Source organism: Ahaetulla prasina, chromosome 4 (assembly GCF_028640845.1).
Source record: "Ahaetulla prasina isolate Xishuangbanna chromosome 4, ASM2864084v1, whole genome shotgun sequence".
NCBI lineage: Eukaryota > Metazoa > Chordata > Lepidosauria > Squamata > Colubridae > Ahaetulla > Ahaetulla prasina.
In genome coordinates, this window is record NC_080542.1 from 15408272 (window position 1) to 15480360 (window position 72089).

General features: G+C 39.3%; 3 protein-coding genes across 3 annotated transcripts in view; all 3 read left to right on the top strand.

Annotated features, from left to right (window-relative positions):
- Positions 1-3790, top strand: part of LOC131197991 (vomeronasal type-2 receptor 26-like) — a 14618-nt gene extending 10828 nt beyond the window's left edge. Inside the window, exons 3-4 of the mRNA XM_058182499.1 lie at positions 1310-1436; positions 2892-3790. Coding sequence (XP_058038482.1) covers positions 1310-1436; positions 2892-3790 — 1026 coding nt within the window. The remainder of the gene's footprint in view (positions 1-1309; positions 1437-2891) is intronic.
- Positions 3791-12642: 8852 nt separating this feature from the next.
- On the top strand, positions 12643-20710 carry LOC131197992 (vomeronasal type-2 receptor 26-like). Its single transcript, XM_058182500.1, has 5 exons — positions 12643-12849; positions 13730-14584; positions 16361-16585; positions 17300-17426; positions 19809-20710. Exons 1-5 carry the CDS (start codon positions 12643-12645, stop codon positions 20708-20710), a joined length of 2316 nt encoding a protein of 771 aa, XP_058038483.1.
- Positions 20711-20791: 81 nt separating this feature from the next.
- Positions 20792-40741, top strand: LOC131197993 (vomeronasal type-2 receptor 26-like). Its single transcript, XM_058182501.1, has 6 exons — positions 20792-20939; positions 26818-27014; positions 27689-28534; positions 34849-35073; positions 38390-38516; positions 39840-40741. Exons 1-6 carry the CDS (start codon positions 20792-20794, stop codon positions 40739-40741), a joined length of 2445 nt encoding a protein of 814 aa, XP_058038484.1.
- The last annotated feature ends 31348 nt before the right edge of the window (positions 40742-72089 follow it).

The following is a 72089-nucleotide window of genomic DNA, read 5'->3' on the forward strand; positions in this document are numbered from 1 at the left end:
GGTCAACAGTAGACAGTCTTAGGTTAAAGTTTTGGGGGTTTTGGGATGAGACCACAAAGTCTGGTAGTGCATTCCAGGCATTAACAACACTGTTACTGAAGTCGTATTTTCTGCAATCGAGTTTGGAGCAGTTCACTTTAAGTTTGTATCTATTGGGTGCTAGTGTATTGCTGTGGTTGAAGCTGAAGTAGTCATTGACAGGTAGGACATTGTAGCAGATGATTTTATGAGCTATGCTCAGGTCATACCAAAGGCGGCATAGTTCTAAATTTTCTAAACCTAGAATTTCAAGTCTGGTGGCGCAAGATATTTTGTTGCGAGCAGAGGAGTGGAGGACTCTTCCTGTGAAATATTTCTGGATGTGCTCAGTTGTATTAATGTTCGATATGCAATGTGGATTACAGACAGATGATCTGCATTCGAGAATTGGTCTAGCAAATGTTTTGTATGCTCTGGTTAGTAGTGAATGAACATCCTTCTACCATCAGTTTTTCTTCTGCTGTTACTCTACATTTTCTTTGACAAAATTCTAATATATCAAAGTAAGTCAACAGCTTAGTATGCATTTCTCTTCTATCAAATGCTTCCTATACTGAGAGCTACAAAGATATTTTAAAGCAGGTTTATAGGTTTATATTCCTTCTTGTATTCTCAGTAAATCTAACAAACTGATTTTTAATATTTACATTAACCTTAGCTTTATCATGCCATAGATACCTGTGCCATCCAAATTTTAAATTATGCCCTTCTAACTACAAATTTCTCAGTAACATTTTTCCTTTCATCCAGACCAAACAGCAAGCTGCCACATACACATTCAAATCAGGTCAGTCCACACCTCATCTTTTTTTTGCATCTTGTCACACCTCATATTTAAGTAGTCATTTTCCCCTGCAACATGAATTTAGATACATCTAGCATTGTTCTATTGGGGACGCGGTGGCTCAGGGGCTAGGACGTTGAGCTTGTCGATCGAAAGGTTGGCAGCTCAGCGGTTCGAATCCCTAGTGCTGTCGTGCAACGGGGTGAGCTCCTGTTACTTGTCCCAGCTTCTGCCAAAGTTTCAAAAGAACATAAAAAAAATGCAAGTAGAAAAAATAGGGACCACCTTTGGTGGGAAGGTAACAGCGTTCCATGAACCTTTGGCATTGAATCATGCTGGCCACATGACCACGGAGACATCTTCCGACAGCGCTGGCTCTTCGGCTTTGAAACGGAGATGAGCACCGCCCCCTAGAGTCGGCAACGACTAGCACGATGTGCGAGGGGAACCTTTACCTAACATTGTTCTATTTTTTTTTATCTTTAGATGTGCCCTGTTTCAATATGCAATGATAACTGCTTTAAAGGATTTAGTAAGAGAAAAAAAGAAGGTCTGCCATTTTGCTGCTATGATTGCTTTCCTTGTCCAAAAGGGAAGATTTCTAATCAAGAGGGTAAGACACCTAATGTATTGATCGGTCAGAAATATTTGTTGTGCAGGGCTGAGATAGATACAGATACAAATACAAATATGAGAACCAATTTGTTATAGTGGATAAGGCACCAGGGTAGAATCTAGGAGACCATGAGCTCTAGTCCCACTTTATGATATCAAATCGGCTAGGTGACATTGAGTCTCTGGTCTTGGGAAGAAGGCAATGGCAAACGAGTCTTTACTACACCACCCAAAGTCAACACTGTCTTGAAAACTAAATTTTGTTTTCTGGTTATTGACCACAAATATTCTCTCTGGATGGAAGATATTTCAGAATATCAGTCCTACCAGGAATATCTGAGTGTTTTTTCACTGTTTCTGTCAGTCTGTCTGTCTGTCTGTCTGTCTGTGTCTCTCTCTGTCTCTCTGTCTCTCTGTGTCTTTCTCTCTCTGTGTCTCTCTCTCTGTGTCTCTGTGTGTCTCTGTGTGTCTCTGTGTGTCTGTGTCTCTGTGTCTCTGTGTCTCTGTCTCTGTGTCTCTGTCTCTGTCTCTGTCTCTGTCTCTGTCTCTCTCTCTCTCTCTCTCTCTCACACACACACACACACACACACACACACACACACACACACACACACACTGATAGATATGAGTAAGGTGCAAAGCTGACCTTCTATTTTAACAGTTGCTCAGTTAAATCATGATGGTAGCATCTGCAGATGACGATATAGTCCTGTATAATCTCTGGTATGCATTGTTTTGTGTATATTGTTAAAACTATAAGAAACCAAATTACACATATAACATGAGTAAAATGCATTACATATAAAACAGACAGAACCAAATACCAAGAATGTCCTTTAAAAAAATCATAATTTCTCCCTCCTCTGGCCTTTCAGATATATGGTAGTGATTTATACAATGGGGTTACTAAAGACTCCAATTTGTAAAGCAGTACTTCTGTCACTGTGTATGAGTACTCATGACTGAGCTAGACATGGCAACAGGTCAGCCATTAGGGACTGGCTGGAATAGGACATGGTAACATGCTCAGCCAATGTATAGGCATAGCAACTAAGTCAGCCAATGAGGGCTGTTTGGGAGCTGAAACAGCTTGGAGCTTGGGGGTGGCTTAGGTTAACTGATATGTATAAATATAAGTTGTGTGCTCCTATTATTGTCCTTCCTTCTGTTAACTGTGCTTCTGTGATTATGTTTCTGATTCTGAGAACTGCTCTTGGTACTGTATATATGTCTCATGTGTTATTATGTATATAAAGAAATTTCTTATTGACTGAATCCTGATGAATCAGTTATCTGTGTGTGCTTTCTGGATGTAATTTCTGCAACAAACTTTGTCAACTTCCCAGCCCACAACATAATGCAGTGATGGAAAAGACTAAAGTTGTCTCTTTTAGATGTACAGTACAATATCGGCAATATTACATATTGATACTAGACATGAATTCTCTTTCAGACATGGATGATTGCATTCAGTGCCCAGAAGGACAATTTCCAAATCATGGACAGGATGGATGTCTTCCAAAAGAAATTATATATTTGTCACACAGAGAACCTTTAGGGATTAGTTTGACCATTCTTGCACTTTCATTTTTTTTAATCGCAGCATCGGTGCTTCGAATTTTTGTGAAGTACCAAGATACTCCCATTGTCAAAGCCAACAACAGGAATCTTACTTATACTCTCCTTGTTTCTCTCCTGCTCTCGTTCCTTTGTGCTTTACTGTTCATTGGCCAGCCTGAGAAGGGGTTGTGTCTTATTCGACAAAGCGCTTTTGGCATCATCTTTACAATAGCTGTGTCATGTGTCTTGGCTAAAACTGTAATTGTGGTTCTCGCTTTTAAAGCCACCAAGCCGAATTCCAAAATGAGGAAGTGGGTTGGAAAACCCCTGGCCAACTCCATTGTTTTTTCCTGCTCTTTTCTTCAAACAGTTATTTGTATAACATGGTTGGCTATTGCTCCTCCATTCCCAGATCTTGACATTCATTCTTTGCCTGAAGAAATTTTATTAGAATGTAACGAAGGCTCAAATATCATGTTTTACTGTGTCCTCAGCTTTATGGGTTTCTTGGCTATCGTGAGCTTCATAGTAGCTTTTCTAGCTAGGACACTGCCTGATAGTTTTAATGAAGCCAAGTTTATCACCTTCAGCATGCTAATATTCTGTGCTGTTTGGTTGTCTTTTTTCCCAGCTTATTTAAGTACTAAGGGAAAATATATGGTGGCTGTAGAGATCTTCTCCATCCTGGCTGCCAGTGCTGGCTTACTGAGTTGTATTTTTTTTCCAAAACTTTATATCATTATAGTGAAACCTGAATTAAATAATAAGGAACTGCTCAGAATAAAGCACTAAAGACTTTTGATTTTTATGGCATTCAGCTAACAAATTAAAAAATCATATAAATTCTAAACAATGAGTGGAATAAACCATTTTCAGCTTTTCCTTTAGCTTCAAACAGCTATTGATGATAATTTATCTAGCCTAAATGCCACTTCCAGCAGTTAGAATAGAATAGAATAGAATTTATTGGCCAAGTGTAATTGGACACACAAGGAATTTGTCTTGGTGCATATGCTCTCAGTGTACACAAAAGAAAAGATACCTTCATCAAGGTACAACATTTACAGCACAAATGATGGTCATAGGGTATAATTTAACACTTAATGATACGACATTTAATGATAATCACAGGGTACAAATAAGCAATCAGGAATATGTATAGCTTAGTTCATCTATAGCTCTATACATGAACATTTTAAATTAATACAAAATGAGATGCCTGAAGGAGGTTCACCTTTTTCAGTCCCCAGCCTTAGAGAATTTAGAGAGCAGGCGTGCAATGATGGGAGGATGTAATTGTACATAGGTAAATTTCCTATGCCAGTCTGGATTTAAAGTCCCAAATCACACGAACAGCACATTCTGAGTCAAGTGACTGTGCTCATCTTGATTTTGTAAACTTACCAGCTAAATACACAGAGAACAGGAAAGAAAAGAGGCAAATGTATGTGCTTGGTCCTATTATCTATGAGGATTTAAATAGTCACACTGATCAAATTTTAGGAAGCCAATGGGCTGTACGCCAGGAAACTTTTGATAAGATTGTAGCTTCAATATCTGTTTCCAGTGTCCATTTTTTTCCTGTTGTGGTTGATGATTGGCTGATTCCATTCATTCATTCATTCATTCATCCATCCATCCATCCATCCATCCATCCATCCACTCAGTAAATGATTTATTTTGCCTGATTTAAATGTGATACTCAATTAACAATCCTGTGTTTGTTTATTTAGACCGGGGTAGTCAACCTTTTTATACCTACCGTCCACTTTTGTATCTCTGTTAGTAGTAAAATTTTCTAACCACCGACCTCTCGCGCATCGTGGATTGGGTTTGGGGAGGGGGCGCTGTCTACCAGTTCTGCTTGTCTGTTACAGCTGGGTGATGTGGGGGGAGATGCGCAAGCTATTCTGGGACGAGGCTCTTTTGTTTGCAGTCGCACTATAGTACCATTTAGTTTCATTTATGTAACGTGAACTAAACTTATGCGCGGGCAATACAAATAGTATATTTTTAGAAATTTAAATTGTCACGGGGAATTTTATGAAAACCTAATGAAAATGTTTTTAAATAATGCTATGAAAATTTTTTTTAAAAATCAATTAAATTATAAAAACGGAAAATGCTTCAGTATCGGACAATGCCCCTACCGCCCACCATGAAAGCTGAAACGCCCAGTAGTGGGCCGTAGGGACCAGGTTGACTACCACTGATTTAGACTAGTAATGTTTCAATACCAGTTGGTTCTAAGCGACAGCTACTCCAACAGAAAAAAATAAATTAAAATACACCATAAAACAGACAGTTATGGCGGCATCACATTCAGCAACATTCTGAGGAAAGACATGCTCAATAACAACACATTTTCCATTATTTTATCAGCCCCCAAAGGCTTCCTGAAATAGCCAGAGGTTAGCGGCTTTCCTAAGTGCCAGCAGAGTTCATCCTGAATATGACAGAACCCTGGGCATAATGGAAACCTGTTCCCAAACAGAACGGTTTTCTGAAACTTGCCCCTGAAGAATGATGACAACTAAAGCCAAACAGTTCACCCATACTTAACTCCAGAAGTGGGATTCAGCTGGTTCAGACCAGTTCGGGTGAACCGGTAGTTAAATTTGCTCATTTTGCAGATATTCTTTTAGAGAGCTTTGAACTGGTTGAACTGCCTGAATCTCCTTATTTCCCCTGCACGTGACACTATTTCGCTTAGCAGCAAATTTTTTTGGCTCAGTTGTGGTTGTAAGTCAAAGACTACTCGTATTCAGTATTCAAAAACAGAACAAAGCAGAAAAACAGCTTTCATAGGCTAAAATGGCAAATATTTAGTATGACCTCCCCATATATTAGAGCAACTTTTGCCTTACACACTGTAAGCCGCCCTGAGTCTTCGGAGAAGGGCGGGATATAAATGTAAATAATAATTAAAAAAACCTGCAGACAGCTGGATGCTGTAAACCAAAATGGAATGGAACTCTGTAATGCATTGCTAATACCCGCATGTGTCTATTTATTTATTTATTTATTTATTTTGTCGCAACATCATACAAAAAGATTATATAGTATATAAACATATATATGAGTAAATATTAGGAGGTATAAGCATATATATATATAGGAAGAAGAAAAGAAAAACAATAGGACAGGAACGGTAGGCACGTTTGTGCGCTTATGCACGCCCCTTATGGTCCTCTTAGGAATGGGGTGAGGTCAATAGTAGAAAGTTTTAGGATAAAGCTTTTAGGATTATGGCAAGACACCACAGAGTCAGGTAAAGTATTCCAAGCACTGATGATTCTGTTACAGAAGTCATATTTTTTGCAATCTAGATTAAAGCGGTTAACATTAAGTTTAAATCTATTGGTTGCTCTTGTATTATTGCAATTAAAGCTGAAGTAGTCTTTAACAGGAAGGACATTACAATAGATGATTCTATGAGTTAAACTTAGGTCTTGTCGAAGGCGATGGAGTTCCAAGTTTTCTAAGCCTAGGATTTCAAGTCTGGTGGGGTAAGGTATTTTGTTGTTTTCAGAGGAATGGAGAACTCTTCTTGTAAAATATTTCTGGACGCATTCAATTGTATTGATGTCAGAGATGTGGTGAGGGTTCCAAACAGGTGAGCTGTATTCTAGAATTGGTCTAGCAAATGTTTTATATGCTCTGGTTAGTAGTGTAGTGTTTTTGGAAAAGAAGCTACATAAGATTAGGTTTACAACTCTTAGAGCTTTTTTTGCTATGTAGTTGCAGTGGGCTTTGGCACTTAGATCATTTGACATGAAAACTCCAAGGTCTTTAACGGGATCGGGGTCATCTGTAAGGTAATGTCCATCAAGTATGTACTTAGTGTTTGGGTTCTTTTTTCCTATATGTAAGACTGAGCATTTGTTGGTTGAGATTTGGAGTTGCCAAGTTTTAGACCAAGCAGTTAGATGATCAAGGTCTTTTTTAATGATAGATGTATTGTCTGTGATGTTAAATAGTTTGACATCGTCAGCAAAGAGAACACAATTACTTGCGATATGGTCACAAAGATCATTAATGTATAGTATGAAGAGTGTTGGTCCAAGGACGCTGCCTTGAGGAACGCCACTCTTGACAGGACCAGGATTTGATAGAGCATTGCCAATTTTGACCACTTGTTGTCTGTTAGACAGAAAAGCAGATATCCATTTGTGAAGGGGTCCTGAAATGCCATAGGATTTTAGTTTTAGGAGAAGTTTATCATGTACTATTGAGTCAAAAGCTTTGCAGAAGTCTATGTAGATCGCATCTATTGTTTTGCCTTGATCAAGATTTGTAGTCCATGTTTTTACAGTGGAGAAGTTGTAAGTTGCATGATAATTTTTTCCTGAAACCAAATTGTTTATTTTATTTTATTTCATGTTTGTTTGTTTGTTTGTTTGTTTGTTTGTTTTATTTATTTATTTATTTATTTATTTGTTTATTTGTTTGTTTTTTTGTTTGTTTGTTTATTTATTTTATCCCAAAATGACTACTATGCAAAAAAGTCCATTTCGCCATATTTGTGCAAGACTTGTTTGAACATTACATATAGGAAAGACACAGAAGATAGGCTTAAGATAGGAAATGATCTTGACAGACTTGAACTATCTAACAAAATGAAATTCAATGCTGAAAAAAGTAAGGCTCTACATTTAGGCAAGAAAAACAAAATGCACAGGTACAGTGTATGTGGTATCTTTCTCAACAGTAGTAACTGTGAGAGGGATCTTGGAATCCTAGTGGACAACCATTTAAATATGGGCCAGCAGTGTGCAGTAGCTGCCCAAAAAAGCCAACATAGTTCTAGGCTACATAAACAGAGGGACTGAATCAAGATCACATGAAGTGTTAGTGCCACTTTATAATGTCTTGGTAAGGCCACACTTAGAATACTGCATTCAGTTTTGGTCGCCACGATGTAAAAAAGATGTGGAGACTCTAGAAAGAGTGCAGAGAAGAGCAACAAAGATGATTAGGGGACTGGAGGCTAAAACATATGAAGAACAGTTGCAGGAACTGGGTATGTCTAGTTTAATGAAAAGAAGGACTAGGGGAGACATGATAGCAGTGTTCCAATATCTCAGGGGTTGCCACAAAGAAGAAGGAGTCAAATTATTCTCCAAAGCACCTGAGGGCAGGGCAAGAAGCAATGGGTGGAAACTAATCAAGGAGAGAAGCAACTTAGAACTAAGGGAGAAATTTCCTGACAGTTAGAACAATTAATCAGTGGAACAACTTGCCTCCTGAAGTTGTGAATGCTCCAACACTGGAAGTTTTTAAGAAGAGATTGGACAACCATTTGTCTGAAATGGTACAGAGTTTGCTGAGCAGGGAGTTGGACTAGAAAACCTCCAAGGTCTCTTCCAACTCTGTCATTCTGCTATTCTGGAGAACATGTTATATGAGTGTAATTCAGTGGAAGCTTGCTAATAAGACTCACTCTTTAAACTTATTTTCTTCTGGTTGATAAAAATTTTTTTTTTAAAAAAATAACTCCAACCTTCAATCACATCATTCCAGTCAAAATGCCAGAGATCACAGAATTTGAACGAAAAAAAAATGGATATTCAAGATGTGGTATTCAAGACCAGAAAATAATCATGGATGGTCATTAAAACTTTGTTAAAACAAGAAAATAAGGAGTAGCCTAAGAATTATTTACTTGTTTTTATCTCCAAATTTCTACAAAAAATAAATGCAATAATAAAGTGAAAGGTTTCTTCCAAAGTAATGGCCAAAATTCCATCATATTTACATAATGCAGATAATACATAGCAACAATATGTAACATCAAAAACAGCTAACATAAAAACATCATCAAAAAAGGACAACAAAGAATGTTCTTTCTGTGCCAACTCAGGAAGCTCAAACTGCCCAAGGAGCTGCTGATTCAGTTCTACAGAGGAATTATTGAATCATTTGCACTTCTATAACTGTCTGGTTCGGTTCTACAACCCAACAAGAAAGACACAGAGTTCAGAGGATAATTAGAACTGCAGAAAAAATAATTGCTACCAACCTGCCTTCCATTGAGGACCTGTATATTGCACGAATCAAGAAAAGGGCCGTGAAAATATTTACAGATCCCTCACATCCAGGACATAAACTGTTTCAACTCCTACCCTCAAAACGACGCTATAGAGCACTGCACACCAGAACAACTAGACACAAGAACAGTTTTTTCCCGAAGGCCATCACTCTGCTGAACAAATAATTCCCTCAACACTGTCAAACTATTTACTGAATCTGCACTACTATTAATCTTCTCATCGCTCCCATCACCAATCTCTTTCCACTTATGACTGTATGACGGTAACTTTGTTGCTGGCAATCCTTATTATTTATATTGATATATTGACCATCAATTGTTTTGTAAATGTTGTACCTTGATGAACGTATCTTTTCTTTTATGTACACTGAGAGCAAATGCACCAAGACAAATTCTTTGTGTGTCCAATCTCACTTAGCCAATAAAAAATTCTATTCTATTCTATTCTAATACATTGCAAATCATTACAAGTTGCCCTGGATAATTTCAATGATTAAATCTAGTTTTCCAAGTAGGAAATATTGTATACTCTCTGCTTCCAAAGAATGTCTTCTTCCTCCTAGTGTTTTTTTAAAAAAATTGGTTTTCTCTTTATATACAATATGTGCTTAGTGAACAGTGTACTGTCTTGAGTTCATTCGTTTACATAGTGATACTTCTTAAGTTCCTAATTTCTACCCCTGTTGTCCAACCATTAATAAAACAAGTCCCAAGTTCGAAAATATTCTGTGTCTTCTTTTTCTTTTATCTTTTATCTTCAGTGTTAATCTGTCCATTTCTGTACAGTCCTATATTTTTTAATTATGTCTTCTTCTGTAGGTGTTTCCTTGCTTTTCCAATATTGTGCAAATACAATTCTTGCTGCTGGGAAAACATGTAATATCAAATATACTGTAGATTCCCGTTATCATATTTTTCTGGTATTATGCCTAACAAAAATAGTTCTGGTTTAAAATCTATATTCTGTCTTAACGTTTTTTTTCTAACTACATATGCATTTTTGCCTAAAATTCTTTTGCTTTCTGGCATGAGGCACAGGTGATAGTGTCGTGTCCCACTCCCACTCCGACAAACGAGTCAAGGAAGTCCGTAACAAACTTGGCAATGAAGCCTTTGCAGCTTGCCAAGTTCCTTCGAGGTTTATCAGGGCAGGCAGGAGTCCAAGTTGTGACGTCAGTGATAGGGTCCGGTATCAGCAAACTAGATAAGACTTTGCTTGACTCAAAGTTGGAATGCCAAAAGCAGGTCCTTTATATAGGCTGTGGGTGTGGCTCCATGACTCAGCATTTATCCAGGCCTGCTCCACCTCTCCTTCTGCTGGCATCGCCTCTCAGGTCTCCAAAAGTGAGGATCCTCCTAATCTGAATTGTCTTCAGCTGGATCTGCTGGCAACTTCTGGGAAAGGGAGGGGTCAGAGGGAGTAGGGCTGAGTGATTCCAGCACCTGGCTGGCTTCCTGCTCTGAAGGCTGAGCCAAAGGAACACACGCTGTATGAGTGAGGTTTATCAGGCTTGTCCTTTCACTCCTGGAATCCTCTGTGGGCATGGGGCCAGGGCCGGGGGCTGGAGGCATGACAGGCCGTTCATTTTCATTATCAGACTCCGAGTCTGATAAAAGGCCCGGTTGGAGATGGGAGGGGCCCAGCTGAGGAGAGGAGGGAGGACAAGTCACAACAGATAGTATGTGCCTGGTTTCTGATTACATTTTCAACATCTTCTTCCTAGTGTTATTCCTCCACTATGTCCATAGGGTCCATTTTGTTTTCAAAGAAAGTTAAAAACTAAATTTACGAGGAGTCGAGTATCTCTAATTCTATTAAAGTATACAAAGCCAACAAAACAACCAAAAATGCCTAGAATTTCACATCTGAACCGGTAGGGAAGGTAAGTAGATTTCACCCTTGGCCCATTCTCTCCCCACTCCTGGGGGAAGAATATTGCAAAATTTCCCTTCCCACCCCACTCTGGGACCAGCAAGAGATGGTATTTGCCGGTTCTCCGAACTATTTAAAATTTCTGCTACCAGTTCTCCAGAGCCTGTCAGAACCTACTGAATAGCACCGTTGAGATAGAGCGAGAAAGAGAGAAAGAAAAGAGGAAAGAAAAGGAAAGAGGAAAGAAAAGGCAGAATTATTTAACTGCAGCCACTTTTTCTTCACCTGGGAGAAAGGTTTGGGATTCAGACAGCAATTTTTTTTTTCTGACTCTAGATGGCCTTGGGTAGAGATCCAAAAAAAAACAAAAAACACCAAAGCTAAAGGATTTATATAATTAGGCCTAAATTTTAAATTATTTACTTTAAACTTCTCAGCTCCTCTGTCCTCTAATTATACACACTCCCCCCCCCTTTTAATGATCTCTGGTAGTGAGATTGTTGAGAGAATCAATGAGAGAAATTGCATGGGAATCATCTAGAAGCTTACCCTATAATTATGAAAAGAGACTTGGACTGAAGCTTCTTTCCACTTTCCTCTGTAGAGAGTTCAGGTAATTGTTGATGATGTTACAGACCAAAGGAAAAAGATGTTAAATATCCCAGTTCAGAAATTACAGAGGAATACAGTCTTTCTGCTATTGAAAAAGGCTGTATTACCAAGCTAATAAGACATGACTTAGAATCGAAGAAAAAGTTACCTCAGTGTTAATGGGCCAGATGGAGAAATGTTCTTTTATTGGGAGATTTTCGTTCATGATTGTAATATTCAGATTATTGGTATTAGTGCCCCTTCCTAAGAGTGTCTGCAGAGTGCCAGTGTTAAAATGCTCCAAAATCCAGCCTATTACTAATCTTCTTAAATATTATCAGCCAGGAGACCAGATTCTTGGTGGCATATTCTCACAGTCTTTCATTTATATGAACAGATTACAGTACAGAAGACATCCATTCCAGGATATGCTTTTGGATCATGTGTAAGCAGTTGTGTATTTTAAAATTAGGAGCACGTTTTCTGTTTTCTTTTTAAAGCTATGTTTCTATCTGATTTATGTTTCTATCTATGACTCTATGTTTCAATTGGTATGTCTAGTTTAATGAAAAGAAGGACTAGGGGAGACATGATAGCAGTGTTCCAATATCTCAGAGGTTGCCACAAAGAAGAGGGAGTCAAACTGTTCTCCAAAGCACCTGAAGGCAGGACAAGAAGCAACGGATGGAAACTAATCAAGGAGAGAAGCAACCTAGAACTAAGGAGAAATTTCCTGATAATTAAAACAATTAATCAGTGGAACAACTTTCCTCCAGAAGTTGTGAATGCTCCAACACTGGAAGTTTTTAAGAAGATGTTGGATAACCATTTGTCTAAGTGGTATAGGGTTTCCTGCCTAAGCAGGGGGTTGGACTAGAAGACCTCCAAGGTCCCTTCAACTCTGTTATTCTATTCTATTCTAATCTTTCATCATTAATATATATATTATACCTTAGCAACTTATTAGAGAAAAAATCTCTCCTTCTTAAAGGTTCTGAAATGCCAATGGCAATACAATAATTTTCTATTTATTTATTTTGCAGATTGCTGACTCAGAGCTATCAACACGTTTTGGCTTTGGTTTTTGCTGTGAAAGAGATTAATCAAAGTCCTCTCATATTAGCTAACATGACCTTAGGCTTCAACATCTGTAATGATTATTTCAGTCCAAAACATACTTACAAAGCTTCGATGGAGCTCCTCTTTGCTTCAGATGCATTCATCCCTAACTACAAATGTCATCTCCAAAATAATCTGATAGCTGTCATTGGAGGACCAAGTCCTGTTGCTTTTCTTGATATGGCTACCATCATGACACCTTTCAAGTTTGTACAAGTAAGTTTTTTTTATTATGAAACCACATGTTTATTTATTTATTTATTTTATTTACATTTATATCCCGCCCTTCTCCGAAGACTCAGGGCGGCTTACAGTGTATAAGGCAATAGTCTCATTCTATTTGTATATTTACAAAGTCAACTTATTGCCCCCCCAACAATCTGGGTCCTCATTTTACCTACCTTATAAAGGATGGAAGGCTGAGTCAACCTCGGGCCGGGCTTGAACCTGCAGTAATTGCAGGCTGCTGTGTTCTAATAACAGGCTTTTAACAGCCTGAGCTATTACGGCCCTATTAGTTTTTAAACCTATTACTTTTCAAATATTTCATTAGGTACCTTATCTCTCTAATATTTTATTACTTTTCTTATATATTTAGTAGACATAAAATACATTCATAAAATGAATGAATGTCGTTTAAAGATCTAAATGATCATGATTTATCTTTTATGTACATTGAGAGTTTATGCACCGAAGACAAATTCCTTGTGTGTCCAATCATACTTGGCCAATAAAGAATTCCATTCTGTTCTGTTCTGTTCTGCTCTGTTCTGCTCCATTCCACTCCGTTCTATTCCTCTCCCTTCCGTTCTATTCTATTCTATTCTATTCTATTCTATTCTATTCTATTCTATTCTATTCTATTCTATTCTATTCTATTCTAGTTACTATTCCATTCCATTCCATTCCATTCCATTCCATTCCATTCCATTCCATTCCATTCTATTCTATTCTATTCTATTCTATTCTATTCTATTCTATTCTATTCTATTCTATTCACAACCAATATTAATTAAAATAATGAATGTTAATTTTAAAAAGTCCCAGGTCCCAGACATAACTACTTAAACCTTTCCTGTTTCCCCATTTCCTTTAGGTTGCATATAGCTCTACTCTAGAGATCAAGACCCAAACTCCATCTCGTTTCTTCTACTGGATGCTCCCAAATGCAATTAGTCAGTACAAAGGACTTCTCCAGATTCTTCTGCATTTCGGCTGGACCTGGATCGGAGTATTTTTCCTTAACATTGGCAACATAGCAGATATTTTATGGAGGAATATTCTTCCCATGTTTTCCCAAAAAGGGGTTTGCTTTGAATTTATAGAAAAAATACCAGGTGGCTTTCTCAGCGAGGATGAGAAAACTGTTCACAGATCACATGCCATTTTAAACACAGTTTTCAACAGCACCACGAACATCGTGTTGCTTCACGGGGAATTTCAGAGTATATTAAATGTAAGGTTTTTACTCAACCTGTTGGAATTTAGCAATGTAGGTTATGGTACAAAAATCTGGGTGATGACAGCAGATGTTGACTTCTCATCGGTTCTCTTTCAAAAGAGTTGGGACATTAATTTCATGCATGGAGCTCTGTCCCTTTCTGTGCAATCAGTGGAGGTATCAAGGTTCCAAAATTTTGTTCAGATGAGAAACCCAGGTTTGGATAAAGAAGACAGCTTTTTAAAAGAATTCTGGCAACAAACATTTAATTGTATGTTCCCAACAACTTCTATAGAGGAAGAGGATGAGACTCTCTGCACTGGGGAGGAGAAACTTGAGACCCTCCCTATGACTGTGTTTGAAACCAGCATGACTGCCCACAGCTACAATGTCTACATTGCTGTCTATGCAATTGCACATGCATTGCATAGTCTCTACTCTGGCAAAGGACAACGAGGCTGGCAAAGGACAACGAGGAGGCAGAAAGTCCTCAATCAAGAGTCATGGAAGGTGAGCACTGCAGACTGCTTAGAATACCTCAGCAGATTACAGTACATTGATTCAGTTGCAAAGTTGTCTATTGGCCTTTCCCCCCCCCCCATCCCTTAAGCCTATCAGATCTATTTTCAGCTTTTATTAAATTCCGATATTTGTGATTGATCCAGCTGCATGTTTTGCAAGTGATAGTCACCATCAGAGGTGGGTTTCGCATAATTTTACTACCGGTTTGATTGCACACACAGCCTGCACGCATGTGCGCAGCTAGAAAACGTGTCTAAATAGGACGGCATAGCGACAGGGCATAGCACACCCACAGGTGGCCACTATTGGTTCGCCTGATCCAGTCTGAGCCAGCTGAATACCACCACTGGTCACAACGTATTGGATGATCACCAGCTGTGTGTGTGCTTTGCTTTCTATGTGATCATGTAATTTTAATTTTGCTTTATCTTGCGTTATCTTAACGTAGTTTGTGCTATTTAGAAAATTTGACCACATTGCTTCAATGTCAGATTTTTCATCCTCAAGCCAATCACATATAAATTCAGCTTTTAGTCAATTCCAATATTTATGGCTGATCTAGGTGTATATTTTTCAAGCAATGAGCACAATGTGTGTTGTGTCTGCATCCCCTGAGCCGGGTCCCCTGCCGGCTCAGACTGGTAAGACAGTCTGTTATTAACAGCAACTGCTTGCAATTATTGCAGGTTCAAGCCCCACTAGGCCCAAGGTTGACTCAGCCTTCCATCCTTTATAAGGTAGGTAAAATGAGGACCCAGATTGTTGGGGGCAATAAGTTGACTTTGTATATAATATACAAATGGATGAAGACTATTGCTTGACATAGTGTAAGCCACCCTGAGTCTTCGGAGAAGGGCGGGATATAAATGCAAATAAAATAAAAATAAAATAAAATAAAAATAAAGTGACTCGGAAAGTGAGGGGAAAGGGCGATCAGGACTTACCTCTGGAGCACTGGCTTCCCTGGTTCAGCTCCAGGAGCCAGAGGCAGGCCAGGTGGAGGAAATAACGAGACCTCCGTCCCCTGACTCGTCCCCCCCCAGGCCACGCCTCCAGACCCGGCTGATGGCAATCAGGCCTGGCTGGACCCTAGGTTTCATAGGCAGGAGAGGCAGGAACAACAGAAGCAGGGGTGGGACAGGCCTAGGAAGTGCTGAGTCATGGAGCCATACCCCACGGAGTATAAAAGCAGCCCTGGCTGCTTTTCTGCTCTGTGACGAGCAAAAATTGAGCTGAACTATTTGATTCAGGGAGAAGTGAGCTGAACTCTTTGACTCTTGGAGAATTGAGCTGAACATTTGGCCTGGACTGCTGACTTCTGGTTGCCTGGCAACCCCAAGATAAAGGGAGACTTTAAGGGAGCTGCAGATTCCCTGCCAGGACTGATAATAGCTGGGAACTCAATTACTGGCTCATTTAGCCAGCTCACGTGGCTGAGGTCGGGAGGGGACAGAACAATGTGTTTGGTGAGCACCAGTTTCATACCGTATATGTTATACATTGTGCTTTGCTTTCTACACAATATTTTTTTTGCTTTTGAGTTTTACAATTTACTTCTAATTTGTACTGTTTAGAGCATTTGACTGCATTATTTAAATGTCTCATTGTTCTCCAAATTCTAACATCAGTTCTGTTGAAGCTGAAATGCTATTAACTTATAACTATAAATATAGTTTTTCTATTTGTTGGGCTCATCATTGAATTATCCATTTATGGTGAATCATCTTCTTATCTTTGTACCTTTTTTATCTTGTGTTTCTAAAGCTTCACCATTTCCTGAGGAGTATATCATTTAATAGCAGTATTGGAGAGATTTCCTTTGATAACAATGGGGAAATGTTTGCAGGATTTGATGTTATAAACTGGATCACATTTCCCAACCAGACATTTCTTAGAGTCAAAATTGGAAGGATAGATCCAGGAACACTCTCTGACAAACCATTGACTATTTCTGAAGAGAAGATCATTTGGCCCAACCGGTTTAATCAGGTGAGATTCATCTTATTTCATAACGGCTTGGTTCAATTTTATTATAATGAATCACAACTTTCAGGTTCATACCTCATTAGAAATAAATATATTGTCTTCCCTTCATTCTGAAGAAATGTCCACTTCTGACCATTTCTTTAACATTTGCTTTGTAGATAATCTATTGTATAGCAACAATTTTAACATTGCCTAATTCCTTTTTCACTAATACTCCAGAAAAAATAAATATAAAAAAATACTTTATTAAAGCAAACAATACTTGTTTAGCAAACAATACTTTAGTTTAATTAGCTAAAAACTTTAACCTTGGACTGTCTACTGTTGACCTCATCCCATTCCTAAGAGGTCTGTAAGGGGCCTGAATAAGTGCACCAACGTGCCTACGATCCTTGTCCTAATGTCCCCATTTAGTCCTATCCATTTCATGTATTTATAATCATATTTGTACATATATGTGTTATCTCATGCATGCTTGACAAAATAGATAGATAGATAGATAGATAGATAGATAGATAGATAGATAGATAGATAGATAGATAGATAGATAGATAATAGGAGGGATTTTCTTCTCTCAAATTTTCCAGGATTTTTCATTATTCTATATTTTGTTTCAGCCATATCAGAGAGAAAGAATATTTATACGTTGACAGATACAGCATTTGAAAAGTTTTCTATATTTCTATATCTTTTTGTTATCATTATTATTCTGAACAGGAAAGACCCCTCTCACTCTGTAATGAGAAGTGCCCTTCAGGTTACAGAAAGACCAAAATTGAAGGAAAATTGTTTTGCTGTTATGGATGCACTCGGTGTCCAAAGGGGAAGATCTCAGATCAAACAGGTAAAAAAAAAAAAGAGAGAGAGGGAGAGAGAGGGGAACATTTTATAGAGGGACACTTGAGCTAGGTGAGTCTAGGAGTTTTCTCAATGTTCTCAATTCAGCAAGAAAAAGAATTGTGAAATAAGGGAGTAGGACAGTGGTGGGATTCATGTAATTTAACAACCAGCTCTCTGCCCTAATGATTTCTTCCAACAACCAGTTTGCCAAACTGCTCAGAAACTGTGGTGGGTTCCACTTACCTTCGCTACTGGTTCGCTATCGTGAGCATGCACAGACTGTCTGTGATGACGTCCGGGCCAGTGGACGGAGCCTCCTGCTGCTGCCGCTACCGGTTCTTATGAACTGGGGCAAACTGGTAGGAACCCACCACTGCTCAGAAAGTTAACAACTGGTTCTCCCAAAGTGATGTGAACTGGGTGAATCCCACCACTGGATTAGGGAAATATGACCTCATCAGTGGACCATTTTTAGTTACAGAATAGAGGTAGACCGTCCCTTCCAACTCAGAAAGCTGTTCTCCTCAGCTGTTTTAGAAGAGAAATGTAGGAATGTCCATTATGAAACTTGAAACTGCCCCTGTTATAATTCACATAATTACGGCTGCCAGAATTTCATTTGCCCAAAATATGATATTAGCATATGAGTAAATTTAGGAAATATTTTGTATTAGATATATCTTTGAAGGAGAGGGGAATTGAGAGTGTGATTATGTGTGGAGTGACTAGAGATTATAATTTAAGATTTATTTTGGATTATGATTGTTAGTTTTGATACCCCGCATTTTGTTCTGGGAAGTCAGAGGGGCGGGGGGTAAGGGGGAGAGGAATGGGGGGGGATGAGGGTAGAGGATGGAGTGATGGTTAATGTACAGGGATTATTGAAGATGTATAAATATAATTAATGTAGGGTCGGGTTTGCCCAGCTACCATTTTAGAATGGTGGGGAGGGAGAAAGGAGGAGAGAGTAGGAGGTAGGAAAGAGGAGAAGAGGGAGAAAGAGGGGTAGAAGAGGGAGAAGGAATGTGTAGGGTGGAGGGAGGAGAAGATGTAGATAAGAGAAGGGGAGGAAGGTCTGGAAAGTAGAAGAAGGTAGAAGAGGGAAGAGAGTTAAAAGGAGGGGGTGGTGACTGGGCAAGCCGGACTAATTGTATATGACTGTACATTGGATGAGTTGTTGGATATGAATGTAAAAATAAAACTTTTTTATAAAAAAAATATGCTCCATCAAACACGATGATTATAAAAAAGGTGCTAGAGTGTGTAGAATCAGATAAGTTAATGATGGAACTTAAAGATAGAGAGGAAATGATTTATTATGAAACATGGAATAGATGGTACAATTGGCTGGAAAAGAAATCAGAAATTAATGTATAATGTAGAGTATAAGAGAAGATATTATAACGAAAAGAAATATTTAAAGTATAATAAATATGTAATATAATGTAGTGATTATAAGAATGAATAAGTAACAGACAAAATGTATATGTATATAAATGGGTCGAAAGATAAAATGGATATTATTAAAGATGCCAGTATCGGAAAGCTGTAAAAATGTAACAAAGTTTGTTTTTAAAGAAGTAAATGTTGAATAAAAATATAGAAAGAAAGAAAGAAAGAAAGAAAGAAAGAAAGGAAGGAAGGAAGGAAGGAAGGAAGGAAGGAAGGAAGGAAGGAAGGAAGGAAGGAAGGAAGGAAGGAAGAAAGAAAGAAAGAAAGAAACTGCCCCTGTGATATACTGTACGTGCCTTAGAAACCACGGTCCATGCACTGCCAATTCTACAGGAACGTTCACCACACACTGATTATCCATTTTATCTAAATTTACAGGGCATCCTGTTAATTTGCATTTCTTTCTTTCTTATATAAGGATAATCTATCTGTCTAAAAGTAGCAAAATGTTGCTATATTAAACATAACCTGCACTCACAAATGGTTGATAGAATTCAATGATCTTAAGGCTTGACTGCTTTGTTTCATTTACTGGATGTCTTTTTAGTGGTCTATCAGAAACTAACAAAGTTGCTGTCTATCTAATAATAATATCTTCTTTAGTATAAAATCTTTATCAAGTAAAAAGTGATTCCAATGGAACTCAATTATAATAGTTGCATCATTTGTATCAACGGGGCACCATAATATCATGCAATCTACTAAGGGCTTTCTGGTAGTGTTTTGACTTAAATATATACATATAATAAAAGTATGTTCTTTAGTATGAAAGCTCAATTAAAATAAACTGAAAATTCCACTGGAGCTAAATCATAACAATATTTCATGTTGTTTAATTATTATTTTTTTGGCCTGATGGAATGCTATAAGGCACAGAAAGAATTTAGCATGTTTTAATTTAAATCTATACATTTGTTGTTGTTGTTTTTTTCAGATATGGATGATTGCTTCCAATGCCCAGAAGATCAATATCCAAACGATAAACAGGATTTATGCATGCCAAAGCATATAAGTTATCTATCTTATGGAGACCTGTTGGCGACAGGCTTAGCCACATCAGCTCTTCTGCTTTCTTTTATCACAATCTTTGTGCTAGGAATCTTCTTGAAGTACCACAACACTCCCATCATCAAAGCCAACAACCGCAGCCTCTCCTACACACTCCTCATCTCCCTCCTCCTCTCCTTCCTTTGTTCTCTGCTTTTCATTGGTCGGCCCATGACGGTGACCTGTCTCCTTCGACAGACTGCTTTTGGGATCATCTTCTCCGTGGCTGTTTCTTGCATGTTGGCCAAGACCATCACTGTGGTTCTTGCTTTCATGGCCACCAAACCAGGATCAAAGATGAGGACATGGGTTGGGAGAAGACTGGCCCTTTCCATTGTTCTTTCCTGTTCTCTTATTCAAAGTACTTTTTGTATGGCATGGCTTGGAATTTCTCCCCCCTTCCCGGACTTTGACCTGTGGTCCATAAATAGTGAAATAATTATAGAATGTAATGAAGGTTCGGTTGCAATGTTTTATTCTGTTTTAGGATTTATGGGCTTCCTGGCCTTTGTTAGTTTTATTGCAGCTTTCCTAGCCAGGAAGTTACCAGACACATTCCAGGAAACCAAGTCAATTACTTTCAGCATGCTGGTCTTTTGCAGTGTCTGGTTGTCCTTTGTCCCTGCGTACATAAGCACCAAAGGAAAATACACAATAGCTGTGGAGATCTTTGCCATCTTGGCCTCTAGTGCTGGGCTCCTGGCTTTTATCTTTTTCCCCAAATGTTACATCATTATAATTAGACCAGATCTTAACAAAAGGGAGCAATTAACAAAAAGAGTGAATTAAACTATGCTGTCAACATTGTTTCCTTTTTCTCCAGTTGTGAAAACACAACCTGGTATTTAAATTGTACTTGACATATTAACCATGCCAAAGCATGTCATCCTACACATTATGGTTATTACAGTGGCAACTTCACAGGCAGTTGTATATGTTCTTCATGTTCTTGCTATTTCTGAGATGGACCTTGAAGCCAAAGACTCTCACACAGTCCATACTGAGTTTTGTTTTCATGGTATAATTTAAATGATGTAGTCTGTCTGTCCTTTACTGGACATGGTTCAGTAAGATTAGGAATCATCTCTAGGTGACATGCTATTGGGTTGAGGAAAAGTTGCTCTGACTTCCTTTACCTTTAAAAAACAGGTATAATTTTGTTATTTTGTCAGGATCTACTTTCAAGCTAAATTTTCTCAATCAAGCTGATATGCCTCATATCAACTTTCATTTTCTGTGATCTAATTACTGTGACCAAAGTTCAAATAGGAACAGCAATAGCACTTAGACTTATATACTGCTTCACAGTCCTTTTACCGCCCTCTCTAAGTGGTTTACAGAGTCAGCATATTGCCCCCAACAATCTGGGTCCTCATTTTACTCACCTCAGAACGATGGAAGGCTGAGTCAACCTTGAGCCTGGTGAGATTTGAACTACTGAATTGCAGGCAGCCTGCAGTACTACACTTTAACCACTGTGCCGCCTCGGCTCTTATAATAATATAATAATAATACTTTGGTGGTCATTTTTTTTTAAAAAAATAGCCTTTTTCTCACCTAATTCACTCTAAGTAGAGTAGATCCTTTTTCAAGAATTCATTTTCATCTGTAATTAAAAAGGGTTCTTTGTACTACATACTTCATTGATTTGTCACATTTTATTGACATTATTTGAAATTTCAACATACAAAGTGTCAGGCTGCCTCTGATTATAACTAGGAAAGAATACACCTTGACTTCATTTGCAATAAAGAAAAGTACTTTTACTAATTACAATCTAGATAGCAGCAGTGCAAAGTTGGATCTGAGACAAAATATGGCTAACATATCATATCCCCCCATTTGTCCCTCCTCCTTCAGGAGGTCAGGCTGGTCTGGTCCAATGCCAGCTCCTTCTCGGCCCCCGTGGTAATCTTCCTCCGCCGGTCTCTAGCTGTCAATCATCTTAGGAATGCAGTATCTGTTGGAAAAGCCCGCGCTCTTAATATTCAACCGTTAATCAACCCTCCCCCACTGTTATGTCAGCCGACACTCTTAATAGGCCCCTTTCCCTTACCCTGTATGGTGCAATGATACATCTCATTTCCTTAACTATTTTACATTACAGAAATAAGCATTTTACATTCTATCTACTGAATATAAATTGTACAAAAATTATGCATTATCCATCGGTGGCGAGTCATTGGCCCCGATGGAAAGGGTCCGCAACTTAGGCGTCCTCCTGGATGAACGGCTGTCTCTAGAAAATCATTTGACGGCCGTCTCCAGGGGAGCGTTCTACCAGGTTCGCCTGGTACGCCAGTTGCGCCCCTTTCTGGACCGGGATGCCCTATGCACGGTCACTCACGTACTCGTGACGTCGCGCCTGGATTACTGCAATGCTCTCTACATGGGGCTCCCCTTGAAGGGCATCCGGAGGCTGCAGTTAGTCCAGAATGCGGCTGCGCGGGTGATAGATGGAGCCCCCCGTGGCTCCCGTATAACACCCATCCTGCGCAGGCTGCACTGGCTACCTGTGGCTTTCCGGGTGCGCTTCAAGGTGTTGGTGACCACCTTTAAAGCGCTCCATGGCATTGGGCCGGGTTACTTACGGGACCGCCTACTGCTACGAATATCTCTCACCGACCGTGCGCTCTCACAGAGAGGGTCTCCTCAGGGTGCCGTCAGCGCGGCAATGTCGTCTGGCGACGCCCAGGAAGGGCCTTCTGTGGGGCCCCCACCTCTGGAATGAACTACCCCCCGGTCTTCGTCAGCTTTCGGACCTCCGGACCTTCCGCCGCGGGCTTAAAACACATTTATTTAATTGTGCAGGGCTGAGCTAAATTTTAAATTTTAAATTACTGGTTTTTAAATTGGCTTTTATTTTATATTTTTAATTTTAAATTAATAGGCGTTTAGAATAAGTTTTTTAACTGTTTTTATATTTCTTACATTGTATTTATGTGTTTTAAATGCCTGTACACCGCCCTGAGTCCTTCGGGAGATAGGGCGGTATATAAATTTGATAAATAAATAAATAAATAAATAATGCGAAGATTGGAGTGGAGGCTGACACAAAGCAATTTTGCTAATTAGTTCAATCAGCTTTCAATAAAAAAATGTTTTCTGTCTCCTAGTTTAATTAGGGCTTTCTTACTTAGATGCCAATGATGCAGATGATAAAATGGCAGAAGTCAAGTAGAACTGAAAGAAAAATAAGATTCTTGTGCTAGTGGCTAAGACAGTGAGCTTGTCGATCGAAAAGTCGCCAGTTCAGCAGTTCGAATCCCTAATGCCATGTAACGGGTTAAGCTCAAATTACTTGTCCCAGCTTCTGCCAACCTAGCAGTTCAAAAGCACATAAAAAAATGCAAATAGAAAATTAGGGACCACCTTTGGTGGGAAGGTGGCAGCTTTCCATGTGCCTTTGTCGTTTAGTCATGCCGGCCACATGAACACGGAGTTGTCTTTGGACAGCGCTGGCTCTTCAGCTTTGAAACGGAGATGAACACTGCCCCCTAGAGTCGGGAACGACTAGCACATATGTGCGAGGGGAACCTTTACCTTTATATAACTTAGATATATGAATCTGTGTGCATGCATGCAACCCCAACAACCATCTAATACCAAATAAACTCATCTTATTTAAATCTCTAACTTTCCACTTTGCAATCATTCTCTGGCAACAAATAAAGAAGGGGCTTAGAGTTATTGATGACTCTCAAAAAAAAAAAGACTTTTAGAAGCTACTGTCCCTTTATTTGAATGCATGTATGGGAATCAGCCAGAGTCTCTGTATCAATGAGATTTATTTATTTATTTATTTATTTATTTATTTATTTGATTTTTATACCGCCCTTCTCCCGAAGGACTCAGGGCGGTGTACAGGCAACAATAAAATACAGAACACCACAATATACCATTTAAAATACGAATTAAAAAACTTATTATAATTAGCCTAAAACCTTAAAATTTATAAAACCAAACCCCATTTAAAATTAATAGAGAATTTAAAATCGATAAAATTTATGTAATTTAAAATTTAAAATTTAAAATATAAAATTTAAAATTTAGGCCAGCCCCGCGCGAATGAAAAGATATGTCTTCAGTTCGCGGCGGAAAGTCCGAAGGTCAGGTATTTGACGTAAGCTTGGGGGAAGCTCGTTCCAAAGTGTGGGAGCCCCCACAGAGAAGGCCCTTCCTCTGGGGGCCGCCAGCCGACATTGCTTGGCGGACGGCACCCTGAGAAGTCCCTCTCTGTGAGAGCGTACGGGTCGGTGGGAGGCATGAGGCAGATGGGATAGAATAGTCTAGAATAGACTAGAATGGAGTGGAGTGGAGTGGAGTGGAGTGGTTTGGAGTGGAGAGGAGTGGAGTGGAGTGGAGTGGAGTGGAGTGGAGTGGAGTGGAGTGGAGTGGAGTGGAGTGGAGCAGTAGAGTAGAACAGAACAGAAACAGAACAGAAGTAGGATGGGATGGGATGGGATGGGATGGGATGGAATAGAATAGAATAGAATAGAATAGATTTACTGGACAAGTGTGATGGGACACGCAAGAACATATACAAGAAACAAGTAATATATCATGATCATAATCACGAATGAAGCCATCATAAATCACAAGATGCAACAGTGATAGTCATAGATACTAAATAGCAAGCAACATAAATCGTAATAGGATACTAAATAATTACAATCAGCATAATCATAAGATACAAACCAATTACAATACAAAGATACTAAATAGAAAAAAAGCAACATAAATCATAAAAAGCAACGAAGTTATAGTCATAAGAAGCTAAGGAAATAGGTACCTAAAAATAAATAAGGGAGAGAAATTTAATCTTGGCTAGAGGTCTTCAAAGTGAGGGATTCATATAATTGGGTCTAAGCCTTAGGGCTCTTCTACCAAACCCATAATGAGTGGAAAACGTTGAAAATAAGGCTGACATTAAAACCTTAGAGAAACACACCATTTTTTTTTTGTATTTTTTGTCAGTGCTATGTCTGCTGCCCTTCTTTAACTCTTTGTTTTCTTAGATTAAAGATTGCCAACTTTGAAGTAGGTAAATCTATTTTCTCCGAACTTCGTTGTAACTATTGGTAAAATCATTTTGGAGGTTCTGATAAGATAGATCAAAATAAGAGGGATACTTTTCTCAAAAAGAAAATGATTTAAAGACTATAATTTTGGTAACAAATGATAAATTTATAACAGAAATTAAATTTTAAAAAGGGATGATTAAAACCAACAATTATAATGAAATATGGGGGGTGGGGTTTATAAAATCAGTGTTGGTGGAAGGCAAAGGGAATAAACCTACTCAAGAATATATGCTGTTTTGGAGGGGATAAGGGCACATTCAGAATATATTGTATATTTTTTAGCTGTTATAGAAGAAGAAATATAAGGGCAGAAAATGGTTTCCAGGGGTGGGAATGCACTGTATTATTTGATTATTATTTTTTTGTACTTAGATATTTATGTATATGTTTGCATTGTTTGCATTACTTGTATTTAAAATAAATTGGAAAAAAATATTTTAAAAAAAGACTATAATTTTATAGTGCCATATAGCCTAAAAGCTACCGAAATTTGAATTAAGAATTCAAATTTAAGAACTCACTACCTGACTCTATAGTCTCTACTCAAAACCCCAAAATCTTCAACCAAAAACTGTCTACTATTGACCTCACCCCATTCCTAAGAGGACTATAAGGGGTGTGCATAAGAGCACAAAAGTGCCTACCGTTCCTGTCCTATTGTTCTCTTCATTATAGTACTATATGCTTACTTTTACTTTTACTTTTACTTATATATACTTTTTCTCTCATGATGAATTATTGTTTATGGTGATGATTGTATATACTGTTGTGACAAAATAAAAAGAAGAAAAGAAAAAAGAAAAAAACTCTTTCAGAATGCTTTTTTTTTAAAAAAAAAATTCCTTAAATGTGGATGCCATCTTGTGTTGCTTTCAATAGCAATCCCCCCCCCCCTTTTCCTAGTCTAGAGAAAATTCATGGCTTGGGAATTAACCCAGGCATGATAACCTACTCTATAATTATGAACAAGGGATTGGTCTGCAGCGTCTTTGGGTCTGTGGAGATTTCAAGAGACTGTTCATGACATTACAATTCCAAGTAAATAAGACTTGAAAATCCTCTAGCGCTTCAAAATAAAAGATGCTAACACAGAGAGACTGCATTAACAGGCTAGTAAGAGACAGTTTGCCATTTGCCTCTTTGACTTAGGATCTCTTAACTTGAGGCTGCCTCAGCATTAATGGACCCAATGGACAAATGTTCTTTTATGGGGAGAGTTTCATTCATGGTTATAATATTTAACTTACTGGCATTCATGCCTCTTCCTATGATTGTCTGCAAGGTTCCAGTGTTAAAATGCCCCAGGAGCCAACCCATTACTATCATTCATAAATATTATCAGCCAGGAGACAGGATCATTGGTGGTATCTTATCACAGTCTTTCATTATTATTAATGCAATGATGTTCAGAAGACCCCCACTCCAGGAAATAATTTTGGATCATATGTAAGCATTTTAAACTTACATACAATTGGTTTTTTGTTTCCTTTCCTATATTTCAATCCTTCACTATTCACATATTTAGAGAATTACACATTATTAACCTATAAAAGAAGAACCTCTCCTAAAAAACCTTCTGACATTTCAAAGGTAATACTGTAATTTTCTTTCTTTCCCCTTCCTTCCTTCCTTCCTTCCTTCCTTCCTTCCTTCCTTCCTTCCTTCCTTCCTTCCTTCCTTCCTTCCTTCCTTCCTTCCTTCCTGTCTTTCCTTCCAGATTGCTGACTCAGAGCTACCAACATGTCTTAGCTTTGGTCTTTGCTGCGAAAGAGATTAATGAAAATCCCCTCATTTTACCCAACGTCACCCTAGGCTTCAACATCTTTAATGACTTTTTTAGTCCGATATATACATATGAAGCTACAATAGAACTTCTCTCTGCTCCAAACGGATTCATCCCTAACTATAAATGTGATCTCCAGAATAATCTGATAGCAGTTATTGAGGGACCAGGTTCTATGGCTTTTCTGGATATGGCTACTATCCTGACTTACTACAAGTTGGCACAGGTAAATTCTTTAAGGACAACCCAGAGTGAGTTCAAAGATACAGATTAACAGAGTTGGAAGGGACCTAATAGGTCATCTAGTCGAACCCCCTGCTCAAGCAGGAGACCCTATACCATGTCTGACAAATGGCAGTCCAATCTTTTCTTGACAGTCTCAAGTGATGAAGCTCCCACAACTTCCAAAGGCAACTTCTGTTCCATTGATTGTTCTCATTGTCAGAAAGTCCCTCCTCATTTCATGGTTGAATCTCTCCCTGGTCAGTTTCCATCCATTATTCCTTGTCTGGCTTCAAGTGCTTTGGAAAACAGCTTGACCCCCTCTTCTCTGTGACAGCCCCTCAAGTATTGGAAGATGGCTATCATGTCTCCTCTGGTCCTTCTCTTCACTAGACTAGCCATGCTCCGTTCCTATAACCCTTCTTCATATGTTTTAGTCTCCAGTCCCCTAATCATCCTGGTTGCTCTCCTCTGCACTTTTTCTAGAGTCTCAACCTCTTTTTTAAAACCTCTTACATTTTGTGATTTATTTTTTTTACTTTTATTATATGTTTTGGAGACATACAATACAATGGCTGAATGATCTCACCTGAAAATGTAGCTATGTTATCAATGCCAAAGGGGGAAAAAATTCTCAGTGAACCTAACTATCTGTCCCATTTTGCTTGTTTCATTTAGGTTGCATATGCCTCTACTCTAGAGACCAAGACTCAAACTCCATCTCGTTTCTTCTACTGGATGCTCCCAAATGCTCTTCGCCAGTACAAAGGGTTTCTCCAGCTATTTTTGCATTTTGGCTGGACCTGGGTTGGAGTGCTTTACCTTAATATTGGCAACATAGCTGAGACTTTGTGGAGGAATATTCTTCCCATGTTTTCCAAAAGAGGCGTCTGCTTTGAGTTCATAGAACAATTACCAGCTGGCTTAATCAGCGACAATGAAAAAACTGTTCATAGATCCCATGCCATTTTAAACACGGTTTTCAACAGCACCGCTAATATTGTGCTGTTTCATGGAGAATTCACGAGTGTATTAAATTTAAGGTTTTTACTCAACCTGTTGGAGTTCAGTAATGTCGGTTATGGTACAAAAGTCTGGGTGATGACAGCAGATGTTGACTTCTCATCCGTTCTCTTTCAAAGGAGTTGGGACATTAATTTCATGCATGGAGCTCTGTCTCTATCAGTGAAATCAGTGGAGGTATTAGGATTCCAAAATTTTGTTCAGATGAGAAACCCAGGTTTGGATAAAGAAGATAGCTTTTTAAAAGAATTCTGGCAACAGGCGTTTAATTGCTTTCTCCCAACTTCTTCTGTCAAGGAAGAGGATGAGACTATCTGCAGTGGAAAAGAGAAACTGGAAACTCTCCCTAAGACTGTATTTGAAACTAGCATGACTGCCCACAGCTACAGCGTCTACATTGCTGTCAATGCAATTGCACATGCTTTGCATAGTCTGTACTCTTCCCAAGGCTGGCAAAGGACAACGAGGAGGCAGAAAGTCCTCAATCAAGAGTCGTGGAAGGTGAGCAGGCTACTTAGAACATTGATTCATTTGCAAAGTTGTGTATCAATCTTGTTTTACCCTTAAGTAAAAGTCTATTAGATATATTTTCTGCTCTTATTAAATTTTAATACTTGTCGTTGATCTAGCTGTTGATCTAGTGTTTGATGAGCACCAGCTGTGTGTACTTTGTTTTCTATGTTATAAGATTTTTAAAAAAAAAAATCCTTTCTAGTTTTAGAGTTACCTTATCTTCTAGTTTGTACTGTTTTGAAAATTTGACTGCATTGTTTACATGTCTCATTATTATTATTATTATTTTGTCATAACATTATATACAGGAACATCTATTGAAAGGAAACAATAGGACAGGAATGGTAGGCACTTTTGTGCACTTATGCAAGCCCCTTATAGCCCTCTTAGGAATGGGGTGAGGTCAATGGTAGACAGTTTTTGGTTAAAGCATTTAGGAGTTGGAGAGGAGACCACAGAGTCAGGTAGTGTATTCCAAGCATTAACAACTCTGTTACTGAAGTCATATTTTCTGCAATCAAGATTGAAGCGGTTGACATTAAGTTTGAATCTATTGTTTGCTCTTGTATTATTGCTATTGAAGCTGAAGAAGTCTTTAACAGGAAGGACATTGCAATAGATGATTCTGCGTGTTAAACACAGTCAGCGGAGTTCTAAGTTTTCTAATCCCAGGATTTCAAGTCTGGTGGAATAAGATATTTTGTTGTTTACAGAGGAGCGGAGAACTCTTGTAAAATATTTTTGGACTCGTTCAATTGTATTAATGTCAGAGATGTGGTATGGGTTCCAGACAGATGAGCTTCAAGAATGGGTCTGGCAAATGTTTTGAATGCTCTGGTTAGTAGTGTAGAGTTTTTGGAAAAGAAGCTACGCAGAATTAGGTTTACAACTCTTAGAGCCTTTTTTGCTATATAGTTGCAGTGGGCTTTGGCAAAAAAATTTTTTGTAAAAAACTTTTATTGTCAAAAATTTTGGAGATATTTCTCCTGGAGTTGCAATGCTATTAATTTATAAACATATTTATTCTATTGGTCAGCTCAATCTCAAACTATCCATTTAGGTGATATAATAGCAGTGTTCCAGTATCTAAGAGACTGCCACAAAGAAGAGAGGGTCAATCTATTCTCTAAAGCACCTGAAAGCAAGACAAGAAGCAATGGATGGGGACTTCCAGTTTGGCTCCGCTTCGTGCAGAAAGCAGCTATGATTTAGCTGCTAACTCCCTAGTCTGTAAAGCTGTTAGGACATCATAAATCTGAGTCCAACAGCTTGGATTCTTTCCTTCGGGCGAAGGAGGAAAGTTGAGCAATTAGGTTCGAGGTTGAGATGCCCTAATAAGCTTTTAAAGCTGGTGGGAAGTTCTCCTTCTATAACCTGATGAGCTCCTGGCTAGGAGAGGCATTTGCCTTCATGGCGAACAAACGAAGCGTCCAATCTCCACGACAGGAATTGATTTAATGATGGATTGGAACGTGGATGGAGCAAAAACTGGAGTTCTAACACCTGTTTGTAAGAAGATTGTGAAACCCTGAGGATTTATTGGCTGTGAAGATAGGAGAGAAGAAAGCAAATGGTGGTTTTGTGGAATGTGTGCTCTGAAAACGAAAGTAGAAATGCTTACTAACAGCTAGTGTTGAAATAGAAGAAAGAAGATACATAGAAATATACTGACTAATTGGAAGAAATGAGAATCTTATGATTTATATTTTTTCATCTTCCTTGGGACTATAGTGATTTAGAAGATAGGTTTTTTTGAAATTTCCTTTTAAAATTTTTTGTCTTTCTCTTTTTTGGTCTATTATTAAGCTATTCCTTTTTTTTTTAAATGGCTTTTAAGCAAATAGTGCCAAAAGTTATTAAAAACTTTGAAATTTCAGCTGAAATTTCTTCAGCTCAGATTCAAAAATTAAAAGAAGAAATCAAAAAGGAAGTAAGAAATTTTTTACAGGAGTTTTTGGAGAGTCATTTTTTAGAAATAGATCAAAATTTTGATGAAATAGAGAAAGAGATGTTGGATTTTAAGGAAGTGGTGGAAGAGCAGAAGAGGGAAATGAAAATGGTAAAGGATGCAATTGCGCAAATATTAAGTTCTTGTATTCAGATGCAGGATGATCTTGCAGAATTTAATAAAGCTAATTTAGAGCTGCAAAGGAAAATAGAAGATATTCAAAAAAATCAAAACAATTGGAACCTAGATAATAATAATAATAATAATAATAATAATAATAATAATAATAATAATAATAATAATAATAATAATAATAATAATAATAATAATAATAATAATATTTTAATTTGTATACCGCCCTTCTCCCGAAGGACTCAGGGCAGTGAACAGGCAGATAAAATATAAATACACAATAATTTAAAAACAACCCTTAAAAAACTAATTTAAATGCCCAAAACGTTAAAAAACATACTCCCCTGTAAAATAACACAATTTTAAAAACCCATCCAATAAAAATAAAAATCAGGCTAGTCCAGCCATATGAAATAAATAAGTTTTAAGTTCGCGGCGAAAGGTCCTAAGGTCAGGTAATTGTCGAAGTCTGAGGGGAAGTTCGTTCCACAAGGTCGGAGCTCCCACAGAGAAGGCCCTCCCCCTGGGGGCCGCCAGTCGACACTGTTTGGCTGACGGCACCCTGAGGAGTCCCTCTCTGTGGGAGCGTACCGGACGATGGGAGATAGAAGCCGGCAGTAGGCGGTCCCGTAGATAGCCCGGTCCTAAGCCATGGAGCGCTTTAAAGGTGGTAACCAATACCTTGAAGCACACCCGGAAAACAACAGGTAGCCAGTGCAGTCTGCGCAGGATAGGTGTTATGTGGGAGCTCCAAGACGCTCCCTCAATAACCCGCGCAGCCGCGTTCTGAACTAGCTGAAGTCTCCGGGTGCTCTTCAAGGGGAGCCCCATGTAGAGAGCATTGCAGTAGTCCAGGCGAGAGGTAACAAGGGCATGAGTGACTGTGCATAAGGCATCCCGGTCCAGGAAGGGCCGCAACTGGCGGATCAGGCGAACCTGATAAAATGCTCTCCTGGAGACAGTCGCCAAATGGTCTTCAAAGGACAACCGGCCATCCAGGAGCACGCCCAAGTTGCGTACCTTCTCCATCGGGGCCAATGATTCACCCCCGACAGACAGCCGCATCTGCAGCTGACTGTACCGAGGTGCCGGCATCCACAGCCACTCCGTCTTGGAGGGATAAAGTTTGAGCCTGTTCCTCCCCATCCAGACCCGTACGGCTTCCAGACACCGGGACAACACTTCGATAGCTTCACTGGGGTGGCCCGGGGTGGAAAAGTACAGCTGGGTGTCATCAGCGTACAGTTGGTATCTCACCCCAAAGCCACTGATGATCTCACCCAGCGGCTTCATATAGATGTTGAACAGGAGGGGTGAGAGAATCAACCCCTGCGGCACCCCACACATGAGGCACCTTGGAGTCGATCTCTGCCCCCCTGTCAACACCGTCTGCGTCTGATCAGAGAGGTAGGAGGAGAACCACCGATAAACGGTGCCTCCCACTCCCAACCCCTCCAACCGGCGCAGCAGGATACCATGGTCGATGGTATCAAAAGCTGCTGAGAGGTCTAATAGGACCAGGGCAGAGGAGTAATAAGATGGAAGATTTAAAGGCAAAGGTAGATAGGGCAGATGAAGAAAGAGTAATATTACAATATAGCTTAATGGAATATGCTATAAGGGTGAGGGGGTTGAAACAAAACAGGAAGGAAAATTTAAAGGAGATTTTTACGCAAGCCTTTGCACAGATAAAGGGTGTGGAGCCAGAAGATTTTGAGATTAATATTGAAATAATTTATCGTGTTAATTCTTGGTGGGCAAGACAAAATAGAGTACCTAGGGATGTGGTTATTTATTTTACAACTAAAAAGGTTAGATATGAAATTTTGCAAGCCTTTTATAAAAATAAATTTCAGATATTGGGACAAGATATAAAAATGATGAAGGAAATTCCTCCTAAAATGTTAAGAAGCAGAAGAGAATTTGTTTTTTTGGTGGATGAGCTTAAGAAATATCAGATACATTTTAGATGGGAAGTCCCAATGGGTTTGTCACTGAATTTTAGAGGTAGAAAGTATTTTCTTAATTCAGTTATGAAAGCGAGACATTTTTATATTAATGTTTTAAAGAGTGGGAATCCTTTGTTGTTAGATGCTAAGTTAACTGGTTTGGAAATGATGGAAAATAGAATGGGAGAGGGGAGGAATGTTTAAGATGTGAATAGGATGATTATGGTTAATTTTTGGAATTGATTTGTTTAGGATATAAATTATAGGACTTGTGTTATTTGTTATTTGTATGGTATAAATCTATCGGATGATATTACTCAATTGTGAAGGTTGGAAAGTGAAATTTATGAATTTAGATAATGTGGATGTAATGATTTTAACTGTTCACTGTTATATTGTGGATGTAGTTTAAATGATTATTTGCTTGATATTTGATTGATGGAGTAGTATTGGAAGATTGAATATTAAATTTTATGACAATTGAAGAAATATATAAGTGATGAAAAACCTGAATTTGAGAAGCTGGATTGTAATTTAAGAAATGGACTTATGATGGACCGTAAGAAGAATGGACATTAAATGTTATGGCAATTGAAGAAATATATAAGTGACAAAAATTTGAGTTCGAGAAGATGGACTGTAATTTGAGAAACAGACTTATGAAATTTGAAGGAATATACAAGTGGGGAAAGGGGGAAAAAAATTGAATTCGAGAAGATGGATTAATTTTTTTAAAAAAAAATGGACTGTAAGAAGAAGTAATACGTGAAGTTGGTATTTTCTTTTCTTTTTTTTATTATTCTTTCCTATCTTCTTATTTTTAATTGTGTGGGGATTCATAGTTTTAAATTTTCTCTAAGGTGGGAAGGTATGTTTATTTTGTATACTCTAGCTTGTGATTGGTGGTTATAATACCCGGTATTTGCTCTGGGAAGTCCGGGGGGGAAGGGGGAGGAGGGGGGGAAGGGGGGAAAATGAATTAACAAGTGATGCATGGACTGATTATTAATGTACAGTATTCTTAGAAGATATGAATTTAAAAATTTAAAATGATATTGGGGATGCTCGACTGCCATTTCAAGAAAAGGAGAGAGGAGTAGAAGGAGGGAAGAAAGTAGATAGGAAAGTGCTGAGAAGGAGGAGGGGAATAAGAGGGTGAGATAGGGTGGAAGAAGGGAGGAGTGGAGAAGGAGGAGAGGAAGTAGTAAAGTGAAGGGGATGAAGGATAAGGGAAAGTTATAGAGGGTAGAGAGGGAAGTTGTGTAGCAAGGAAGGGCAGTTGGGCAGGCCTGAATTAGTAATAAATAAAAATTAATGATTAATGATGGATAATAGATTGTACATAAATATGATGTTGAAAAATGGAATAAAAATTATTTACATAAAATAAAATAAAAGAAGAAGCAATGGATGGAAACTAATCAAGGAGAGAAGTAAACTAGGAAAAATTTCCTTATAATTAGAACAATTAATCAGTGGAACAACTTGCCTCCAGAAGTTGTAGATGCTCCAACGCTGGAGGTTTTTAAGAAGAGATTAGACAACTATTTGTCTGAAATGGTATAATTTCCTGCTTGAGCAGGGAACTGGACTAGAAGACCTCCAAGGTTTCTTCCAACTCTCTTATTCTGTTATTCTAAATTAAAATTATATTCTGATTTTGCCCTGAAAAAAATGTGAAATAATTTTACCTTAGAAAAGACAAACATGTCAATTTCTACAATAGGAAGAACGTAACTTATCTTCTTTGGCTTTTTTGCGTTGTATGTCATTCATTACTAATAATGATATAGTTCCCCGATTTACAGGCCTTTGTAGTAATATATGGAAGCTTTAAGTGGAATTATATTTCTAAATATTTTACCCGTAATGTATAAAATGTTTAATTTACTGAATTGCTGGTTTCCGTTATAATAGCCTGCTGAATGTTTTGAAGGGTACTTAATTAGAGTATGGATTGGGGTGAAATGCTATTGGTTCAGACCGGTTCAGCCAAACTGGTAGAGCTGATGGTGCTTCGTTTGGAGAACCGGTAGTGGCAGTAGTGAGAGGCTTCACCCACCCACACGGACAACGTTACTTCCTGGTTTTAACCAGGAACTCACCTGTTTTTGACCTTCTGTGCATGCACAGAAGGCTTTGTGCATGCACAGAGAGTTCAGGCGCGCACGTGATGCACCTCTGAACAGTAGGGAAGGTAAGTAGATTTCACCCCTGGTATGGATGCTGATCTAATGAAATCTTTGTACCGTTTTTATCCCCTGTTTATAAAGATCCACCATTTTCTGCAGAGCATATCTTTTAATAGCAGTACTGGAGAGATTTCCTTTGATAAAAATAAGGAAATCATTTCTGGGTTTGATATTATAAACTGGATCACATTTCCAAATCAGACATTTCTTAGAGTCAGAGTTGGAAGGATATATCCAGGAACACTCTCCGACAAACCATTGATTATTTCTGAAGAGAAGATCATTTGGCCCAACCGGTTTAATCAGGTGAGATCCAGCTCATTTCAAAATGAATGGGTTCAAGTTTTTAATGATCAGTCATGAATATTCAGGTTCATACATTAATAGAAAGTAAATATATTATCTTCCAAACATTCTGAAGTAAAGTGCATTTCTGACTATTTTTTTTAAAGAAATGCTTTGTAGATATCCCATTGTACAGCAACAGCAATTTTAATATTACTTCTGAAAGTCTCTCTAACACTCAAGAAATTAATAGCAATTTTTTCCCTTATTAAAGCAAACAATATTTAGAGAGTCTATAATTCAACCTTTTCAGTGGTGGTAATTTATTGTTAGATTTACACCCTTGGGTTTGTGAAGGAGTTCTGGACAGTTTAGATATTAATTTTCATTTATTTTATCCCCACAAGAAAAATCCTACTGGACTTTGGACTTAATAAATTTGACTGGTCCGTAATCCCTTGGAATTGAGGTGTCCAGAGTCCTACTCCAATACTTTTACCAAGATCATAACCACCTTCCTCACATTCACTTCTGTATTATTATTATTATTATTATTATTATTATTATTATTATTATTATTATTATTATTATTATTATTATTATTATTATTATTATTATTATTATTATTATTATTATTTCATCATAAGGTGGTGAAATAATAATATTATGGTGATCTTATTGTGAAATAATAGTAATATTATGATGACCTTATAGTGACCTTTATAAGAGATCAACCTTTTGTCAGACCTGGAAGCCATCTTTTACATTTGGGCCTTCAGGCCTGCTACATATTCTATTGTGAAAAAATGGGAGGAGGGGTTGCATACAGTATGGGTGATATGTAGTCAAAATAACATTCCTTTCTCAGAGAGTCAAGGACACCTTGCCCTGGCACCTGGAGTTGGATGATTGGGAGGTATCTCCAGTTTGGTCAGTGGATGATTGGACCATGTGATGGACATGTTGGTGCTGGGCAGGGAATTGGGTGAGGAAAACCTGGAAACTTTCAGCTTCAGGTTTTCCCCAGATGTGCCAACATCTTCAATAAAAAGGAACTTTGAGGAAAGTCATGCCTCGAAGTATTTTTTCATTGGGGGTGTTACTTGGAACCCTGACACCTTTATCTTTTTGAAGTTCTGTCTGCATGTATGTAGGTTTCAGTAAGGCTCAGACAAAACTAATTAAAAAAAAAAAACCATGTGTGATAAAGTGCTCTCTTTTTCTATAAGAATTCTTTTCCCAAACTATTAGAAAATGCCATTTCACTGAAAAAGACAACAATTTTCATGAACATTGTCTAAATTTAATAATCCAGGATTGTATAATCAATACAATTTGAAGTGAGCAAAGCCCAATCCAACTCTCTCTGAACGTTTCGTTACTCTGAAACGTAAGGTGCTCATAAGGATTATCAAGCATAATTAGTTAGCAATTGCGCTGGTTTTAAAATTTACTTTTTTAAAAAAAATTTAAATCGGTGACTTTATCGGTGGAAGACATTTCTATTGGATAGAGAGGTGCTTTGGAGTCACTCTTTCCTTTTCCTGTAATCAAATTTAAGCCTGTCTTTGGAAGACTGATTGAAGAAAGTATATCTCCCAGACCAGGGGTGGTATTGACTTACCTTCGCTATCAGTTCACAAATGTGTGTGCACGCGTGCTCGCTTTGCTTGTGTGTGACACAACTGCGCATGCGCAAAGCTTCAAAAATGGGATGTGATGTACTAGCAGCCACTGCTACTGGTTTGCCCGAACCAAATAGACCTGGCTGAATACCACCACTTCCACTAGTTTTGACTAGATGGCTTCTCTTTCAGTCAATGACATTGCTAGGGAGGAAATTAAAGGGCTTCTCCTATTGAATAAGATGCCCATAAAATATTGATGACTACATTCTGAATCCATCTAAAAACGTGGGTGCATGTACTTGGCAGCACCTAGTTACTCTTGGTGGAAATCCCCAGCTTTTGGCTAGTAGAGACGTTGAATAAACATATAAATAAATTAATAAAGAATAAATGCAATGGAAAACTATATAGATAATAAGATAGATAACATAATTTTTAGTGTCCTTTTTTCTGTGGGCACACTGGCACACATTAAAAATGAAATTTTGTTACCTGCTCTCAAAAGTATATGCATACTTAACATACATATAGATATAACTGCGCAGAGATGGATAGACTTACCCTAGAACTTAAAGATAAATGTGAAGCAAGGTACTACAAGGTCTGGAATAAATGTTATGATTGGATTGAGAGGAGGAAGAATGCCAGAAAGTAGGGACAAGGTGTGTCTGGAAATGTATATATCAATGTATATTGTATATTGTAATTAGAATAGTTATATTAAATATGTATAGAGTTGTAACAGTATGTATAGAGTTGTATAACATAACCAAAGACCTACTTGTATAACATGGTATATACTTGATATAAATGGAATTAGGAGATATGTAAACCTATATATAAACTGAGAACATATGACATGGTAAATTAGATTTTACATAGATGGTAAAAACCAGAGACGTGGAGCAAAGTCCACTGTTTTTGTTTTGTTTTTAAAATTCAATAAAAAAAATTTAAAAACAAAAAACAAAAAACATACATATAGATATGCTAAATACATATGTCTATACCAGGAGTGGGTTTCACTTACCTTTGCTACCGGTTCACTCATGCGCGTGCCACTTTTGCGCATGTGCAGAGCATATCTGATGATGTCCGAGTGGGTGGGTGGAGCCTCCTGCCACCGCTGCTACCGGTTCGCCTGAACTGGGCAGAACCAGTATCAACCCACCACTGATATATACCTACAACCTACCATATGTATATTAATCAGAGTCCATCTTGAATACATAGTGGAAAGAGGATGGTTGAGTATTATACTCAACGAAGAACAAGATGGGTTCCTCTACTGATCAGAAACTGAATTTGATTCTAGAGTAGTTTCAGTTGACTAAAAAAGACATTTCGTATTATGATGTCCTGAATCCTGTTTCATTCTAGACTCATCTAAGTGTTTCGGGAAACAGTTTGCATTTAAATTTGACAAGAGCTGATTATTATTATTATTTTCAATTAAACCATTTTATTTTGTTTGTGCAACTAGTTTTTCCTTTCAACTGTTTTGTTTTCCGATGTCACACAAGTGACTCCACCCTGAGTAACAGGTGAAATTTACTTCTGTCAAACTTCCTCATGTGTTTCATGTATTGTATATCTTGTTTCAGGTAAATGAGAGAGAATAGAGATCTATGCCATTCATTCCTAGATACCTGTAGCTTAAAAACTCCTTTTCTGTATTACAAACTATTTTTTCACCCATTGCTGGACAGGAGAGGCCTCTTTCACTCTGTAATAAGAAGTGCCTTTCGGGTTACAGAAAGACCAAAATTGAAGGAAAATCGTTTTGCTGCTATGATTGCACTCCATGTCCAAAGGGCAAGATCTCAGACAAAACAGGTAAAAGGGAGGGAGGGAGGGAGAGAGGGAGGAAGGAAGGAAGGAAGGAAGGAAGGAAGGAAGGAAGGAAGGAAGGAAGGAAGGAAGGAAGGAAGGAAGGTCTTTTAAAGAATTATTTAAACAGGAGGTTTTAATGACCAAAGACATATGCACAAACACAAAGATATTTCTGTATAACTTAAAGAAATATTAACATAGTCCATAAAAATTATTCAGATTGAAACTGGGGAGGGAGGGAGGGAGGGAGGGAGGGAGGGAGGGAGGAAGGAAGGAAGGAAGGAAGGAAGGAAGGAAGGAAGGAAGGAAGTTATAGTTTATCTAAATGAAACGCTAGTATAAAAAAACATGTTTTCATTCCAATCTTTTACAATATATTATTTAATAAATTATTCTATTTGTTTATTGTTAATTGACTGAAGACATTCTGATGGATGAAAAGGCTAGGTTTAGAGCAGAATGATTAGTATTTGACCTTGCTATGATGCTGCAACACCTAGTAGAAATGTATAGCCATAAATCTATTTGTCTACAGCATTTAGGTCAGCTTTCAACCTAGTAACTAAATCTGAACTCCGGCATAAATTTAAATACACCAAAATAGACAAACTTCTGCTTCTTTGCTAAGTAAAGTTCATAAAATCACAAGGTTGAATGACAGGTATGGTAAACAAGCATATATCACTAAGGAAGGGAATTAGACAGGAATATGTATTGGCCCTAGTTTTATTTTATTTTTATATAAACTCATAAGTTCTTCACTGAAGTTCTTCTACTTTTTATTTCCCCAAATTAATGTTCTTCCCTATAACTGTTTTGGAAGGGAAGTATAGAAAACCTTATGAAACACTGATCCTGTGACATAGGTTCCATAGAAACACAACCTGGTTCTTTTCTATTGTCACTTTAAAGACATGTTTGCCATCTCTAGCCTTTTTATCTAAATTACAAGTCACTCTGATCATATTTGTCTGCATTAGTTTGTAGATAATCAAGGCAATTCTATCTCTCTCTAAAGTACAAATTTTGTACAACTTTACCTTTAAGATGCCCTCACAATGGTTGAAAAAAAATCATTGACATCAGGGGTTAATTTTGCTTTGTTTGTTTTATTGTGTTTATTTTTCTTGGTCATTAATTAAAATAAAGTTTCTGTCCATAGAATAACAGTATGTTATTTAGTATGAAAACTCCCATGGAGCTAAATCATAACAAACCTTTATGTTGTTTAAAATTGGGGTAGGTTGGTGGGATGCTATCAGGCACAGAAAGAATTTAGCATGTTTTGACTTAAATCTATACATTTGTGTTTGGTTTTTTTTTCAGATATGGATGATTGCTTCCAATGCCCCGAAGATCAATATCCAAACAATAAACAGAATTTATGCATGCCAAAATTTATAACCTACCTGTCCTACAGAGATATGTTGGGGGCAGGCTTAGCCACTTCAGCTCTTCTGCTTTCTTTTATCACAATCTTTGTGCTAGGAATCTTCTTGAAGTACCACAACACTCCCATTGTCAAAGCCAACAACCGCAGCCTCTCCTACACCCTCCTCATCTCCCTCCTCCTCTCCTTCCTTTGTTCTCTGCTTTTCATCGGTCGGCCCATGAAGGTGACCTGTCTCCTTCGACAGACTGCTTTTGGGATCATCTTCTCCGTGGCTGTTTCTTGCATGTTGGCCAAGACCATCACTGTGGTTCTTGCTTTCATGGCCACCAAACCAGGATCAAAGATGAGGACATGGGTTGGGAGAAGACTGGCCCTTTCCATTGTTCTTTCCTGTTCTCTTATTCAAAGTACTTTTTGTATGGCATGGCTTGGAATTTCTCCCCCCTTCCCGGACTTTGACCTATGGTCCATAAATAGTGAAATAATTATAGAATGTAATGAAGGTTCGGTTGCAATGTTTTATTCTGTTTTAGGATTTATGGGCTTCCTGGCCTTTGTTAGTTTTATTGCAGCTTTCCTAGCCAGGAAGTTACCAGACACATTCCAGGAAACCAAGTCAATTACTTTCAGCATGCTTGTCTTTTGCAGTGTCTGGTTGTCCTTTGTCCCTGCGTACATAAGCACCAAAGGAAAATACACAATAGCTGTGGAGATCTTTGCCATCTTGGCCTCTAGTGCTGGGCTCCTGGCTTTTATCTTTTTCCCCAAATGTTATATCATTATAATTAGACCAGATCTTAACAAAAGGGAGCAATTAACAAAAAGAGTGAATTAAACACTATTGTTACTAATTTCTTTTTCTAGTTGTCGAAATGCAATAGTCCGTGACATTTAAATTGTTCTCTATCTATCTTGTCAAAGTATGGCATTCTATATATATCAACATTATTGATATATATAGGCACAAGAATATTTTTCCCCCGAAGGCCATCACTCTGCTAAACAAATAATTCCCTCAACACTGACAAACTATTTACTAAATCTGCACTACTATTAATCTTCTCATCGTTCCCATCACCAATCTCTTTCCACTTATGACTGTATGATTGTAACTTTGTTGTTGGTAACCCTTATGATTTATATTGATATATTGACCATCATTTGTGTTGTAAATGTTGTACCTTGATGAACGTATCTTTTCTTTTATGTACACTGAGAGCAAATGCACCAAGACAAATTCCTTGTGTGTCCAATCACACTTGGCCAATAAAGAATTCTATTCTATTCTATTCTATTCTATTCTATTCTATTCTATTCTATTCTATTCTATTCTATTCTATTCTATTCTATTAATGTAACAATAAGAAAGAAGTTGTGTGTGTTCTCTCTTTCTCTTTCTCTTTCTCTTTCTCTTTCTCTTTCTCTTTCTCTTTTCTTTCTTTTCTTTTTTTCTTTTTGTAATCTCTGAAATGGACCTTGACATCAAAGACTCTAACACACTCCATATTCCATTTTGTTCTCATGGTACAATTTAAATGGTCTTGTCTGTGTGTCCTTTACTGCTCATGGTTCAAATATTCTAGGGGCAACTAACTTTATTTTAGTTGAAAAAAGTTGCTCTGACGTCCATTAACTTTACAAAACAGATAGTTTTGTTACCTATTGTCAAGATCTACTTTCAAGCTAAATTTTCCCATTCAAGCTGATATACCTCATTTCATTTTCTGTGACCTACTTACCATGTCAGGAGTTCAAATATTACTTACATTGACATTTTTTTTTTTAAAAAAAAAGTTCAGCATGGTGTCAATTCAGTTCACTCTAAATAGGTCCTTTCTCAAGAAATTAATCTCTGTCTACAATTTTTCCTAAATTTTTAAATTTTTACTACGATAGCTTATTGATTTGGCATATTTTATTGATATTAAAAGGACATCTGGCACTTCAACATAGAAAGCATATTTAGTTATCAATTACATCAGGTTTTTTTTTCACATTTGCATTGCATCTGTTCTTTTCAATAAAAGACATTTTCCATCTCCTAGTTTAATTAGTGCTTCATTACATGGTTGGAAAAGGTTTAGATGATAGTATGGAAGTATGGACATGAAGGGGGAAAATAATATTCTCCATCTCTACATAACTTATATGCAGTGGTGGGATACTGCCAGTTTAACAACTGGTTCAGTGATCACATGCATGTGCAGTTTTACAAATGCTAATCTTCTGTGTTACCACTTGGGAGTAACACAGCTGAGGCGTGGCAATCCGCTCTGCCACGCCAATCAGTTGAGAAGATAAAGGTAAGTAAAGTGCAAGGATTGGTGGGTGGGCTGACCTGATAATCATAGCTACCGGTTCACCCGAACCTACCCGAACCAATAGAATCCCACCCTGCTTATATGCATGAATCTGTGTGCATTCATAATGGCGCAGCTAGCATATACCATATTTTTCGCTCCACCAGATGCACTTCCACCCCAAAAAAGTTGGTGGAATTGTCTGTGCATCTTATGGAGCAAATATTGCATCATAATGCCGGTCTTTTGGTGAATAGCAGCCACGGGCCATGTCAGCGGGGTCATTTTACAGTGCTGAACCTCGCCTCTTCTGTCTTTGTTGTTGCCTGCCTCTTCAGTCTCTTTTCTGCAGTGCAGGAGTCAATAGGCAGAGCTGGCACATGAGAGGACACCTATCTGTGGTCCTCTCAGGCTCTGGTTCAGAATATTTTTTTTTCTTGTTTTCCTGCTCTAAATATGTGTGTCAGGTGCATCTTATGGAGCGAAAAATATGGTAATACCAAATAAACCCTTCTTTTAGATAAATCTCTATGTGGATTTCCACTTAGCACTTTTTCCTCAAACAATAACTGGGTAATATACTATTTTCTCCCATTTCCAATTCTTTAGATTTTGGTATGCAGTCCATAATAGGTGAAATAATTTGTCGAATGCAATGAAGGATCAGTTGCAATATTTTATTCTGTTTTAGTTTTTATGGGTTTCCTGGTCCTTATTCATTTTTATTGTAGCTTTCTTATCTAGGAAGCTACCTGGTGCTCTCCAGGAAACCTAACCTGTTATCTCCAACACGCTTGTTTTTGCACTGTCTGGTTGTTTTTTGCCCCAGCATATTTGAGGGCAAGGGCAAGCACATGGCAGGTGTGGAACTGTCTGGTCCATCAATTCTGATTTCCTGTCTTTTTCCCCAAATGATTGCAGAAAATACGACTTCATCAATAGAGTAGTTAATGTCTGGAGCACTGTATCTGACTCTGTTGTTAGTTTCTCTAACCCCATACCTTTTACCTTAAATTGTCTACCGTGGACTTTACACGTTTCTTAAGAGGTCCCTAAGGGGGCGTGCCTAAGTGCACCAGCGTGCCTACCATCCCTGTCCTACTGTCCCCATTTACATGTATTCATTTTATGTGTTTATGGCTATGTTTTGCCTATTTACAGCCATTTATTTGTGCCATTTTTCCATGTGTCCATGTCTACGTCTATACTGATATGTGTTTCCTTGTACTTGTTGACAAATAATTAAATAAATAAATAAATGCTACATCACTACAAGGAGGCCTGATCTCAACTAAAAAGAACATTAAAAAGATTGAATTAAATTGTTTTGTCATAAATATTTACTTTTCATTTTTTGGAGTGTGTGTGTCAGGGGTGCAACCATCATTAGATCCTTTGTTCTGTGCCTCTCAAGTAGCACTTTTGAGCAGTGTTTTAATGAGCATTTGATGAGCATTTATCATTCTTTCCATATTATGAGGGGTTTGAGTGAAATATGGTTTCAGCTGGTGCAGTGACTGAAGATAAAATGGCAACTACATGTCTATGGAGATTCTCAGTCATCCAGGTCATGGTTGAGGTCAAAGAGGCCATCTGTGTCAAAATTGAACATCCCTCTCTCAACAGAGGCAGAGGGATATGACATTATCCACTGTATCTCCAGTCTCCAACACAGTCCTTTCAACAGTTCCAAGAAGGCTCCACATTCATTTGCACCACTCAGGTGACCCTGACAACACAGATAAACCTCCAGGTGGCCTTAACAACTTTCTAAAAAGGATGCAAACGACCAGCTGCCTGCAAGGAGTATAAATCCTTCCCTTCCCCGCCATCCAGTTAGAGCTGAAGAAGCTTCTTGGTTGAGAAGTGAAATGTCTTCAAAGAAAAAACAAAGTCCAGCTGCCTTTTGAGAAAGCACCTTTGGGACAATGGCAATGACAGATGACCTGCTGGTCCTCAGGAGCATGCAGTAGACAGTTGAGTGATGGCCTGACAATTGAGCAGATTAGCATAGCTGAGCAAGGAACAGTGTTGATGGATGAGCAGCCCAAAGATCAAATAAGGGGCCCGCTGGAGAAGCAGGAAAGAAATGCTGAACTGAGCTGACGGCTGATGACAATTGAATCAGTGGTGCTAGCAATGCAGAAGGATCCCTAAGGAAAGACCCTCTGTCGTGTCCCACTCCCACTCCAACGAACGAGTCAAGGAAGTCCGTAACAAACTTGGCAATGAAGCCTTTGCAGCTTGCCAAGTTCCTTTGAGGTTTATCAGGGCAGGCAGGAGTCCAAGTTGTGACTTCAGCGACAGAGTCCGATATCAGCAAACTAGATAAGGCTTTGCTTGACTCAAGGTTGGAATGCCAAAAGCAGGTCCTTTATATAGGCTGTGGAGTGTGGCTCCATGACTCAGCATTTATCCAGGCCTGCCCCATCCTTCTTTCTGCTGGCGTCACCCCTCAGATCTCCGGAAGTGAGGGTTCACCCACCCTGAATTGTCTTCAGCTGGATCTGCTGTCAGTAATTCCACCACCTGGCTGGCTTCCTGCTCTGAAGGCTGAGTCAAAGGAACACATGCTGTATGAGTGAGGTTTATGGGGCTTGTCCTTTCACTCCTTGAATCCTCTTCGGGCATGGGGCCAGGGCCGGGGGCTGAAGTCATGACAGGCCGTTCATCTTCCTTATCACACTTGGAGTCTGATAAAAGGCCCGGTTGGAGATGGGAGGGACCCGGCTGAGGAGAGGAGGGAGGACGAGTCACAACACTACCAGATCTGTTGGAGAGAGGTAGAAAGCTTGTGCTGGGAGCTGAGGTGCCCTAAAAATGATAGGAATGGTGAATACTATCATAGAATAGTAGAGAGGTCACTGCTGTGAATTTAGAGAATAGGGATCACTACTGTGAATTTAGGAGTGAATGTTTGGCATCCCACTCTCTGGGTGAGAATCAGGGATAGTATATGTTAGGACAGTCCTGGGATGATTGAATGTGAACAGGGTTGGTGATGAGGGAGAGTTCCTTCTGATACTGAGAGCTAACACTGAAGTGCCATAGGAGCTTCTTTCTTTCACATTTCCCTGATTATGTGATTGAGTTGGGAATCACAGGTTGGGATATGTATGGCTGCCCCAAGATCACCCAGCAGACTTTGTGTTGTGACTCCGGCCTCCGAGCCTGTCCTCATGGAGGAGGATGTCTCGGGGACTGAGGGAGAGGAGCCGACAAGGCCTTCCTCTCCAGGTCCCTCCTTCCTGGCAACGCCTCAAGTGCTGGCGGAAGACCAGGAAGAAGGTGTGTCAGAGCCCCCACAGATAGAGGATGAGGATCAATCCTGGATTGACCCTAGACACCGTCGGAAAGAGAGGCGTGCACAGCAGAGGAAGAGGTGTGGCAGGCCCAGAGAGTGCTGAGTCACTGAGCCACACCCCACAGGGGATAAAAGCGGGTGGGGTTGCCATCGGGCCCTTGTGACGGACAAAAGCTACTAAGTGTGAACTGCATCCTGTGAGCTTCAGTTTTTGGATTTAAGGCTTGGATTTTCGTGAGTAACTCTTGACCATTCTTTAGACTCCTGGTTGCTCTGGCAATGTACTGTAAACATGCTGACTCTTGATAAGAAACTTGGCTGGCACTTGGAGAGCAGCTGCCAGAACTTTCCTCTGCCAAAGGAAACCAGCCAGTTTGTAAATAAATTGCTGGCAGACATCCTTCAGTGCTTGTGTTTTCTTAGGTGAGGTGGGGGGGACAGAACACTTTGTGTCTAAGCCAGGATTTGAACTAATGGTCTCCTAGTTTTTACTCTAGTGCAGTGATGGCAAATCTATGGCATGCATGCCAGAGGTAGCACATAGAGCCCTCTCTGTGGGCATGTGCGCTGTCACCAGCTGCTCTTCTGGGTTCTATCATGCACATGCATGCCAGTCAGCTGGTCCAGCACACATGCGTGGCAGCCAGCTACTCTCTTGCTGATTCTGTCATGCATGCATGTGCGCCAACCAGCTGGCTGGCGTGCATGCGGGTGATAGAACCTGGAAGAGAGCAGCTGGCCGCCACGCATGCACACTGGCCAGCTGCTCTCTTCCAGGTTCCAACATGCTCCAGTTTCAGCACTCAGTGCCAAAAAGGTTAACCATCACTGCTCTAGTGTCTTCACCGCTACACCAAACTGGCTTGCGATTTACAGGATTTACACATAATTAAAAGAAAGTAACTATTGGTAATCATAGTAGGTAATACAGCAGTTCTTGCAATCTTTTGCAAGATTCCTTGGGAAAGCAATAGCAGTAGCACTTAGACTTATATAGCGCTTCACAGTGCTCTACAGCCCTGTTGTTTCTCGCTCGCTTTCCCCGCAGCCGGGTCCCTCTTATCTCCTGCCGAATGCTGCCTCCAGGCTCCAGCCCTGGCACCATGCCCAGACAGGCCGAACAGGACGAAGGGCCTGACGTGCCTCCAGCTCCCAGCCCTGGCTCCATGCCCAGGCAAACGGAGCAACTAGACCCCTACCCCTCCCGCACAGCATGTGAGCCTGAGGAATGTGAATTACCAACAGCTGGAGCCTGGAGAGATCCTCGCTTCAGGAGAATTGATAGGCGGCATCAGCAAAAGGAAGGGAGGGGCAGGCCTGGATAAGTGCTGAGTCATGGAGCCACACCTCATGGCCTATATAAAGGATCTGCTTTCTGGCATTCTCTGAGTCAGGCAAAGTCTACCTTGGATTGCTGAAGTCACTTCCTGGTCTCCTGCCTGCCTTGAGAACTTTGCTAGGACTTTGGCAGAGCTGCAGAGGCACGCCTGATACGGACTTCCCTGACCCGGCCGTCAGCAGAGGAGTGGGACACGACAAGCCCTCTCTAAGTGGTTTACAGAGTTAGCATATTGTCCCCAACGATTTGGGTCCTCATTTTACCCACCTCGGAAGGATGGAAGGCTGAGTCAACCTTGAGCCTGCTGAAATTCGATCTGCCAAACTGCTGGCAGACGGCGATCAGCAGAAGTAGCCTGCAGTACTGAATTCTAACCACTGCACCACCATGGCTCATAGGGAGGGAAAGGGAGGGAAAGGACTGTCTTCTTTGACCAGTGCAAGCAGATTGTTGTTGTTTTCTTACAGATTTCTTTCAATTCTAACGTGTGCATATTTTTGGTTTCAAATGGCCACAGAAGTCTTCATTTCTGAACTGTACTTTATTGCTATGCATGACTAGCTCTCCATATCTGTATAATGAAAAGAACATTTATTGCCCTACCACAACTAACATTAGTGTAAAAAAAACAAAAACCCACCAAATACAAAAGAGATATATAATGTAAAATATATCAACAACCAAGATCAAGACATGGAGTTGAAAACGACTTGGCCTTTTTCTTCTCCTTGCAAATTTTGCAACTATTTCAAGAAAAATAACATGATACATGACATGACATGACATGACATGATATCGGTGTTCCAATATCTGAGAGGCTTCCATAGAGAGGAGCGGGTCATGCTAAATTCCAAGGCACCTGAAGGCCAGACAAGGAATAATGGATGGAAACTGACCAAGGAGACATTCAACCTAAAAATGAGGAGTCACTTTCTGACAATGAGAATGGAATCAATGGAACTGTTTTCCTTTAAAAGTTGTGGGAGCTTCATCACTTGAGACTTTCAAGAAAAGATTGGACTGCCATTTGTCAGAAGTGGTGTAGGGTCTCCTACTTAAGTCGAGGGGGTTGGACTATCAGACCACTGGTAGTCCATGAGAAAATTTTGATGGTCCGCAGAAAAATTATTTGCATTTTTTTATATCGCACTAAATCAGGGGTCCTCAAACTATGGCCCCTGGGCCGGATACATGCAATGAATGTTTGTGTTGCTGCAGAGAGTCTTCCCCTTTGGAGTCTTTTTGTGTGGGTTGGAAGGGGGCAGAAATTCCAACTTAGGGTCTGCTTTGGCCTCCTGGTGCCGGGGATTTAGGCGAAGGCTGGAGGGAAGCACCCACTGGTGGCAAAGAGCCAGAGGGCCTTCTTCCAGTGGGACTGCATCATGGCCTGGAACTGGCTGACCATCTCAGCCTGCTGAGCCTTCAGGCGCCGGTACCTGGCCTTGTACTCCCGCAGATCTTCCCTCTGCTTGGAAAGCCTATGCTCCTAGTCTTCGGTCAAATCCAATTTGAACTGAGCTGTTTTGCCAACTCTTTCTCATGGTGGCTGCTTAGCTCCAACAACTGCTTCCTCCCAACTACTATTAATCGTCTCATCGTTCCCATCACCAATCTCTTTCCACTTATGACTGTATGACTATAACTTGTTGCTGGCAATCCTTATGATTTATATTGATATATTGATCATCAATTGTGTTGTAAATGTTGTACCTTGATGAACGTATCTTTTCTTTTATGTACACTGAGAGCATATGCACCAAGACAAATTCCCTGTGTGTCCAATCACACTTGGCCAATAAAATTCTATTCTATTCTATTCCTATTGGAGTCCAAGGAGCCCGGGCGGGAAGGCGAGGAGTGGCAAGTAGAGGCTGGCAAGGCACCCCTCAACGTGAGTGACATCAAGTTGGTCACGCCCACCCGGTCACATGACCACATTGCACGCCCACCCAGCTGGTTATTAGGCAGATCATATTAGTGGTCCGCGGGATTTAAAATTATGAATTTAGTGGTCCATGAAGTCCGAATAGTTGGGGACCCTGGACTAGATGACCTATAAGGTCCCTTCCAACTCTGTTAATCTGTTGACTTTTAAATAAATTTTCTATTGCATCTTCCTTTGGAAGTGGTCATTACAAATATTGCACCAGGGAATAAACTGAAAAGGAAAAACATGTTTTCTTCCATAATACTGCAAATAATAAAACACAGTTAGGATGTGACCCATCAGCCTTTATTTCTTAATTCTTTTCTCCCTTGGCTTTGAACGTTCGCTGACATTACTGATTTCTAAAGAATTGGTTTTCAAAACTAAAGAATTCATGATCTCTTTTGACCACTGGGATTTCGAATACGAAACAGTTGCGATCCACCTCTGCGGGAAGCAAGCCAATTGTTTCAACCTTTCTTGATTTGCTTCTGAAATCTGGCTATGGAATGTCAAAAAAATTTTTTTAACCAAAAGTGTGTGAAATGAGTAGCTTTTTTACAGGAAGATGTATATGTTTTTAACCATTGGAGTGTTGATCCTGGTTTCCCTTCCGGCAAGTGTTTGCAAGATTCCTTTCGCAAAATGTACTGGGAGGGACCCTAGTCCTATTCTTCATAAATACCATGAACCAAGTGAACTCGTTCTTGGTGGCATCATTTCTCAGAGCTTTGTTGCTTCTGAGGAGATCACATTCAAAAGGCACCCCTCTCCAGAAATATTTGTTGAGTTCATGTAAGGAGTTGGAGTAATTTAGAACCATGCTGTAGCTCTGTCTAATAATAGTTAGAAGACCAAATGGTATTTTTCTTTCCTTATTTCTTCAGTGGGGTGGGAATCTCTCCTGAAAGTGAATCTTTTTCTTTATTTGATCAAATTCACTTACATTATGGAGTAAGTGTCCTTTTAAATTAATATTTTCAGCTACTATATATTTGGATGCAATCGACTCATGTGTCTGACTGTCTATCTGCTGTCTGTCTGTCTGTCTGTCTGTCCGTTTGTCCGTTTGTCCGTTTGTCCATCCGTCCATCCATCCATCCATCCATCCATCCATCCATCCATCCATCCATCCATCCATCCATCCATCCATCCATCTATCTATCTATCTATCTATCTATCTATCTATCTATCTATCTATCTATCTATCATCTCTCTATTATCTGTCTGTCTGTCTGTCTCTGACTCTATCTGTCTCCTCTATCTTTCTCTATCTCTTATCTCTGACTCTATCTGTCTCCTCTATCTATCTCTTTTATCTCTACCTCTATCTATTCTCTATTATCTCTATCTCTATCTCTATCTCTATCTATCATCTAACTATCCTTATAGTTGTTCTTGTGAAAGGTAAAATAGTATTAAACATAATATATACAATGGGTATGCATTGATCAATGGAAAATCCTAGCCCCAATTTTTTTCTTTAGGAGACATATTTCCTTTCTGATTATTGTTTTATTTTGAGGAATACATTTAGCAGAGCTGAGTATTTGCAAATGAACAGGTATGTTACATTTTTAAAAGAAGTCGTAGGAGAAGAGATTCACCCACTAACAAGCAAAGACCATATCCCACTCAGTCTCATAAGCAACATAATATATAAAAACTGCTAGTGTCAGTTCTGCTGTGAACCTGCTGCAGAACAAGATCCCAACTTAGAACATGTAGAAAAAGTAATAGAATTGGTTTGCTTAGCTTTAGCTGTTATCTTCCAAATTACTGCTGGTAGTTTTGGGAAGAGTTGCGGGATGGAAAGGAACAACAATTTAATGCAAATTGAATATTTGCATGTGATGATGCACAAACATGCGAAAGAGGTGATGTGTGCCTGTTGACAAGACAATACTGCTTTGGTCCTGTGAATCCTGGATACTATCCAGGTGTGGGTTCTATTACCTTTACTACCAGTTCACAACGGGAGAACAAGTGCAGATCACCCACGATGACGTCGTGGTGGGTGGGTGGAGCTTCCCACCGGTTTTACTACCGGTTCTATAGAACCGGACCGAACCAGGGGCAACCCACCACTGATGCTATCTAACATTGCACACATTGTTCAGTCTTTGTGTGTGGCCACTTCGATTGTGGACACTTCTCTTAGCTACGCTGTTTCTGATATGTATTCCATGGACATGGAAATAGATGATATTTTGTAATTAATGGATGATGTCTTATAATTAATATCAAGATTGTTAAACCTTATATTTATTTCAAGTGGAGTTAACATGTACTGTCATTGACTGAGTCTATTACTTTCCAATTGAATGACAGATTACTGACCCAGAGCTACCAACATATCTTGGCTCTGGTTTTTGCTGTAAAGGAGATTAATGCAGACCCTACCCTCTTAACCAATATCACTTTGGGTTTCAACATCTATAACGACTATTTTGATCCAAAGCTTACATATGCAGCTACAATGGAAATTCTCTCCACACCGGGAAGATTCATCCCAAATTATAAATGTGATTTCCAGAACAATCTGGTAGCAGTCATTGGATGACTGGTGCAAATGTATTTCATATAGCAACTATTCTGAGTAAATACAAGATTTCACAGGTAGTCCCCATCATGACAGAAGAAAAACTGAAGAAGTTCCCTCACAATTCCTTGGTGTAAAAGATTAACATTTTTTTTGGTTGCAGAATACTTATTTGAACACTAATTTTAAAAAAGGGAAAAAAGCTAAAAATGAACTCCATAAGGGAGGCTATGTGAAATAAGCCAAACTATGGAATACACTGACCTATATTTACCATAATAACTATGTGAATTAAATATTTTAATAGTTATTAGTATAAACAGGCTTCAGTTTAGCTGCTTATAACATTGTTGTTGTTAGTTGCGAAGTCATGTCCGACCCATCACAACCCCATGGACAACTTTCCTCCAGGCCTTCCTGCCCTCTACCATCCCCTGGAGACCATTTAAGCTCACGCCAACTGCTTTAGTGACTCCATCCAATAATCTCATTCTCTGCCATCCCCTTCTTCTTTTGCCCTCAATCATTCCCAGCATTAGGCTCTTCTCCAGTGAGTCCTTCCTTCTCATTAGGTGGCCAAAGTATTTCAGTTTCATCTTCAGGATCTGGCCTTCTAAAGAGCAGTCAGGGTTCATCTCCTCTAGGACTGACTGGTTTGTTTACCTTGCAGTCGAAGGGACTCGCAGGAGTCTTCTCCAGCACCAGAGTTCAAAGGCTTCAATTCTTTGGCGCTCAGCCTTTCTTATGGTCCAACTTTCACAGCCATGCATTGCAACCGGGAAAACCATAGCCTTGACTATACACACTTTTTTATTTTTATTTTGTCACAACAGTATACACAAATATCAACATAAATCAACAAAATATCTTATAAGCATATATATGAGCAAAAGTATGTAATAATTATATTAATTTGATATAATGAAAGGGAACTATAGGACAGGAACGGTAGGCACTTTTGTGCTCTTATGCACGCCTTATAGTCCTCTTAGGAATGGGGTGAGGTCAATGGTAGACAGTTTTTGGTTAAAGTTTTTGGGAGTTTGACTTTTGTTGGCAGGATGTCTCTGCTTTTTAGTATGCTGTCTAACATTGCCATAGCTTTCCTCCCCAGGAGCAAGCGTGTTTTAATTTCTTGGCTGTAGTTCCCATGTGCAATGATCTTGGAGCCCAGGAAAATAAAATCTGTCACTACCTCCATTTCTTCCCCATCTATTTGCCAGGAATTGAGAAGTCAGGGAGCCATGATCTTAGTTGCTTGTAACATGCATACGTTAAATTAATATCAGGATCATGTGATTTCAGTCAAAGATAGGCAGGACAGTCTTAGAATCCTACTGACAAAAATAAGGCTAAGCTACTATTCTTTCTCAAATGAATCTTTCTCCTAGCTTCTTTTTCTTCTTTCACACTTTCCTTTTCTTGGCTTGCATATACTTCTGCTCCCGAGACAAGCGGACCAAATCAAGCAATTTCCTTCCATTGGATGTTCCCAAATGTGGATTTTCAGCATCATGGAATTCTCCAACTGCTGCTACGTTTCAAATGGACATGGATCGGAGTGTTCTATGTTGGTATTGGCAGTCAAACTGAAACATTCCTTTGGAAAATATTACCTTTGTTTTCACAGCACGGGATCTGCTTTGCTTTCATTAGGGAGTTAGCAGACAAGGGTTTAAGCGAAGCTCAAGCTGTTGCCCTCTCAGCCATTCCAAATATAAGCCCTGCATGGGAAAGCACAGCGAATACAATGATCTTTCATGGAGAATATAAAGGGATAATATATTTGTGGATTCTGCTTGAGGTTTCGCATTTCATCGTTTGTCAGACAAAGCAAAGGTCTGGATCATGACAGCAGATGTGGACTTTACATCAGCTACGTTTCAAAGAAACTGGAGCGTGGAGTTCCTTCATGGTTCTATATCCCTGGCAGTCCAATCTAAAGAAGTGTCCGGATTCCAGAATACTTATTTGAACACTAATTTTAAAAAGGGAAAAAGCTAAAATGAACTCCATAAGGGAGGCTATGTGAAATAAGCCAAACTATGGAATACACTGACCTATATTTACCATAATAACTATGTGAATTAAATATTTTAATAGTTATTAGTATAAACAGGCTTCAGTTTAGCTGCTTATAACATTGTTGTTGTTAGTTGAAGTCATGTCCGACCCATCACAACCCCATGGACAACTTTCCTCCAGGCCTTCCTGCCCTCTACCATCCCCTGGAGACCATTTAAGCTCACGCCAACTGCTTTAGTGACTCCATCCAATAATCTCATTCTCTGCCATCCCCTTCTTCTTTGCCCTCAATCATTCCCAGCATTAGGCTCTTCTCCAGTGAGTCCTTCCTTCTCATTAGGTGGCCAAAGTATTTCAGTTTCATCTTCAGGATCTGGCCTTCTAAAGAGCAGTCAGGGTTCATCTCCTCTAGGACTGACTGGTTTGTTTACCTTGCAGTCGAAGGGACTCGCAGGAGTCTTCTCCAGCACCAGAGTTCAAAGGCTTCAATTCTTTGGCGCTCAGCCTTTCTTATGGTCCAACTTTCACAGCCATGCATTGCAACCGGGAAAACCATAGCCTTGACTATACACACTTTTTTATTTTTATTTTGTCACAACAGTATACACAAATATCAACATAAATCAACAAAATATCTTATAAGCATATATATGAGCAAAAGTATGTAATAATTATATTAATTTGATATAATGAAAGGGAACTATAGGACAGGAACGGTAGGCACTTTTGTGCTCTTATGCACGCCCCTTATAGTCCTCTTAGGAATGGGGTGAGGTCAATGGTAGACAGTTTTTGGTTAAAGTTTTTGGGAGTTTGACTTTTGTTGGCAGGATGTCTCTGCTTTTTAGTATGCTGTCTAACATTGCCATAGCTTTCCTCCCCAGGAGCAAGCGTGTTTTAATTTCTTGGCTGTAGTTCCCATGTGCAATGATCTTGGAGCCCAGGAAAATAAAATCTGTCACTACCTCCATTTCTTCCCCATCTATTTGCCAGGAATTGAGAAGTCAGGGAGCCATGATCTTAGTTGCTTGTAACATGCATACGTTAAATTAATATCAGGATCATGTGATTTCAGTCAAAGATAGGCAGGACAGTCTTAGAATCCTACTGACAAAAATAAGGCTAAGCTACTATTCTTTCTCAAATGAATCTTTCTCCTAGCTTCTTTTTCTTCTTTCACACTTTCCTTTTCTTGGCTTGCATATACTTCTGCTCCCGAGACAAGCGGACCAAATCAAGCAATTTCCTTCCATTGGATGTTCCCAAATGTGGATTTTCAGCATCATGGAATTCTCCAACTGCTGCTACGTTTCAAATGGACATGGATCGGAGTGTTCTATGTTGGTATTGGCAGTCAAACTGAAACATTCCTTTGGAAAATATTACCTTTGTTTTCACAGCACGGGATCTGCTTTGCTTTCATTAGGGAGTTAGCAGACAAGGGTTTAAGCGAAGCTCAAGCTGTTGCCCTCTCAGCCATTCCAAATATAAGCCCTGCATGGGAAAGCACAGCGAATACAATGATCTTTCATGGAGAATATAAAGGGATAATATATTTGTGGATTCTGCTTGAGGTTTCGGCATTTCATCGTTTGTCAGACAAAGCAAAGGTCTGGATCATGACAGCAGATGTGGACTTTACATCAGCTACGTTTCAAAGAAACTGGAGCGTGGAGTTCCTTCATGGTTCTATATCCCTGGCAGTCCAATCTAAAGAAGTGTCCGGATTCCAGAGATTTATTCAGATGAGGAATCCTCTTTTGCATAAAGGAGACTTTCTTCTTGAAAGAGATCTGGCAGCAGTTATTTGACTGTGTGATTCCAAACTTTTCCACTGAGTCAGAGGACCAGAATATCTGCACTGGAATGGAAAGGTTGGAGGATCTTCCCATGACTGTTTTTGAAGCAAGGATGACAGCCCACAGTTACTGTGTCTACAATGCTGTCTATGCTGTTGCTCATGCTTTGCATGCCCTCTATTCATCCCTAGACCAGCAAAGATTGGGGGTGACCTGGAAACTCCTTAAACAACAGTCATGGAAAGTAAATCTCTTCATCAGAATTGTGCGAGATACCTTGCCAGGTCTTTTGATGCAAAGCAAAATTGTAAACCCATTTTGTTTAACTGGATCCTGGTATCTGCGACCTGAGAGTGTCATATTATTAATTTCCATTAATAATAACAGTAACAGAGTTGGAAGGGACCTTGGAGGTCATCTAGTCCAACCCCCTACCCACGCAGGAGACCTGTACTAGGGATTCGAACCGCCGAACTGCCGACCTTTCTGATCGACAAGCTCAGTGTCTTAGCCACTGAGCCACCTAGTCAGCTTGTCTTAGCCACTGAGACATCTAGTCAGGCTAAGATTTTTGGCAGCGGTGGGATTATATCAAGAGCCAATGGCTTCTTCCTGTTGAGTGCATACATTAAAATCTGTGGCTAAAGCTTACCTGTAAAGCAAAAAGTTGAGGTGAGGTTGAGGTGAGGTGTCCAGTGCTTTGTCATCCACACATCTTCAGTTAGCTGAAGAAAAAATGCTTTTAAAAGTTAAAAAAAAAAAAACCTCTGATGATTGTGCGGCTCAGCTGGGCATAGGGGGGCAGGATTTTTGCTACCGCTTCACCGAACCACCCGTCACCATTGCTACCGGATCGGATGATCCGGTCTGAACCAGGAGCATTTCACCCCTGGTTTAAAGGAATACATATTATACCATGTTCACACTAATTCGCTGATCCAAATATTTTCAAAAAGTATCTCATTATAAAATATCATCAGCTAGATCTATACATTGGGAAAATAAATAATTTCCTATCGGAATTTTTTTTTTTTTAGTTCAAAAATGTTTTGAAGTAAACACATCACGGAGGAGCCATTATTCTAATTTCTGTATATTTGAATTTTAGTTTTGGAGTTCTTCCAGAACTAGCCAACATTCCTGCTTTCAGATACCATATTGAAACCCCTGTTAAACTTTATTCAGATCTGCATAAGACAAATTTATTTATTTTTTTATTTATAATTACATTTCTATACTGCACCATCTCCTGGAAGATTCAGGGCGGTTTACAGCCAAAATTAAAATACCCACACCAATACAATATAAATATAATAAATAACAATATTTAAAAACAATTAAACAATTAAACAATTAAATTTAATTGTTTTTAAAACAATTAAAAACAAACAAATGCTTATATCTACAAACATAATCACATATCTACTTCAATAGCAACATTAATTTGCATAAATCGTTTTTGTTTATTTATTTGTTTTATTAAAAAATAGATTCAGTGTCAGGGTTTCCAAGTAACACCCCCAACAAAATCAAACTCCGAGGCTTGAAGTTCCTCAAAGCTAACCCTTTATTAGAGATGACATATTGACACATCTGGGAAAACCCGAATTTGAGAGCCTCCAGGTTTTCCTCACCCAAAAGAAAGTTCAAGTCCTTGCCCATCACCCACATGTCCACCACACATCCAATCATATCCAGTCTGGAACAGAAGATATCCTCCTCTTCTTCTCAGCGCAGCTGCAGGGCATAATGGCCTTGACTTTTTAGAAAGAATTTTATTTTAACTACACATCCTCTTCACTCTATACCCCTGATGGCGAACCTATGGCATGCATGCCCTAAGTGGCACGCGGCGCCATGTCGCCTGGCATGTATGGTGTTGCCAATTCCTCTTCCGTGTTTCTGGTGCGCATGCGTGCGTGACAATCAGCTGGTCTTTTTTCATGTAGCAGTGCTGGAAACTGGACAATCTTCTAGCTGATCTTCTGTTTTCCTGTGTGAGTATGTGTGCTGGCCAGCTGATCGTCATGTGAGCATGTGCTCCAGAAACCCAGAAGAGTAGCTGACTGAAACTGGAAGTTCTGTAGCTGAAACCGGAAGTTCATTTTCAGGGGTGCGCATGCGCCCTGGGCAGCTTCTCTTCTGCGTTGTGGGCCAGACACACATGTGCTCCCTTTTTGGCACTTGGTGCCAAAAAGGTTCTCCCTCACTGCTCTATACAATCCCCCCTCCCAGTTTCCCACAGTAGAATTTGTGGCAGGCCTGAAGCCTGAAGACTCAAAGGTATAAAGATGGCTTCCAGGTCAGACATTCATATTGTTATCCTATACTTTGGAAAGGAAGAGGAAGGTAATTAAAGTGATACCAGATGCATTTTTACCCTCAACTGTTACAATTGAGATTTTTCAAAATATCTTCTTGTGAGAGCTTTAACACCGGATGCTTTCAAGAAGTGACTGGACTTCATCTGTCAAAAATAGTGTAGGGTCTGCTTGGGCAGAGGGTTGGACTAGATGAAGGTCATCCAGTCCAGCAGTCACCAACTGGTGGTCTGTGGACCACTGGTGGTCTGCGAGAAAATGTTGGTGGTCCGTAGAAAAATTATTTGCATTTTTTAATATTGCACTAAATCAGGGGTCCTTAAACTATGGCCCCTGGGCTGGATACATGGAATGAACGCTTGTGTTGCTGCAGAGAGTCTCCCCCTTCAGGATCTTTTTGTGTGGGTCGGAGGGGGGCAGAAATTCCAACTCGGCGTCTGCTTCAGCCTCTTGATACAGGGATTTGGGCAAAGGCTGGAGAGAAGCGCCGCTGGTGGTGAAGAACCAGGGGGCCTTGTTCCAGTGGGATAGCCTCATAGCCTGGAACTGGCTGACCATCTCAGGCTGCTAAGCCTCCATGTGCTGGTACCTGGCCTTGTACTCCTGTAGGTCTTCCCTCTACTTGGAGACCCAATGCTCATAATCCTCAGTTAGGTACTTCTGCTGAGCCTCCTTCTCAATCAGATCCAATTTGAACTGAGCCAGTTGTTTTGCCAACTTTTTCTCATGATGGCTGCTTAGCTCCAACAACTGCTTCCTGTTGGGGCCCTAAGGAGCCTGAGTGGGCAGGTGAGGAATGGGTTGGAGGAGAGGGGTGAGTAGAGGCTGGTGAGGTGCCCCTCAATGTGAGTGACATCGAGTTGGTCACACCCACCCAGTCCCATGACCCCCTAGCCATGCCTACCCAGCCAGTCATTAGGCAGATTATAGTAGCGGTCCGTGGGATTTAAAAAATTATGAAGTAAGTGGTCCCTGAGGTCCAAGACATTGATGACCCTTGATCTAGTCCAACTCTGGTCCCTTCCAACTCTGTTTATCTGCATCTTTCTATTAAAAAAAATACTACTATAAATCTAGCAATTGTTAAGCTCATTATGTAAATACCTTCTTGTTTGGATACTTCCTATATATTAATTAAGACATTTTAATATAATAATAAAATAACAGAGTTGGAAGGGACCTTGGAGGTCTTCTAGTCCAACCCCCTACCGAGGCAGGAAACCCTATTCCATTTCAGACAAATGGCTATCCAACATTTTCTTTAAAATTTCCAGTGTTGGAGCATTCACAACTTCTGCAGGCAAGTTACCACATGCCTCCCACCGACCCGTACGCTCTCACAGGGAGGGACTTCTCAGGGTGCCATCTGCCAAACAATGTCGGCTGGCGGCCCCCAGGGGAAAGGCCTTCTCTGTGGGGGCTCCCACACTCTGGAACGAGCTTCCCCCAGGTTTACGCCAAATACCTGACCTTTGGACATTCCGTCGCGAACTGAAGACATACCTTTTCATCCGCGCGGGGCTGGCTTGAATTTGAATTTTAATGTTAAATTTTATTAATTTTAAATGGGGTTTTTTAGTGTATGGCAAATTTTTAATTTTCAGGCTAATTTAAATAAGTTTTTTAAATTGCATTTTAAATTGTACTTTGTATTGTTTGTTTTATTTTGCCTGTACACCGCCCTGAGTCCTTCGGGAAAAGGGCGGTATAAAAATCAAATAAATAATAATAATAATAATAAGTTGTTCCACTTATTACATAACATAACATCAGAGTTGGAAGGGACCTTGGAGGCCTTCTAGTCCAACCCCCTGCCCAGGCAAGAAACCCTATACCATCTCAGTCAGATGGTTATCCAACATTTTCTTAAAAATTTCCAGTGTTGGAGCATTCACAACTTCTGAAGTTGATTGTTCTAACTGTCAAGAAATTTCTCCTTAGTTCTAAGTTGCTTCTCTCCTTGATTAGTTTCCACCCATTGCTTCTTGTTCTACCTTCAGGTGCTATGGAGAACACCCCGACTCCCTCTTCTTTGTGGCAACCCCTGAGATATTGGAACACTGCTATCATGTCTCCCCTAGTCCTTCTTTTCAGCCGTTCTTCATATGTTTTAGCCTCCAGTCCCCTAATCATTTTTGTTGCTCTTCTCTGCACTCTTTCTAGAGTCTCAACATCTTTTTTACATCGTGGCGACCAAAACTGAATGCAATATTCCAAGTGTGGCCTTACCAAGGCGTTATAAAGTGGTATGAACACTTTTAGTTTGGCACAAGAATGTCATGTTTTGTCCATTAGAAATAAATATATCTTTTAGAAATTGTGGGAATCCTACTCCGAGATTAAGATCGCAAAACATTAATGATCATTTTTTTAGAATGATAAGAAGCTTAAAATTCTACTTCTACCAAAACAATGATGCAAATAGGAATATTTGTTTGTTTATTTGTTTGTTTGTTTGCTTGAATTTCCCATGCTTTTATTTATTTTTTTCCTCTTTCCTGTCTAGCTTCACCATTTTCTGAGAGGAGTTTCATTTAATAACAGTGCCGGAAATGAGATTTCCTTTGATGATAATAGTGAATTCAGTGGTGGATTTGATATCATAAATTGGGTCACGTTCCCAAACCAGTCCTTCCTTAGAGTTAAGGTGCGAACCATCGATCCAGACCCACTCTCACATCACCTGCTGACCATTAGAGAAGATGACCTCAGCTGGCCCACCTGGTTCAATCAGGTAGAATCCCTGTCATGTCCAGTTTGATGTATTACTTTGCCCAATATTACAAGAAGGTTCATATCAAGCTAAAGCAAATTGAATTCAAATGAGTATACTGATAAAATGTATGCACGTAGTCCTTGACTTACAACAGTCCATTCAGTGACCGTTCAAAGTTACAACAGCCCTGAAAAAAGTGTTTTATGACCTTTTTTCACACTTACAACCATTGCAGCACCACTATGATCATGTGATCAAAATTCCAACTCAATTGCAATAATTCATGTAACAAGAAATGTTGTAAAATGGGGCAAAATTCACTTAATTGTCTTGCCTAACAAAATACATTTTGGGTTCAATTGTGGTCATAAATCGAGGACTACATGTATTCTATTTTTCCTTGTTTTGTTTCAATCATAGGAACTGTTGATGAATCTGAGTGTCAGACCTGAAGCTGATCTGGCTCAGGCGGGTCTCTTTTCATGGAGGCTTTGATTTCTATCATGGGTTATCATCACCTGGCTTTAGCCTGACACAGTTTGGAGTTGAAGAGGGAGATAGGTAGAGTAGTACATCCAAAACAACATTGCTATCTCATGAGTCAACAGCCAGCTAGCCAGAGGACAAGGAGAGAAGTCACCATGCAACCAGGTTGTATCCTGATTGGACAATGTGATTTATTGTTTTGAGATAACAAGAAACTTTTACTTTTAATGGGGTGGAAAGCTTCGGAACCTTCAGTACTGGCTTTCCACCAGTTTGTGCCAAGATGATGTATTTAAAGAAACCTGTTCTTTGAGGAAATGGATTGCTTCAGAGTTCTGTTTATAATGGGTACATTAATTGGAACCTGACACTGAGTCCTTGTATCGATAGGTTCAATATCCATGTGATATTCGGAGTACATTTGGTAGGCCATGTGACAAATTGTATAGTGGGACCCAATTTGTACACTTTTGGAGGGTAACGTCAGCTCTGGTGACATCCACATGTTAACCTTGCAATAATAAAAGATGTGTCATTAAGTTCATAATGTAGGGGAACTACAAGAAGCACTGCCTATAACAGCTGAAACATCTAGTTGATATTTAGACTAAGGAGTTCATCTTTTAGCCTGATGGCATTGGTTGCATGAGCTATTGGCCTGGAATTATATATGTTTCTGAATGCTGTTTTATTAAAGTCAGAAAGGTTAGAAGGCACCACAATCTCAAAATGACAATCTGTGAATATAATTTCCAAATATATTAACCAATTTGTATTTCCTTCATGGCCAGGCATCACCTCTCTCCATGTAATGATCATTGCTCTTCCAGTTACAGAAAGACTTCAGTAAAAGAAAAACCATTTTGCTGCTATGATTGCATCCCATGTCCAAAGGGAGAGATCACAAATCAGACAGGCAAGAGAAGCTATGAAAGATACGGGATGCCCTCCATCACTTATCAGCCTCAATTTCCTAACCATGTATAATTTTTCCCAGTGATTTAGTATCAGGTCAATGTGCAAATAGCGATGATGGGAATATTAAATACATCCTGTATTAAGGCATTTCTGAAGTCCTTCCTACCTTTCGTTCAGTTCAATGTGAATGGTTTAGCTTTTTCATTGCAGGATTATAAATACATTTGAGATATTTATGCTTTTTTAAAAAAAATTACAAGAACAAATAAAATTTGTTTGTTAATTATTTTCATCCATATTTGGGTAGGTTGTGGATGAAATCCTCACGACGTGAGTATGCTATTACTAAGGTTAGTGTCACAATCAGCCAAACAGTCAGACTGGATTTGATATTTTGTCTATCTATTGAGTACCTCCCAAGGACATTGTATAGGCAGATATGGATGCTTGATGGTATTACAGATATTGTCACAGGATGTGAGCTATTCTAAGTAAAGCTGTTTTTTTGCAATTTACTGAGGATGAATTTGTCAATGCCAATGGAATTCAACTGGTGCTCCAGTTGTTTTGGGACTGGATAAAAGAAATCTTTTACTATTGGTATTACCTTTGCCACAGTCATTCAATTATTCATATTATTATCTCTTTTATTCATTAAACATGAAACTCAGTCAACTGAACATTCAAAAATGTATCACAAATACTATTGACTGGCACTAATGGTTGATATGGGTTGCTGCCAGGATCCTAGGTATCAACCAAGTATCTTCTTAAAATATATGATGTGCCGAGTAGTGCAGTTTTTTGCAGTTCTGCTGGTGTTATTGCAGAAAGTTTTAATTTCTTGGTGTATTTTGTAAAATTCTTGGACATGGTGCCAAGTGCCCTGATGACAATGGGTATCACTATGGTTATTGTTGTTATTGTTATTGTTTACATTTGTTGACAACTCAACACTCTGTTTCCCAATTTGTTGAATTTCTTTAAGTACACATTTACAACATATGTGTTTTGTATCTTTATTCTGAGACTGGTGGTCTATCAGCTATCTCTTCATTTTCTGTTTCTATTTGCTTTTGCAGATATGGACCAATGCTTCCAGTGCTCAGAAGATCAGTATCCCAACAATAAACAGAATTTCTGCCTTCTCAAATACATAACTTATCTCTCTTATGAAGAAACATTAGGAAGCAGCTTGATGACAATGGCCATTATTCTTTCTTTTACCACAATTTCTGTTCTAGGAATATTCCTGAAGTACCACAACACTCTGATCGTTAAGGCCAACAACCGCAGCCTCTCCTACACCCTCCTCATCTCGCTCCTTCTCTCCTTCCTTTGTCCTCTGCTTTTCATTGGTAGGCCCATGGCGGTGTCTCCTTCGACAGACTGCCTTTGGGATCATTTTCTCAGTGGCTGTTTCTTGTATATTGGCCAAAACCATCACTGTTTCTTGCTTTCATAGCCACCAAGCCAGGATCAAAAATGAGGACATGGGTTGGGAAAAGATTGGCCCTTTCCATTGTTCTCTCCTGCTCCCTCATTCAAACCTTTCTTTGTACTGTGTGGCTAGCAACCTCACCTCCTTTCGTAGATGTTGATAAGCACTCCTTCATTTCTGAAATTGTTGTGGAATGTAATGAAGGGTCAGTTGTCATGTTTTATAGTGTCTTGTCTTTTATGGGCTTCTTGGCTATGGTCAGTTTTATTGCAGCTTTCCTAGCTAGGAAGTTACCAGATACTTTCCAGGAAACTAAATCCATCTCATTCAGCATGCTTGTATTTTGCAGTGTGTGGTTGTCCTTTATTCCTGCCTATGTGAGCACCAAAGGGAAATACACAGTAGCTGTGGAGATCTTCTCCCTCTTGGCCTCCAGTGCTGGGCTTCTGGCTTGTATCTTTTCTCCAAAATGTTACATCATCATTGTAAGGCCTGATTTGAATAAAAGAGAGCATCTAATAAAGAGAATTATTTAAACAATCCTGTCTTTTGTCTTTCTCCAACACGGGACTGGCATTTTGAGGTGAATCTCATGAGGCATTAACTTTGAGAGATACTTTAAAGTTCAGATAATCCATTTCATGGTGTTGAAGAAAATCCTGTATATCAGCCAAACATGAAGAAAGCAATGTGTTGGAATTTGTCATGATTGTCCTTATTTATGTAATGTTCTGAATCAGAGAAATTTTGGGTGCTTTTTTATTATTATTTTACTTAACCTGAAATCTTGATTACATTGTCTAAAAAGTATTTTATACAATGTTTATAGAAAGTTACCCAGAATTAAATTAAACTGTATAATGTCAACGTTCCAGAAAACCCCTCCTGCAGAAAAGACTCTGAAGCCAACATCTTTCAAAGCTCTTTTACTAGCATAGGTAAACTAGCACAGTTGGATGAAAACCGAAACTGGGGATTCTGGTTCCTCCCTCAGTAATACAAACTCCAAGATCTCAACCCTCATGACCCCTCGGTCGGTCACATGCACCAATCCTCAATTGTCCCATGTTGAAGCATAACTGCAACCACTCCTTCTCCCAATGCGAACCCAGCCTGACCTTGACCAGCAGCAAAAATGTTGTTATGTCTAATCATCCCTTTGCACTACCACCCTCCTCCCCTCCTCTCCCATAGAGGAGAATGTGGCAGCATGTGGAAACCTTCGGCCTAGTATGGCTTCCAAAGCTGACAAGCATCCCCCCTTGTAGAAGAAAACACATCCTAGAAAACAAAACAGACGAAAAGCAAAAGATGGGGTTAACGCCCAGTATGTACCCCTCTAACCCGCCCTCCCCCCTCCAGGAGGACCTTTAGGTTTGTCAGGGAATATATCATGAAATTGTTTGACTAGAGCATTAGCATTTACATCCCAGCTTCTTACCCAAATAGCTTCAGACAATGGGTATCCTTTCCAGTGGATCAAATATTGTAAGCAACCTCTATATAGTCTAGAGTCAAGGATCTTATTAAGTGGGTCTCCCCCTGGATTACCAAAGGAGTGGGGGAGCAGCTGGTAAGGGTCTCAAACTAGATCCCCTAGCCGGTTTCAATAAGCTACCATGAAATACTGGGTGTATTTTCCCTAATATTCGAGGGAGGCTAAGTTGGACAGTTACCGGGTCCAGCTGCTTCAGCCAAAGCTTTTTTTGTGTCGTCCCACCCCTTTTTCAATGAGTTCATCCAGTCCGTCAGGGACACAGAAGTGGGAGGTTCTATGGGGAGCTCAGGCATTGGCACAAAATCCATGCCGGTGGTTATCCAAACCGTTATACATTTTCTACAAATAAAGAAAAGAAAGTAAAATAGTTTAGACTACTAAATACCGAATATACTAAAATGAAAATAATAAAATAGCTGTATACAAATTAATTGACTATGATAATGGTACAGTACTTTTTCAATAAAACTATGTAATACTGGTATACTGAGTTATGTTGTATAACTTGCTACCCATAAGAGTGAGAAGGAAATTTTTATTCTTCAATTTGATTTTTGTGACTAAATGGAAGTAGCTTGCATCCAGAGAAGTCAACCAAAATCAATAATGCAATTAAAAATAAATTAAATAAAATCAATTTTCCAGATTTTAGGCTCTGCAGGTCAGCAGATATGAACCCTCTAGAGGTCCCTGTTGCTGTTGCTTCTGCTGAAGAAAAGCGGTCCCAGATCAGGGGTGGGTTCTACATACCTTTGCTACTGGTTCGCAATGGGAGCATGTGAATGCGCAGATCGCATTTGATGACATCTGGCCAGGTGGGCGGAGCCTCTTGCCACTGTTACTACCAGTTCTTGCAAATTGATCTGAACCAGGGGCAACCCACCACTTTCCCAGATCCCTTTGCCTTTTTTACACTGCTACCATCTAATATGTAATTGCAATGTTACAGACCAATTCTAGAAGGTCTAAATACATTACATTTATAAATCCCTGTTTAGTTTAGTAAATATGTCCATTTATTTAATTATAGGTTGCATCATTTGAAGCGTATTCAGAAAAGTTTCAAGGTATTCTGGAAATCTGTATAAAACGTATTCAATCTACAGCGCTCAAAATAGGATCCAACTTGAATTTCTAGGCTACTAATTTTTTGGAATCTCATGAACATGCAAACTTTAATACAAATATGAAAAGCATTCATCTGTTGTGATCACATTTTCCCCTTGGCATTCTTTGGCATAGGTCATTACAAAACATGGCTTAATGGTACCATGGGAGTAAGCAGAAGAACACTCAGATAAACATATTTATTTCCATACTGTTTTGAATAATAATGAACTCCAGTGATGTAATCATCTGTCCTATCCTTATAATCTTGATTGGCTTCTCCTTTCAATTTGGCAACTCCTTGTAACATGCAATAGGACAGGACCAGTTTAGCAATTTAAATGTAAACGATGCTTCAAGCATTCCTTTTGGTCTTTAGACATTATGCATACAGAGGAGTTCTAGCTAAACAGCTAAACAGCTAGATGTTTGCTCTCAATTCCCTCGGTTTTCCCATTGAATCCTGGCTATTCAGTTGGAGAATATTCCATCAAGCCATGGGAGAAATCAATAGACTGTTTACAGGAAGATTTTCGTATCTTGCAGTTGGTATGCTGGTATTAGGGATGCTTCCTAAGAGAGTTTGCAAAGTTTCTCTTTTAAAATGCCATAGCAATGCTCCAAGTTCATTTCTTCATAAATACCATGAACCAGGGGACGTCATTGTTGGTGGTATAATTTCTCAGAGCCTTGTAGGTTCAGAAAAGATCTCATTCAGAAGGCATCCTTTTGAAGATTTCTTTGGTGAATTTGTGTAAGGAGTTGGTTGCTTTAGTCCTCTATTATATCTCTGCCTTGATAAAAGTCAGAAATGATAAGAATAAAATTGGCTTATTGGTTTATGGGAGAAGGGTAAGGGGAGAGGGGACATTTTTCTGGTAGCTAATGATTCTTTCTTTTTCATTTCAAGAATCTAGAGAAGGAGAAGGAGGTGGTGGAGTATTTCTATTCAAATAATAGTTAGAAAATAAAAGTCTCTCAAAGACAGGGGAATCAAAAATTCAATCTCTTTCACTGTCTTGCTTTCCATTGAATAAATGATATAGATTAGATAGATGATAGATAGATAGATAGATAGATAGATAGATAGATAGATAGATAGATAGATAGACAGACAGACAGACAGACAGACAGACAGACAGACAGACAGACAGACAGACAGACAGAGGAATGGCCAAAATTGTGGAAACCTTTTGGGAAAAGTGTATTTTCTAAAACTAGCTAATAACACCACTTTTTTGGGAGTACTACCATAAAATTATATACCAATGGAAAGATAATTTAATCAAGAATGTAATCCAATAACTTTTATGAAGGATTTGCTATTAGGATAGCAGTTACAGTATAAAGAAGAAAAGTAAAACAACGTAGAAAAAAACGAGCTATACAAAAATTATCACCATAGAAAAAACAAAATATGCAAAAATTATCACGTCAGTTAATAGTTAGCTGGGTAACCTTTAGCATAAATTACGGCCTTACAATGTCTTCCTATGGAGTGAACCGAGTCTTTTAGTTCTGCAGCTGTTATAATGTGAAACCAAGGTTGAATGATTGCTTCAATTAACTGGGTTTTATTGCTGGGTCGCTTCTGACTAACAAGTTTCTTTAGTCAGCTCCATAGATTTTCAAACTGTCAGTACAAAGTGACAGTTTGTCAGTACAAGCTGTCCCTAAGAGCTACAGAAGGTTGCAAACGAAGGTCAATTGTCTTCATATTACTACACATTATTTTTAAGGAATGGTCAACGTGATCCACATTTGAAAATTTGTAGGATTAGTTTCTATCGTGCACTTGATAAAAATGTACACAACAACATTTGTACAAGTAGGCTGGTTATCATAGGTGGAATTATGTTTTTCATATCAATCTGTTAACTTCTAAATCAATATTAGTGTATATGTGGAGATATTTCCAATGTGTTCCATATGAACTCAGATAGCAACCAAGTTCAGCGTTATTAATATTGCAAGTGAATCTGTCAGCAAACCCATGTAATGAAGATATTTAAGATTTTTCCAACTGAATTGCAGATTAGTAACTCAAACCTATCAACACATCTTGGCTATTGTATTTGCTGTCAAGGAGATTAATGGAAATCCCCACATCTTAACCAACACCACCTTGGGATTTAACATCTATAACAACTATTTTAATCCAAAACTTACGTATGCAGCTACAATGGAAATTCTGTCCACACCAGACAGATTCATCCCAAACTATAAATGTGATTTCCAGAACAATCTGGTTGCAGTCATTGGAGGACCTAACTCAAATGATTTCCTTCATGTATCAACTATTCTGAGTCAATACAAGATCGCGCAGGTAGTGTTTCCTTTTGTGAACAAGGAAAAAAAAAATAAAGAAACGGTCCATAAATTCCCTCTCCTATTGAACGGTTTGAGAACTGTGTGAGGGGTATTGATGGAGTTTTATTATTTCTGCAGGAAAACTAGGTAAATGTGCCATTTGGTTTTTTCTTCACACTAAGACATCCCGTACAAAATATATTTAAGTTCGAGTGTTTGTAGGATGTAAAAATTAACATAAAATCGGGACCACATGATTCCAGTCTATGGAACGCAATCATAGGAACCAAACTAAACTGTGTTTTACTGGGGCATTTGTCTGAAATGGTGTAGAGTTTCCTGCCTGGGCAAGGGGTTGGACTAGAAGACCTCCAAGGTCCCTTCCAACTCTGTTATTATGTTATGTAATTATTATGTCATCATGTATTTCTTATGGAATAAATCCTTCTGCTTCCTTGGTTTCATTCCGCTTTTCGGCTTCCATTCAATTAGCTTGCCTATTCTTCTGCTCCAGAGAGGAAGAGAACAAATCAAGCAATTTTCTTCCATTGGATGTTTCCAAATGCTAATTATCAGTATGATGGGATTCTTCAGCTCTTACTCTATTTCAAATGGACATGGATTGGCATATTTTATATTGGCATTGGCAGTCAGACAGAATTATTACTCCGGAAAGTATTACCTTTCTTTTCGCAGCATGGCATCTGCTTTGACTTCATTGAAAAGTTACCCGGTGGACAGACAGATGTGATTTTGGAAGCAAGCCACGATAAAATAAACCTGGCCTTGAAGAGCACAGCTAATACAGTGATCTTTCATGGAGAATTTCAGAGTATTGGGTTCTTATGGATTTTACTCAAAATTGTAGATTATGATGAGATGGCAGGAAGAAAAGCAAAAGTCTGGATCATGACAGCACATGTAGACTTTACATCAGCCCTGTTTCAAAGAAACTGGCACATAGATTTCCTCCATGGTGCTATATCCCTGGCAGTCCAATCTAAGGAAGTGTCAGGATTTGAAAGATTTGTTCAGATGAGGAATCCTCTTTTGCATAAAGGAGATGGCTTCTTGAAAGAGATCTGGCAGCAGTTATTTGATTGTCAGATTCCAAACTCTTCCACCGAGTCAGAGGACCAGAATATCTGCACTGGAGTGGAAAGGTTGGAGGATCTTCCCATGACTGTTTTTGAAGCAAGGATGACAGCGCACAGTTACTGTGTCTACAATGCTGTCTATGCTGTTGCACATGCTTTGCATGCCCTGTATACATCCATAGACCAGCAAAGACCGGGAGTGACCTGGAAACATGACAATAGGAAACAACAGTCATGGAAGGTAAATCTCCACAACAGAATTCTGCAAGGTATCTCACCGTATTGGTTGCTAGAACAGTAATATTATCATTTTTATCCCTCCCTCTGTCTGTCTGTCTGTCTGTCTGTGTGTGTGTGTGTGTGTGTGTGTGTGTGTGTGTGTGTGTGTGTTTTACCTGGTAATTGTGAAATATTTGGGCCCAGAAATCATCTTATTTCCTCAAAATAGAACCAATGTTTCAGGGATGGTACTCACTTACCTTCGCTACCGGTTCACAAATGTGAGTGCAAGCAGAGAGCATAAAAAATGGGAAGTAATGATGTCTGGGCGGGTGGGCAGAGCCTCCCACAGCCACCACTGCCTGTTCGCCTGAACCGGATAGAATCGGCTGAATACCACCACTGCAATGTTCCTTCAAATAGTTTGCTTACCAAATAGCTCATGTTTATCAACAGAGAAAAGAGTAGGGGTGTTGCTGCCCCATACTCTATATTCTGTACATTTTTAGTTCGCAATTTTGTTTTCATTTCTACAGCTATCCTAGGTTCCAGTTCTCAGTGCAATGCTAACTCCCCCCCCCCAAAAAAAAAACACTATTCCAAATTGGATGTGAATTATTTTCCTTCATTTGAACCTTATCTCCATCCTGGATTGTCTTCATTTTCTGACATTGATCACATTGGTAACATAAACATTTTGCAAAGCATTAGGAGTAAACCTTTAGACCAGAGGTGGTATTCAGCAGGTTCTGACCAGTTCTGGAGAACCGGTAGTGGATATTTTGAGTAGTTCGGAAAACTGGTCAATGTTACCTCTGACTGGCCCTGCCACCATCTATTCTCTGCCTCTCTAGTCCCAGCTGATCGGGAGGAAAAGTGGATTTTGCAGTATCCTTCCCCTGCCATGCCACCAAGCCATGCCACGCCCACCAAGACACGTCCACAGAACCGGTAGTAAAAAAATTTGAATCCTACCACTATTTCAGACCATGCTTCTATCTCCTTTCCAACTTTTTCCACCTTGCTGTCTAGCTTCACAATTTTCTGAGAGGAGTTTCATTTAACAACAGTGCCGGAGACAATATTTCCTTTGATGGAAATGGAGAAATTGTAGGAAGATTTGATATCATAAACTGGATCACATTCCCAAACCAGTCCTTCCTTAGAGTTAAGGTGGGAACCATAGATCCAGACCAACTATCACATCCCCTGCTGACCATTAGAGAGGATGACCTCATCTGGCCCACCTGGTTCAATCAGGTAAAATTCATATCCTATCCACATTGATTGATTACCAATATTCCAAAGAGATTCACAAAAGCCTAATGCAATTGCATTATTTTCTGTTGAGTATTTTCTTCTGAAGAAAACAAAACGTTTGACCAAGCACTAAGGAAATAAGACTGTATATATTTAGTATATGTTCAAGTGAGTATTCTGGTAAAAATATATTTTATTTTGCCTTATTTTGCTTCAGTCATAGGAGTTGTTGATGAATCTGAGTCCTTCTAGGGTTCATATCAATATGCATATGATATTTTGGGGTAAAATGAATGTGTTAGGTGACACATTGTGCAGTGGGATTTAGGTGACACATTGTGCAGTGCAGAGTCTACATCAAAGTGTAGACTTTTGGAGGGCTTATTCAGCTATTTTCTGATCCAGAAGCTAACCTTGTAGCAATAAAATGTAGGTAATTAAATTCATAATTTAGGAGAGCTAACAGAATCACAGCTTGCAGCAGCTGAAACATCCAGTTTATGTGAGAAAGAGTCCATCTTCTTGCTATGGTTACTTCTATGACTCCTGGACTGTTGAATTATTATTTTGTTAAAAACAGATCTTATTTCATTCTTCAACATAGTGACTAAATTAGTAGACCAAATATAAATATATTTCCAAATATATAAACATATTTTTACTTCCTTCATGGGCAGGTATCCCCCCTCTCTCTGTGTAATGATAATTGCCCTTCAGGTTACAGAAAGACCCCAGAAGATGAAAAACCGTTTTGCTGTTATGGCTGCATTCCATGTCCACAAGGAGAGATCACAAATCAGACAGGTCAGGGAGATTATGAATGTCCTCCATCACTTACATATCACACTCAACTTATTCTTTTAAAGGTTGTTCCTTTCTTTCTTGTGATTTACTATCTAAAAGTTTGTGAAAGTACTAGTGGTGGGAATTTTGAATACATCTTGTATTAAAGCACCTTTGAAATCCTTCCTAACTTTGGTTGAATTAGAACAATCCCAATATGAACTTTTTCTTTTTTGTTTGTAGGAAGGTTCACCAATACCATTGAGAAATTTATGCTTTTAAAATAAATAAACAAAATGCAAGCAGAAATCCACACGAAATCCACACGAAGAGACAAGGGGGTGGGCTTCAAAATTTTTTGCAAGGGTTTCTCTGCCCAGTTGCTGGCTGGGCATGACCAAGATGGGCATGGCCAAGTCAGCTCTTGCACCATGGTGGTGAGGGGACATTTTTGCCCTCTCAGGGCTCCAGAGGCTTTCCTCCAGCCTCCAGGAGGGCAAAAATGGCCTCCCCAGGCTCTGGAGGCCTTCTGGAGGGCCGGTTTCCAGCCTTCCCGAACTTCCAGTAGGCCCATTTTTCACCCTCACTGAGCCTCCACACCTGCCTTGCACTTATCTGCATCCAAAACAGGCCATGTGGGGTCTCCTGGGAGGGGTGGGGCAGGGTGGGCAGGGCCAGCCAGGAGTGAGATTTGGAGGTTCTCTGAACTACACAGAATCTTAGCTAGAGATTCTCCCGAACCCCTGTGAACCCCTAGCAGCCCACCCCTGGAAAAGACTATGCTGTTACTA

Excerpts from the sequence above, each read along its gene's own strand:
- LOC131197992 (XM_058182500.1), top strand. The coding sequence starts at position 12,643 with ATGACCTTAGGCTTCAACATCTGTAATGATTATTTCAGTCCAAAACAT. Across the intron at positions 14,585-16,360 it reads TCAATCAAGAGTCATGGAAG|CTTCACCATTTCCTGAGGAG; the intron begins GTGAGCACTGCA and ends GTGTTTCTAAAG. Across the intron at positions 16,586-17,299 it reads GGCCCAACCGGTTTAATCAG|GAAAGACCCCTCTCACTCTG; the intron begins GTGAGATTCATC and ends TATTCTGAACAG.
- LOC131197993 (XM_058182501.1), top strand. The coding sequence starts at position 20,792 with ATGCCAAAGCATGTCATCCTACACATTATGGTTATTACAGTGGCAACT. Across the intron at positions 27,015-27,688 it reads CTTACTACAAGTTGGCACAG|GTTGCATATGCCTCTACTCT; the intron begins GTAAATTCTTTA and ends TGTTTCATTTAG. Across the intron at positions 38,517-39,839 it reads CAAGATCTCAGACAAAACAG|ATATGGATGATTGCTTCCAA; the intron begins GTAAAAGGGAGG and ends TTTTTTTTTCAG.